A 72,089-nucleotide genomic window follows, 5' to 3' on the forward strand; every position below is an offset into this window, starting at 1 on the left:
AGGGCCTAAATGAAGCAGGAAAAAAGGCTGTAGAGACAGGGGAATGAGATTCTGCCTTGGTGGTGTTCAGCACACAAAATCTCCTACTTACGGAGTTGGCAGGCTCTTTCAGTCTAGGTCAAGGACTCTGAGAAATTGGCCCCCACACTGCATGCATTTTCTCTGATATCATCATCCATATACTAAGTGGGTCCATTCACCTGGAAGCGACAGCAATTAACTTCTGTCACCTCCTTCTTAAATCTGGGCAATAAGAAGGTATTCTTCGATTGTTTCCGCTTGGGCTTAATCATTCAAGTTCAATTTGGAAGCTGGAACGAGGTGTGACAGTAGCACATAGAGTGCAGGGGCCTCGGTACAGAATGGAAAAAGGTTACAGTCCTTTGTTTGATCACATGCCCAGTACACAACTTTGATATGCTCAGAATAAACCCTGACGTAGACAAGCACAGAATGGCAGAACAGCGGCCATCTTGGCCAGCTGCTTTGATGAAATGTAAAGGTCAAGATAGCTATGTGGTTTTCAGAGTGACTTGGTTATTGTGTCACAAGTTTAGAGCTAATGGGTTTCCATAGTTTTCTAATGGTTGTTCACCATTGATGCCACTGAATGACCTTCACTGTAAAATCAATGTCATTTTGCACATAGCAAAAGTGATATGCAAATTATTTTCTGAGGGAAACAGACATGCAAACTCTTATTCAAGCACAGACAGACAGACAGTCAGAACACTCTCACGCTCTCCCTCATATTGCTGGAGTGTTAGGGGAAAAAATATTTCTGTGTAAGTGAGAGTGCTTTGTAAACGACAACGCCAGGCTATTTCATTTTCCATTACATATAGCAATACCTCTGTGTTTTCTCAACACCAGCTTACTTCAGGGAGTCACCAGCAAAATCTAATCAGAGAGGGAAAGCACAATTTTGAGGCTGTATACTTTCCTCGATCAATTCCATCTTTTTCTTGTAAAGGAGAGGAGAGGTTTGAGCCTACTAAACTCAAAAACCTATTCCAACTCATTTCGAATTATATACACCTTCATGTGGCAGACTGAGTGCAGCAGCACACATACATTTGTCATATTAAAGCTGGGATTGGCGATTTTCAACGAATACGTTGCCACACAAACTTTGAGAACTTTTCACAGCTGGCTTTATTTAATCACAAGTTTGTGAGTCAAGTAGCTGCTGTTTTGGCTTCATATGAACTATTGAACACCTCGGACATGTTTGTTTATAATCTTGACCATGTGCTAGCGTGGTAGGCTAGTCGACACATTGTTTGTTTATAATCTTGACCATGTGCTAGCGTGGTAGGCTAGTCGACACATTGTTTGTTTATAATCTTGACCATGTGCTAGCGTGGTAGGCTAGTCGACAAATTGTTTGTTTATAATCTTGACCATGTGCTAGCGTGGTAGGCTAGTCGACAAATTGTTTGTTTATAATCTTGACCATGTGCTAGCGTGGTAGGCTAGTCGACACATTGTTTGTTTATAATCTTGACCATGTGCTAGCGTGGTAGGCTAGTCGACACATTGTTTGTTTATAATCTTGACCATGTGCTAGCGTGGTAGGCTAGTCGACAAATTGTTTGTTTATAATCTTGACCATGTGCTAGCGTGGTAGGCTAGTCGACACATTGTTTGTTTAGAATCTTGACCATGTGCTAGCGTGGTAGGCTAGTCGACACATTGTTTGTTTATAATCTTGACCATGTGCTAGCGTGGTAGGCTAGTCGACAAATTGTTTGTTTATAATCTTGACCATGTGCTAGCGTGGTAGGCTAGTCGACACATTGTTTGTTTATAATCTTGACCATGTGCTAGCGTGGTAGGCTAGTCGACACATTGTTTGTTTATAATCTTGACCATGTGCTAGCAGCTAGTCGACACATTGTTTGTTTATAATCTTGACCATGTGCTAGCGTGGTAGGCTAGTCGACACATTGTTTGTTTATAATCTTGACCATGTGCTAGCGTGGTAGGCTAGTCGACACATTGTTTGTTTATAATCTTGACCATGTGCTAGCGTGGTAAGCTAGTCGACACATTGTTTGTTTATAATCTTGACCATGTGCTAGCGTGGTAGGCTAGTCGACACATTGTTTGTTTATAATCTTGACCATGTGCTAGCGTGGTAGGCTAGTCGACACATTGTTTGTTTATAATCTTGACCATGTGCTAGCGTGGTAGGCTAGTCGACAAATTGTTTGTTTATAATCTTGACCATGTGCTAGCGTGGTAGGCTAGTCGACACATTGTTTGTTTAGAATCTTGACCATGTGCTAGCGTGGTAGGCTAGTCGACACATTGTTTGTTTTTGAGTGACTGATGATTTTTGACTTTGTAATAGAGAAAGATGGTTATGGGATCCCACAACATCCCACTGGTCAGTGTCCATTTTAGGAAGATATGATGTAAATACAGACTTAAGTTATGAAATACACGAAAAGGTGGTCCCGACAGTAAAGCAGTGATGTAGTTTGACATTTTAAACTGTGAGAACTCATTTCTGGTTATTATTAGGCGGAGGCTGCGGTTCCCGAAGATAACCCCACTTTTGCCCTTGTCCCACCCCGATGAAAGCCTCTTCCCCAAAGCAAAACATCTGTATCACATTATGTGCATGTGTTTATTTACGCCTTGATCACACCGACAGCGTCATTGCATTTTAGCACACCAGAAGTACATTAATTTCGAATGGAACACTGCGTTTGCCTTGCAGAGGCACTTGCAGTGGGTTCTGTGTGGTGCACACTTTGTATTTGTCGGAGGTATGCGTCAAATTGTATGCGTAGACTGCTTGACAGAAACGGTAGCAGAAGGTGATGTTTGTTGCACACATATCCAGATGATGCTGTATACCATTTTGTGCAATGACGCTGTTGGTGTGATCGAGGCGTTACCTCTACTTTACTTACATATTTTTGTGGCCACCTTCCCTTCATATTTCTCAGTCTGTAAAGTAGGGAATCCCATACATTTTTAGCTGTAGAGAAGAGGCTTCCAGAGAATTCAGAACCGCAGCCCCTCCATTATTATCATTCAACCATTATTTGACCAGTTTAGACTCTCAAATGTTACACAAGATAAGCATAATGTCAAGAAGATAAACATTTAGTTATCTTAAAAGTATGAGCTTGTGACAGCATTGGGAAGGTAACTATGTTACACAGTATACCTGCCAAAAGTAAAATTGCAACAAAATTATTTAAGTTAAACTCTATTTTCGGGACCCCACAGCCGCTTATGTCTGCTGGAGTGTTTGAGTCTGGTAACGGTTGAAACAGATGGACATTGCCTACTCTGTGTAAACACACTGGACTGTGGTGTGGGCTACATTACATTTCGGATTCCTTAGCAACCTTCACATGCAGCACTATGGTATAAAAAGTATAATGACCAGTCCAGTTGTGAATAGGCCCAAGCATGGGCAAGACATATCAGTATTGTCTCTGGAAACAGATAAAGCCTAGTCCTGGAAACAGATAAAGCCTAGTCCTGGATTAGAAATCACTTTCAATGGAGATTCTCTATTGAACATTCTTCTTAGTCCAAGAGTAATCTGGTCCAGGAAATCAGCCTACAGTGTGTGGGAGTGTGTCGGCTATACCTGTGGGATTCTCAGACAGATTTTGGGCATGGAAGTGGGCATGCAAGATGGGCAGATGATGAGGGGGAGAGGGCAGGCTTGGCTAGGGAGTCGACGTTTGTGCGCGTGTGTGCGAGTGCGAGTGCGCGTGTGACTTGGCAGTCTAGGCAGTGAAGATAAGAAGTGTGATTAAGAGAGGGGGAGATGGTGGGAGGGGCTTTCCATTAGCTAATGGGGGTTGTTACTTCGGTGCCAATACAAGTTGGTGGCATACACATGCAGAACACTAATGGTGATGCTCTCAGTAATACTTCATTATAGCCTACATAGCTAGGCATTAACCCAGGGGAGATACATTATTATTTATGTAATTATGTAAATACATTTGAACATGTAATATGTGGCTCAGTTGGCAAAGAATCTGTCTGGGCCACCTGTATGAAAATGTATGCACACACTACTGTAAATCGCATAAGATTAATGCATCTGCCCACTTTGTCTCCAGGTGTGTCTTGTTATGAGGGTTGGGATGCACTTTGAAACAATAATTAAGACATGATGCACTATGTCACTGTACTGTTAGTGTATTCAGAAAGTATTCAGACCCATTTACTTTTTCCACATTTTGTTACGTTACAGCCTTATTCGAAAATGTATTAAATATTTTTTTCCCCTCATCAATTTACACACAATACCCCATAATGACAAAGTGAAAACAGGTTTTTAGAAATGTTCGCAAATTTATTAAAAACAAAAAATAGAAATACCTGTAAGTATTCAGACCTTTTGCTATGAGACTCCTATTTCCGTTGATCATCCTTGACATGTTTCTACAACTTGATTGGAGTCCACCTGTGGTAAATTCAATTGATTGGACATGATTTGGAAAGGTACACACCTGTCTAGACAAGGCCTCATAGCTGACAGTGCATGTCAGAGCAAAAACCAAGCCATGAGGTTGAAGGAATTGTCCGTAGAGGTCCGAGACAGGATTGTGTCTAGGCACAGATCTCGGGGAAGGGTACCAAAAAATGTCTGCAGCATTGAAGGTCCCCAAGGGAAGAAGTTTGGAACTACCAAGACACTTCCTAGAGCTGGCCGCCTGGCCAAACTGAGCATACGGGGGAGAAGGGCCTTGGTCAGGGAGGTGACCAAGACCCCGATAATCACTGTGACAGAGCTCTAGTGTTCCTCTGTGGAGACGACTCCACCAATCAGGCCTAATTGGTAGAGTGGCCAGGCGGAAGCCACACAGAAAAAGGCACATGACAGCCTGCTTGGAGTTCGCCAAAGGCACCTAAAGGACTCTCAAACAAGATTCTCTGGTCTGATAAAACCAATATTGAACTCTTTGGCCGGAATGCCAAGCGTCACGTCTGGAGGAAACCTGGAACCATCCCTATCGTGAAGCATGGTGGTGGCAGCATCATGATGTGGGGATGTTTTTCACCGGCAGGGACTGGGAAACTAATCAGGATCGAGGCTAAGATGAACAGAGCAAAGTACAGAGAGAATGAAAACCTGTTCCAGAGGTTCACCTTCCAACAGGACAACGACCCTAAGAACACAGCCAAGACAATGCAGGAGTGGCTTCGAAACATGTCTCTGGATGTGCTTGTCTCTGAAGAGACCTGAAAATAGCTGTGCAGAGACACTCCCCATCCAACCTGACAGAGCTTGAGAAGATCTGCAGAGAAGAATGGGAGAAACACCCCAAATACAGGTCTGCCAAGCTTGTAGCGTCAAGAAGACTAGAGGCTGTAATCACTGCCAAATGTGCTTCAACAAGTACTGAGTAATAGGTCTGAAAACTTATGTAAATGTCATACTTCATTTATTTATTTTTGCAAACATTTCTAAAAACCTGTTTTTGCTTTTCATTATGTGAACTGTGTGAAGATTGATGAGGAGAGAAAAAACAATTGAATCCATTTCAGAATAAGGCTGTAACGTAACAATGTGGAAAAAGTCAAGGGTTCTGAATACTTTCCGAATGCATATAGCCTACTTCGTATCCTTGGTAATTCTGTTTTCCAAGAGAAGACCTAAGGTGTAATAGACATGGATAAAAAGAAGGGATGTTGACTGGGGCTTGTAAAAAGAAAGAGTAAGCATCGTGTGCCCAATTTGGAGGACTCACTTCTCTCTGGTCCTGCCTCGTCTTCTCTCATTCTGTCTAAACCCCATAAAATGTACTCTGGGGTTTGCTGGCGTTTCCACAGCAACCAGGGTCACCGATGTAATTCAAAGCTGACATAGCAAAGAGTTACGGGGAAATAAGTAAAACAGTCCAAATGGTGTGCCATTGCCACAGCTTACATGTTGGTGATTAATTAATATAATATAATATATATAATATATGGGAGAGCCATTAATTGATATATATGGGTTATTGTGTGTTATATATTACCATATTACCATATTATTTACAATAGGAATGTTATTTTGTAAACCGTAATAAATTCCAATTTAAATAGACCTTAAAAGGAGTCTTGAAAGAGATTAAAGAGTCTTAATTTGATTACTGTCTGTATACTATCTTGAGTCCCCATACAGTTCTCCTTGAATCACAAGTAGCCTACACCGTTGGATAAGTGTCATTGCTGAATGTGAACATTTTTTAACCAAAATCTTATGAGGCAATTTACTGGCAAGGCTCTCCCCTGTAGGCTTCTAGATGTAGTGATATTTGTTGGTTACAACAGATTCCCTGTTGATACAAGTGGGAAGGGTGATATAATAGCAAAATAAATATTATTTTTGTGAGATATAAATATAGGCCTATAGGCTACTTCAAATTGTGTTCAACTCTTGCAATGTAATTGTATGTTGTTGCTCTATAAGATCAAGTCTGTCAACGTGACCACACAATATATATTTAGGCCTTCCAGCAAATAGCAATTCAATTAAAGTAGCCTATGTATTATTCCAGGTACACTATTATAAGCACAATAAATGAGAATTAGAATTTTGGCAGTAATGGGAATTCTTATGCAACACGCATCTGTCATGTCTAGCCTACTATACGCAGTTTTGGGATGGATAAATGGTGTAAAATGAATAGTATATAGGACTACCATCAATTGTAAAACGCATTTACAAATATGTGCTGGAAGAACAAAACGTTAATCGTATCTCCAACCCAATTTTCCCCTTGACATCAACATGGAATTTCGTCGTGTAGGCCGAGAATATACGATTAAATGCTGTAAAAACAAAAAACGTAACACCGCCCGTCATGATAAATACCTTTACTAAAATAATTAAAAGCCTGAATTTAAAGCCTGTATTTCGGGGTGTCACACCAAAAATACCAATGACAAGTCACAGTTAGTCATTCGTGCGTAACGGTATTGCGCACATTTCATCATCCAAATCTTTAACCGTCCACTGCACGCGCGGAGTAGTCTACAAGGCATTTCATACTGATATATTTTTTAAGAGCCCAACCTACTTGCGCATCGATTGGCCAGGTCGACTCTTCTGTCGGTTTTCATTGGTTTATGATAATGGTATTTCACTCATCTTTTGCCCATGTAATTTACCATTGATATTGTATGTGGTTGCTGGCATAGGTGCGGATCATTTATAACATACGAAAGGGAGAAAGACAGGTGTCCACAAGAGAGGATGCGCATAAAATAATACCTTTTTTTCTCCTCGCTCCCTTGCGAATGCCATGATGTGGGAATGGAGTTTCCAACTGAGACAGGAGATGCTTGTCCAAAATGTAGAAATTTGCATGTAACCAAGAGATGAGGATAAGCACTAAGAATGTTTTGCGCAAAATTGAAAGACCTGAAAATCTCTGGAGAATGCCCGTTCTCCGGTATCGGTCGTATGGACGAACCCGGAGACTTTGAGGAATGTATAAGTGACCATACCGGGGATGTACAGGCAATTTCCAAGGATGTGTATGGAAATGTATCGGAGGTGCTACCTCAAAGGAAGACAAGCAAGACTAGAGTCAATCTTCATTCATTAGGGGAGAGCATCCGCAAATTGGCATGTCCGGAGGTAAATTGAGATTGTACTACAATAAAGCAATTTCTCAAAACATTCATCAGAATTGATTTGTGTACTGTTGTTGAGTGTAGTCTCAGAAGATAGCAGTTTACACCGTGGAACATGTACAGTTCGAAGGAAAAAAACGTCTGTTTTGCTGGTTTTATCTCGAACCAAATGATTTGTTTGCTGTTGTGTTGATGTGAGTGCAATGGGCCAAACTATAAGATTTCTTATACAAATATATTGTCAATAAACTTCTCGACTTGTTGTTTACAGTTTCAAAGACTGCATACTGCCTTTCTGCAAATGATGAAACAACATACGTTAGACACGAAATGGTAAGAAATAAGTCCAATAAATGTTGGCGAAATGAATGATTTAAACTATGCCGCCCTGATATTTCATTATCGTCAAAGGTCATGATTATAATAAATGACAATGTTCAGTTCAATTGAATGCGTTCAGATATTATTTTATTTTATTGAAGACCTATTGACTACATGCCATGCATGGATGCACCATGTATCACGACCTGTATATTGTCAATCAGCAAGATTGAAGATTGGCTTTGAAGGCAATACAAGGAATAGGAAAAATAGCCAAACTGTAGGTTAGAAACTTTTTTTTCATAACATGCATGGGATTTCAAGGAATACGATATCTAGACCCATTTCTTAATGTGGGGAGTGCAGTGCTTACTAATATAATACTAATATAACTTCTGTCCACAGCCCTTCTGTGTGTTACGCAGACATCTGTCAAGATAGGAGCTTTGATCGACCAGAGAATTTAATGGAGATCATGAAGAATTATTCTCTAAAAACAGGTATTGTAAAGCTGATCAAATTCAAACACTGAACATGAGTTGCTTTTATTCCATTTTGGATGTTTTTAAGGTCTGTTATATTCATGCCTCTGTGAAACAAAAAGCACATATTTTTTACCTTGTGTGGAAAATAAAAATGTTTTATTCTATTCGTTTGTATTATTTTCTATTCTAATATACAGTATTGCATTTCATTTTTTATTTACATAGCGTTATTCTATTCTATTACATTTAATAACTGTTTTTGCCCTGCTTTTTACAACTAGGTATTCACATGGACGCTTTGAAAGTCTCCCTTGGTGAAGAGCTGTTCCAAACGTGCTTCGACGAGGACGGCCATATTCTGCGGGTAGTGGGGGGAGCCCTCAGCGACTTCCTGAACAGCTTCAATGTCCTGTTGAAACAGAGCTGCAGCCCAAACCCGCTAGCACCAGCCGCTCTGCAAGCCGAACCAGACAGGAGAACAGATTATGTCAACAATGAAGAAGCGTCGGTGTTGTGCCTGGACAAGGATCTGGGTCTGCTCACCGTCTACTACTTCAACCCCAGGCAGACCACGGAGCTCTTCTTCCCTGGGGTCATCAAGGCGGCCGCCCGCCTTCTCTACGACACCACCGTGGAGGTGTTGATGGACATGGACATGGAGATGGACCTTCAAGGAGGCACCAAGGAGAGTGTAGGCCCCTTGCAGTTTCAGGCTGGGCCCCGGCAGCCCAGCCTGCTCTACTCGGTGGTGGTGAAGAACGCCAAGAGCCTGAGCCCCAGTCCCATGAGGGCCACGTCAGTTGGGACCATGCCCACCTCGCTCTTCTCCTCCACCTTCCCCTTCCACCTCTTTCTGGATCAGGACCTGGGCCTGTTGCAAATCGGGGATGGCCTCCGGAAGAGACTTAGCCGGAAGGACGGCCCGAGGCGGCCCACTGCCTTCCTGGAGCACTTTGCCATCGTCACGCCCCAGATCAGGTGCACTTTCCAAGGCATCTTGACTATGCTGAACACACAGTTCATCATTCGGATAAAGCACCAAGGTGGCTCCATGGCCGATGACACAGGGAGGGTATGACCCTATTTCGACTGAATATCAGATCTGTGTTCAAATGGTATTTGAAGTCCTGAGTCATGCTTCATTGAGCTCGCCTGTTTCAATGGAACAGTCCCAAAGGTGCAAACCCGCCCATTTGGCAGTACAGTCATGTTTAAGCTAACCTAACCTAACATAGCAGCCGTAGAAAGACGACTGAGCGGAGTTCCCACTATCGTTTTTCAGTGGAAAGTTAGGTGGAAAATACTATATCCTTGAAACATCTACTTTCTGTCTGGCTCAAGCAAAGACTCAGTCTTTGATTTCCAAAACCATTTGAACTCAGGTCTGCTGGATATGACCCTTTGGAGTTGAGACGAATGACTCACATGGAATCGAAGGTTGTCGAAATGCAGATTTAGAAATATTCAGAAAGGCAAAATGCCGCATTGTTAATTCTTATGTGCTAATTAGCGGAATGCTCCCCCTGAGGTAGAGAACAACATAAGCCCAGGATGGAATTGGACAGCCTGGTCTCATAGACTAGATTTAATATAGTAAATTGAAATCCGGGACACTCAAATTAGTATGATTTGGTTACATAAGACATATGGTTACTTAAGGCAAAAAACAAAAGTAGGGTGATTGGTCAGGCATATAAAGCAAACGTCTAGCAACCCAGGGGTCGCGAGTTCGTATCTCATTACAGACAACGTTAGCTAATTAGCAACTTTTCAACTAGTCACTACTTTGCAACTACTTAGAATGTTAGATAACACTTCCCTTAACCCCTTTAGCTAACCATTTCGCTAACTCTAATCCTTTTAGCTAACCCTAATCATAACCATTTAACCTAACACCTAAACTTAACTCTAACCTTAACCTCCAACCCTAACCCCTAGCCTAGTTAATGTTAGCAAATGTTAGCCAGCTCGTTGGAATTCGTAACCCATCATACGTTTTGAAAATTTGTAACATGTACATTTCGAAAATTTGTAACATATTGTACATTTACAAATTCGTAACATAACATCAATTGGAGAATTTTGTTCACTTTGTGCTATCTAGCTCCATAAACTACAACGCTTTCGGCAAACTCACCCTTGATTAGTAATTTGGGCAGATGATTTAATCAGATCTGTTTTCTTTGTGTACCTTGTAGTAGTGTACAGAGCCTGAACAACTAAAGACAATACTTACAGTCATGTCCAAAATGATTGGCACCCTGGACAAAGATGAGTAAATACACTGACAAAAATATAATAGCAACATGCAAAAATTTCAAAGATTTTAATGAGTTTATACATTTTTTACCATTATTTTACCAGGTAAGTTGACTGAGAACACATTCTCATTTACAACAATGACCTGGGGAATAGTTATGATGATGATCATGCTGTTTAATCAGCTTCTTCCCACACCTGTCAAGTGGATGGATTACGTTGGCAAAGAGAAATGCTCACTAACAGTGTAACGCACTCTATGTGTAGTGGGTGCAGAGTCAGGCCCAGGAAGCAGAGGGTAAAGAACAATGTTTTATTCCGGCGCAGATAAAATGGTCACGCCAAAACACCAGGCGCAATAACAAGACCGATCCAAAACCAGAGGACCCAACCAGTTCGGAGAAAAACAAAGGAGATCGCACAACCACTAACATGAACAGAGGGGGAAAAAAATAAGCCCGCACAAAGAGCAGGCGGGCATTACCGGCTTAAATAGCCCAACTAAAACCTAAACAAGAAACGGGTGTAACCAATAAGACAAAACCAAGAGAAAAGGGAAAAGGGACCTCCGAGCACCGCCCGAACAGGAAGACGAGCCAACTTCGGTGGGAGTCGTGACAAACAGGGATGGAAATAAATTTGTACACAAAATCTGAGAGAAATAATACTTAGCTGTATTGTATGCACATTTTTTTGTTGTGAAAATCATATTATTTTATACTAATACAATTGCTCAGAGAAATAATTGTTCTTTAAGTAATAAGTAATACAAGTAATACAAACAAATCATAAAAAGATAGGGGTCCAAGTTATTAGCACCACTGTTTCCCATACTCCGCCACCCTCCCCTTGCGAGGATAATGGCTACTGAGACTTCTTCTTACATGTTTTATGAGATTGAACACATTGGGAGGGACCTCAGACCATTCCTCCATATAGAATATTTCTAGACCCTTCAAATCCTTTGTCTGCGCTTATGTACAGGTTTTCAATGGGGTTAATGTCCTGAGATGGCCATTGCAAAAGACTGAGATGGCTATTGCAACATTTTAATTTTGTGGTCAATCAACCTTTTTTTTGTGTGGATTTTGATGTGTGCTAGGGGTTATTGTCTTGCTGGAAGATCCACTTGAGGCCAGGTTTCAGCCTCCTGGCAGAGGCAACCAGGTTTTTGGCTAAAATGTCCTGGCACTTGGTAGTTCATGATGCCATTGACCTTGACAATGGCCCCAGGACCAGTGGAAGTAAAATATCCCCAGTATCCATACTACAGTGCAGGTACCATTGGAAACCTGTGGAAGGAATTGAAGGCAGTCCATAAGAGCAGATGAAGGTGTCACGATCGTCGTATGGAGGGGACCAAAGCGCAGTGTGAATACATTTTTCTTTATTGAAATGAAGAACAAGAACACTTAAACAAAAAACGATTACAACGACCATGACCACTTTATAAACAATGTGCAAACGTATAACATAGACAATAACCCACGAAATACCCAAAGAAGATGGCTGCCTAAATATGGTTCCCAATCAGAGACAACGATAAACACCTGCCTCTAATTGAGAACCAATCTAGGCAACCATAGACCAACATAAACACCTAGATGAAAACAACCCCATAAATCTACAAAAACCCCTAGACAGTCCAAACACACTAGAAAGAGACAAAAACACACATATCACCTATGTCACACCCTGACCTAACCAAAATAATAAAGAAAACAAAGAATACTAAGGTCATGGCGTGACAGAAGGATATCAAGGATCTGGAAAGATTCTGTAAGGAGTAATGGTCTAAGATCCCTCCCAAAGTGTTCTCCAATCTCATTAAACATTTTAGAAAAAGGCTTTAAATTACTTGTTAAACCAAATCTTTTTCTCTGAGCAATTGAATTTGAGAATACAAAATAGCTCAGTATTTGTATTATTTATTTTATAGTCTTTTTTGCTCAACTTGATCAAGTGTGCCAATAATTTTGGACCTGACTGTGTCTGTACCATTTAGCATGGAGAACCTAGACAAAGACATTTATCTCATGCCTTGTTTCCCTCTCTTCTAGCTCATGGACCTAAAAGGCCAGATGATCTACATCTCAGAGTCCAATGTCATCCTCTTCCTGGGCTCCCCGTGCGTAGACAATCTGGAGGAGCTGACTGGCCGGGGCCTCTACCTGTCTGACATCCCCATTCACAACGCCCTGCGCGACGTGGTCCTGGTGGGTGAGCAGGCCAAGGCTCAGGACGGCTTGAAGAAGCGCCTAGGCAAGGCCAAGGCGGCCCTGGAGCACGCTCACCTCGCCCTGGAGGAAGAGAAAAAGAGGACAGTGGATCTGCTTTTCACCATTTTCCCGGGGACGGTTGCCCAGGAACTTTGGCAAGGCCACACGGTGGATGCCAGGGAGTTTGAGAATGTCACCATGCTGTTCTCTGACATCGTGGGCTTCACGGCCGTGTGTTCACGCTGCACACCTATGCAGGTGGTCACTATGCTCAATGAGCTGTACACACGCTTTGACCACCACTGCGGGGAGCTGGATGTATACAAGGTGTGTGTTACAGCAAGGCCCAAGGAAACTCAGGGAACTTCTCAATCAAAACTGGATTTACCAGATAAAACTAAACATTGTTTAGTGGTTACGCTTTATTTTGCAAAGTGCCTGGTAATTACTTGGACTGATAAAGGTGAAACTAAATTCAGAATAATAACCACTGAATGTATTTTTTTATGGGGATCGATTGAATTAATTGAAACACTACGCAACATTTGGTACAATGCAGTTATCAATTGTGTGGAATTAAGTACCAGAAAGTAACAGGATATAATATAATTTCTCAGTAAAACACCAGTTAAACAGCAGTTGAAATGAAACAGCAAAACGTGCCTTAGAGTGTAACAGCTAAAATTAACATTATTGGGAAAATGGACTCCAAATGTGCCCAAAATGTTTCTTTAGTCTTATTCCACATCCCCAATTACGGGGTTGGATTGAATAGGGAAGGCACTCTATATAATATTATGTTTATATCAACAGATTCTTTTTAGAACAACAATTTATGTTGTTGACTGCAGACCCTTGCTGGCATTCCCATATTATGTTCATCCCATCATGAATACGGCTTCATTTGAATTAATTTAGCCATGGAGGTAATAAGGTTAGATATGTCTTATGTTACTCTTCGATAGCGTTTTATAAGAATGTGTTAACTGATATGAATCATTTGAGAGTGGAGGCTTGTTTACTTCTTTCTTTTGCATAATTTAGCAATAATTCATCAATGTATTAATATAGACAATACTTAGCAGTTATGTCTTGACCAAAGCAATTTAGAGAGAATAATAGTTGTGCATTCTTAACAGTCCATCAATGATTAAAAGGTCTACTCCAAAATAAGAGTCTGCAATATAAAAGAGATGCACATTCTCCAAAAAGGGGAAAGACCATGGTTGTTTTTGACCTTGTCAGGATAAGACTGTTATGTGATTTAGGCACAAAAGTACTTTAAATTCATGGTAGAAAGTTATTTCCGCTGCGTTCTCTCATAGATTACACAAGTCTTGGGCAAAAATGACACAATTCCACCATTTTATCTAGGTTTAATATTTCTTCAAGAACAGACTGTACTTGTCTCATGGCCAAACTTGCTTGCTCTCAGCCAACTGTCCTGTAATCTGCGGGGAGTTTGGCTAATGTAATCAGTGTGTCACTGAAGTATAACAGAGGAGAGCAGCATGTCTGACGGATCATTCGTAAAGTACTGGGAAGTCAGAGGTTCCTTTAGGACCTCTGTTTCCATTCCCGGTCCAAAAATAGATTTGGCTGCTTTCCAAATGGCACTCTATTCCCTTAATTGTGCACTACAATTCACTATATGGAGTGCCATTTGGAACATCAAATTTGACCTCACATTGTTCACTGTCGAGTGCTCTCCTGCACCCCGAGTAAAACATAAACAAACACCTCCCAGAAGAACTATTTTGATGCTAATTCACACGGATTAAATTGGCCCTGATGATTGTTTTAATGTGTTTGTGTTCGAATGTGTCAACATCTACCTGTAGGGGAAGACTGTGTGACAAATTAAAATTGGTACAGTAGTTTTTGCTCACTTGAGGTGTTTTCCATTACTTGTGCTTTTCATTAGGAGTATATGAATTGGAATGGTCTAACGCACAAATAAAGGAATTAAGAGGGCTAGAAAAACAATCCTTCAACTTAAAGTCCTATGCATACATCATATAACTATTCTCTCTCTGTACAGTCAATGTAGAAATTAAGATCAGAGGGTCTGTAGACAATGGGGGCACATCTTAAAAAAAAAAAGTTGAATGGTTCCCCCTTTCTGATCTATGCTATCTGATATTATACAAATCGTGTGATGAAGTTAACTGTATGCCATGTAGTTTGTCGAAGGGATATTAAACTTTTTCTTTTCGACTGTATCTAGGTGGAGACTATCGGTGATGCGTACTGTGTGGCCGGTGGCTTGCACAAGGAGAGCGAGACTCATGCAGTGCAGATTGCCCTCATGGCGCTGAAGATGATGGAGCTGTCCGATGAGGTCAGGACGCCCACTGGAGAGCCAATCAAAGTGAGTGTTACAGCTTACCTTCTCCACAGTGTGAAACCATCAATGTATAAGCCCTTTTCAGAATGGCACTGAGTAGCACAGGAAGTTGCCTGGACAAGAGAGTTTTGTACACAAAACTGATTTTCAGGCTTTTCTACTGTTACGCCATTTGCTCAAGATGTAGACAAAGTTGTTCCCCTGGTAGCTGGTTTTTGTTTATATCTAGAATGACAATATTGTTCATCTGAAAGAGAGTGACTCTCCGTTTGTGCTGATCTATGACACGCTAGCACCTCCCCCGTTAAGAGGGGGATGAGGCAACCTCAAGAGTTACACACAAGGAATTTTATTCACACACACAGACGGAGATGTACATGGGGATAAAGAATGGTAATGGTTCTGAAACAGGAGAAACAGAGGTAATGAATACACGGTACACAATGCAATAAGGGTTTCCAACATTTCCCCCAGGGCCCCCCTTTTCACATTTGATTAATTCATGTTTATTGAGATAGCCTATATTAAATACAGCTTTTATAATTGATTTTGTTTAACTTGACGGACCTAGGACAATGTTGTAGTTTTGAAGCTCAATTCCTGTAATTCTACGTAGTTTAACAAAACTCATTACATCTTTTGGGTAGGCTAAATAATAATACTACTAATAATAATGGATATGGAACTCTAGACCCGATTTACCCAAATGTTTTTCCGCTACCAAATATGTTAATATATTTATAAAACCCTCAATTTAATTATACATGTTCTCTTTTTCAGAAAGTGAATAGATCAATTGGTAGCGACAGTCACACATCGTATAAGATTACTTCCCAAGCAAAGTCCAATTTCTTTGACTCCTCGACTTTAGAAGGTTGTAAGCTCAACTTCTGAATATCATAGAGACAAACAAAATATATTCCCATTGGCATCAGAGTCGTCTCTTCCTCTGGCATTTCACAGCTTGTTTCTTGCCAAAAGCATCGAAGATTTATGCATAATCTTAGATTGGTATAAATAATCGGGAATTGTAAATGATTTTATATGATTATTATTATTATTACTATTGTTATTTGTAGTCATTTTTTTACCCCCCGCAAAACGTTGGTGCCCCCCCCCCAGGTTGGGAACCCCTGCAAAAAGTGATAGCACAAGTAGAGTAACAAGGTTATTAACATGGGAAGGACTGTATGAATGTATATGCTACCTGCACATATTACAATACAGCTATACACAAAGGCAGCATATAACAACTATAAGAACATCAAGCAGGAATTATATACATGTCACAGTATATGCATGTCACACTCACTTTGGTCATGCACACCAACCCACAAGTCCAGAGATATATAGTATGAATGAGTCCAGTTGTTGATGAGCAGAGACAGAGATGTTGTGGGAGACTGTGTATTGTGTGACCTGCAGAGTCAAGAGGATGGGCAGATAGATGTCAGGCCGGCTAGTAACCACCCTAGCAACCTGACAGTGTCTCATCAACATCTCAAATTTGGAGATTATAATGAGAAAGCTTCAGCTGTTCCTGTCTTTCTGTATTTTTATATATTAATTGACATTTGACATTATAATGAAAGCTTAGAGGTAGTTGACCCCATTCTATGAATACCTAGAACACAGATTATGGACCCAAACCATGATTTGGATTTGTTCACTTTGCTACAGTTTAGCATTAGCATCATTGAACACAAAACAAGGGGTATACTACAAAAGCAGGATCAAGGAGTTCGCCAGCTCTTTAGGAAGATGAGCTTTAAATGTGCACTGTCTTATGTACTAAACAACCAAAAACACATCTAAGTTGAGCTTTCCTCGAATGAACTAGAACATCTATAGTTATTTCAGGTTGATTTTTCCAAAGTAGCTGGCTAACTCATAGATCCTGCTTTGTATACCCCTCTGGTTAAAATGCTCCAGAAAGCAGGCCTAAATCACATTCAAGTAACTTCTAAAATACAACTTTGAGTTCTGGGTGGTCAAGCGGTCTAAGCCACTGCCTCTAGAATACACAGAGAACACATATACTATGTAATGTTGTGAGCAGGGGTTCAAATCCAACGCTCTCTGCTGTCAGTTATGCGACTGCCCTACTCCTTCGGATAGGACGTTAAACGGATATCTTGACTCTGTGGTCATTACAATTTCATGGCACTTATCGTAAGAGTAGGGGTGTTCTGGCCCCATTTCCACCATGGCCACCTAATCATCCCTATCATTCCTAATTGGCATATATCACTCTTCAACTCTACACCATGCTACCTGATGGTTGCCTTGCATGACCAAAGTGGGTGCCACACATTGATGGTGGTGGATGAGGTGAGTGTCCTCCCTACTATGAAAGCAGCATCTGGAAAATTGATATATAAATTCAATCAATAAATCAAAGTAATCATTTGGCTAAGTAATCCATTCAGAAGTAGAACATGTGGATAAGGTTCTATCACATAAAGCATCACAGTCGATAGCATGGGAAATGTTCTTGAGTTATTATCATCAAATTACATTTAAATGATATTTACTACAGTCAAAATGTGATTTCCCCAAAAAGATAGGAGTTGCAATGACTTGATTGTGATTTCCAAGACAGTCTTTGAAGAACAATCACAATTTGTTGTTCCTTTAAGTCACCTTGGTGAACTTTACTTTTCGAATACACAAACATTTATATTTATATTGGATTAAAGTTGATTTCACCTTATAGCTGTCACTTCAAAGGAAAACGTAATATAATCAATGAAGCTTTGATTCAATGTTGCAATTTTTTCCTTCAATGCAAGCTATCTTTTTTTATATTTACAGATGAGAATTGGCCTGCACACTGGCTCAGTTCTGGCCGGTGTTGTTGGCGTGATGATGCCACGCTATTGTCTGTTTGGCAACAACGTCACATTGGCAAATAAGTTTGAGTCCTGTAGCGTACCTAGAAGAATCAACGTTAGCCCCACAACCCACAGGTGACTTAACACTTCTGCACTACCAAAATATTTTAAAGTTAATTTCACTGCCAGATCTCCCTAAGCTCAGCCACTAGCTAATGTTTTATATTTAAAAAAAAATGTTTTGAACAGTCTTGTGTTTACACTTTGCATTGATGATCACATGTATCATTATGATCTGGTTATAATGCATCGTTGGACATGTCATTAGCATGTATGTATTTATAATGTCTTTATTTGAATGTCTCATTAATTTGGATCATACTGTTTATCACAAAAGTCACACAGTAAATGATGTGTGGTGTTCTTCAAATGACAAGCTACCTATAACTCGTAGTAATGAAAGATGCACTGGCATTCATCAGAAGATAGACCATAAAACCCTATAGTGTCAACAGGTCTTGCCTGGATCTGTACTATATTTACTCTTCGTTCTTACACTACGTCCACTGTTGGGCATAGAATTAGAACCCTGATTTGGATACCCAACATTTGTCATATAAAGCCAAGGTCTTTACGAAACACATTCTAGGATGTTCAGTGTGGTCTCTTTAGGGGCACAGTTGAAAACAGTTTCACAAAACACACAAAGTTCACCCACCTGGTTTCCCAAGTCTAAATCTGTCCCTGATTGGAAGGAAAGAATGAAAACCAGAAGGGCTATGGTTGTTCTCTCAGACTGGAATAAGATAGCCCTGGTGTAAGGGCCTCTGAAATGTGTGTCCAAAACTTTTATGGGTATTTGGTAGCACTTTCAATAAAGTCCTTCTTGCACCTGTGTAATAACACTGCAATTACTACATTAACATTGTTACAAATTTCTGCGTTGCTCTTTATTATTAAAATGCAGTTACTAAAGTAAGATGTAAAAACAAGTTAATACATTGTTATTACTAGTGTAATTGCAGTGTACTGGTTGATTATGTTACTGTATATTTTTTGTAAGGAAGGCAAAACATTGTTTGTGTGTTTCAAGAGAACGTGCTTAAATTCCTATCCAGTTGTTGCTTTTTGGTTTCAGACCGTAACTGTGTTATACAATGAATTCATACACACATTCTCACAGTACAAGATAAATTGTTTATGTGGTCTTGCACAGGAAACGGGATCCAATGTTGATTGAATAGAGAGCCCCGTAGCCTCCATTTCTATCTGCAGCACATACTAAAACGTTGTATTTACATTCAAGATGGTTCATTTGTCCTTTTGGGTTTCCAGATTGCTGAAAGATTGTCCAGAGTTTGTCTTCATTCCCCGGACCAGACAGGATCTTCCGCCAAACTTCCCACCGGATATTCCTGGTGTTTGTTACTTCTTGGAGGCTTTTGATCAATGGTCGGGCAAAACCACAAGTGACTGTGAGACCGAAGAACCTTGCTACAGCAATACAAACTTCATGGCTGAGCAAACATAGATGGTATGATGAGACACAGCTAAACCTGGGTTCAATTAATATTTTAAATCTTTGAGCGTTTGATTGAGCCTGCCTGGAGCACCAAATGGGCAGAGTTTGCACTTTTAGCAATATTCCATTGGATTCATTGCACAATGCAAACTCAATCGAGCAGAGCTAAATTATTTGAAAGAAAACTAATATTTGTACCCAGGTCTAAATACAGCTAGCACCCGTTGCTGTAGATTTCTTTAGGTGATGTAGAAATGTTGATTATTCTCTTACAAAATCGCTAGATGTACATTTTGTATGCTTTCACTGATTTATTCACCTCACCAGATTCACATAATTTCTTACACTGTAATTACTCTACAACTGCCTATGTAACTACCATGTAAATACATAGGAATTAATCACACATTGGGACTTAAAGGGATAGTCACCCAAATTACATATCGGTTTCCTTACCCTGTATGCAGTCTGTGGACAAGGTAAGAAAGCAATCCATACTTTAATTTGAATTAACTGCTCTCCAAATGCAAGTCAATATCTCCGCATTTTTCGTCTCTCACCTTGTCCTTAGACTGCATACAGGCTAAGTGCCAAGCATATGTAATTTTGTAATTTGGTTAAACTATCCCTTTAAAGAGAATTACACAATAACTAATGTCACGGCATGGCTAGAACACAATGAATTCCATTACAATTAGCATTTATTACTGTGATTATTTTTGTATTGTCCAAGCGACAATAAATATTGTCATTAACAGGTTTGTGTGTCTACACTTCTACTACTCTGATGTTTGGAATATATTTTCAGTTTTCCTGTGAGCATAGTCATAGTACATGTAACTGCCAAAATAAAGGAAACACCAACATAAAATGCCTTAATAGGGCATTAGGCCACCACGAGCCAGATGCACCCTGGCATAGATTCTACAAGTGTCTGGAAACTATCCAATACAACACCTTTCTTTCACGATACATTTGATCATTTTATGTTTTGTTGATGGTGGTGGAAAATGTTGTCTCAGGTGCCGCTCCAGAATCTCCCGTAAGTGTCCAATTGGGTTGATATGTGGTGACTGAGCATATGGTTGACATAGTTTTCATGCTCATCAAACCATTCAGTGACCAGTCCTACCTTGTGGATGGAGGCATTGTTATCCTACGGAGCATAGCCATGGTAGCCAAAATAATGGCCTGCCCAGCATTTTTATACATGACCTTAAGCGTGATGGGATGTTCATTGCTTTATTAACTCAGGAACCACACTTGCATGGAAGCACCTGCTTTGTATCCCTTATTTACTCAAGTGTTTCCATTATTTTAGAAGTTACCTGTAGATTGTGTCGTGGAAAATGTAATCAATAATGAGGAGAGACAAGGTCAATCACCAATCAGGATATTTCTTTATTCAAAACATATTAATAACATTGATGAATTATTGCAATAATGAAGCTGGTCGACGAACTACCCTTAGATGATTAATTGAGAGCCCAACGAGCTGATTTGAGCCACAACATTTTATAGTAAAGTACATCCTCCTGAATGTTCATGACAACCAACAGCTGTGTGGAATGGGTCACAAGGTTAGGATTTATATGAAAGAAATGATTAATTCACAGCAAATATCTGCTGTAAAGACTGTTCTCATTTTGTGGAAACCAGGGTCTACCCCCCAAAACAAAGTTCCTCTCATCATTATCCATACCCTAGCCATCTCCACCCCGGTACCTCCCAGCACACAAACACTAACTATGGAATGCGGTCTTTAGGTTTTATCACCAAAGGCATCGTAAATCCACTGTCAGCATTAAGCTCCCAGAGGCCCAACTCAGAAGACTATGCACAGATGAGGGTGTTCTAAGAACCCTATTCTATTCCATAAAACAACCATTTGATGCAATAACAGTATTATAACATAATCTTGCAATTTCACTCTCACAATTGATATTACACTGCAACAATGTGAGGATCAAACATTTGCTCAAGTTTGTTTTGCATTTTCACAGGAAGGAAATTGTGTCCAAAATGGCACTCTATTCCATCTCTGGACCTCAAAGCCAGGGACTGATTTAGGTGGGTGTAATGAATTATCTGCCTTATTTGACGATGACCAGTTGTTGTTGGGGGTCAACTGCCTTCATCAAAGGCAGAACAGCAGATTTTCCCACCTTGCCAGATCAGGGATTCAAACTAGAGATCTTCCTGTCCAAACGCTCTTCCTGTCCAAACGCTCATTTATTGTGTTATTTTCTTTTATTACAATCATGAAGCCCTTGGTCATTATTAGCTCCACAACTCGAAACATGGGTCAGTAAACCTGAGGTAAAACCTGTCCACCCCTCAACATGAATAAAAAGCTACAGAAACACTGAGTGCGTCCCAAACAGCACCCTATTACCTACGTATATAGTGCATGAGTTTTGTGCACTGTCCTGAAACTACAAGGCCCATCCAAGTTGACCTGTGAGTCAAAACCAGTGCAACAGCACAGCAGCTTTGGCTAAACGAAGGGGATTATGTGTTCTTTCTTCTTTTTGGAACATCATAGAGATTCACAAGCTATATCAAAACAGTAATAAAAGCTTTTATTAGTGGACATTTGATCAAATGTTTGATTCTAAAAGGACATGTGACATGATAAGAATGGGCTTATATCTAATCATTATACAAATATATATATATATGTATGTATATATATATATATATACATACATACATACAGTTGAAGTCAGAAGTTTACAAACACCTCAGCCAAATATATTTAAACTTAGTTTTTCACAATTCCTGACATTTGATCCTAGTAAAAACTCCCTGTCCTAGGTCAGTTAGGATCACCACTTTATTTTAAGAATGTGAAATGTCAGAATAATGGTAGACAGAATTATTTAGTTCAGCTTTAATTTCTTACATCACATCCCCAGTGGGTCAGAAGTTTACATACACTCAATTAGTATTTGGTAGCAGTGCCTTTTAAATTGTTTAAGGTGGGGCAAATGTTTCGGGTAGCCTTCCACAAGCTTCCCACAATACGTTGGGTGAATTTTGGCCCATTCCTCCTGACAGAACTGGTGTAACTGAGTCAGGTTTGTAGGCCTCCTTGATTGCACACGCTTTTTCAGTTCTGCCCACAAATTTTCTATGGGATTGAGGTCAGGGCTATGTGATGGCCACTCCAATACCTTTACTTTCTTGTCCTTAAGCCATAACTTTGGAAGTATGCTTGGTTTCATTGTCCATTTGGAAGATGAATTTGTGACCAAGCCTTAACTTCCTGACTGATGCTTGAGATGTTGCTTCAATATATCCACATAATTTTCCTTCCTCATGATGCCATCTATTTTGTGAAGTGCACCACTTCCTCCTGCAGCAAAGCACCCCCACAACATGATGCTGCCACCCCCGTGCTTCACAGTTGGGATGGTTTTCTTCGGCCTGCAAGCCTCCCCTTTTCTCCTCCAAACATAACGATGATCATTATGGCCAAACAGTTCCATTTTTGTTTCATCAGATCAGAGGACATTTCTCAACAACAACAAAAATCCCCCACGTTGCAAACCTAATTGTGGCTTTTTTTATGGCAGATTTGGAAAAGTGGCTTCTTCTTTTCTGAATGGCTTTTCAGGTTATGTCGATGTAGGACTCGTTTCACTGTGGATATACAGTTGAAGTCAGAAGTTTACACAGACTTAGGTTTGAGTCATTAAAACTCGTTTTTCAACCACTCCACAAATTTCTTGTTAACAAACTGTTAACAAACTAGTTTTGGCAAGTCGGTTAAAGACATGTACTTTGTGCATGACACAAGTAATTTTTCCAACAATTGTTCACAGACAGATTATTTCACTTATAAATCACTGTATCACAATTTCAGTGGGTCAGAAATGTACATACACTAAGTTGATGTCATGGCTTTAGAATCTTCTGATATTGAAGATACTGATATTAATTGACATCATTGGAGTCAATTGGAGGTGTACCTGTGGATGTATTTCAAGGCCTTACGTCCAAATTCAGCGCCTCATTGCTTGACATCATGGGAAAATCAAAAGAAATCAGCCAAGTCCTCAGAAACAAATTACAGACCTCCACAAGTCTGGTTCATCCTTGGGAGCAATTTCCAAACGCCTGAAGGTACATCGTTCATCTGTACAAACAATGGTACGCAAGCATAAACACCATGGAACCACGCAGCAATCATATCGCTCAGGAAGGAGACGCGTTCTGTCTCCTAGAAATGAATGTACTTTGGTGCGAAAAGTGCAAATCAATCCCAGAACAACAGCAAATGACCTTGTGAAGATGCTGGAGGAAACAGGTACAAAAGTATCTATATCCACAGTGGGTGGAAGCATCATGTTGTGGGGGTGCTTTGTTGCAGGAGGGACTGGTGCACTTCACAAAATAGATGGCATTTTGAGGAAGTAAAATTATGTGGATATATTGAAGCAACATCTCAAGCTTCAGTCAGGAAGTTAAAGCTTGGTTGCAAATTTGTCTTCCAAATGGACAATGACCCCAAGCATACTTCCAAAGTTGTGGCCAAATGGCTTAAGGACAACAAAGTCAAGGTATTGGAGTGGCCATCACAAAGCCATGACCTCAATCGCATAGGAAATATGTGGGCAGAACTGAAAAAGCGTGTGCGAGCAAGGAGGCCTACAAACCTGACTCAGTTACACCAGTTCTGTCAGGAGGAATGGGCCAAAATTCACCCAACTTATTGTGGGAAGCTTGTGGAAGGCTACCTGAAACGTTTGACCCAAGTTAAACAATTTAAAAGGCAATGCTACCAAATACTAATTGAGTGTATGTAAACTTCTGACCCACTGGGAATGTGATGAAAGAAATATAATCTGAAATAAATAATTCTGTCTACTATTATTCTGACATTTCACATTCTTAAAATAATGTGGTGATCCTAACTGACCTAAGACAGGGAATGCTTACTAGGATTAAATGTCAGGAATTGTGAAAAACTGAGTTTAAATGTATTTGGCTAAGGTGTATGTAACCTTCCGACTTCAACTGTATATACACATACTAATCAGGGGGAATGGGAACCAGGTGTGCGTAATGAGACAAGACAGTCCGGGGTTGGTAGTAATGATCCAGTTCAGTGAAGCCTAGAAGGCCGGTGATGTAGACCTCCGGAGCTGGTGAACAGAATGAGCAGCAGTACCGGGGAAATCCGTGACAGCAACACTCAATCACACTCCTTCTTGGTCAAAAAGCCCTTACACAGCCTGGAGGTGTGTTTTGGGTCATTGTCCTGTTTAAAAACAAATGGTACTCCCACTAAGCGCAAACCAGATGGGATGGCGTATGGCTGCAGAATGCTGTGGTAGCCATGCTGGTTAAGTGTGCCTTGAAATCTAAATAAATCACAGACAGTATAACCAGCAAAGCACCCCCACACATCAAACCTCCTCCTCCATGCTTCACGGTGGTAACCACATGTGCGGAGATCATCCATTCACCTACTCCGCGTCTCACAAAGACACAACGGCTGGAACCAACTATCTCACATTTGGAATCATCAGACCAAATTACAGATTTCCACCGGTCTAATGTCCATTGCTCGTGTTTCTTTATCCAATCAAGTCTCTTCTTCTTATTGGTGTCCTTTAATAGTGGTTTCTTTGCAGCAATTAGAACATGAAAGCCTGATTCACGCAGTCTCCTCTGAACAGTTGATGCTGAGAAGTGTAATTTACGCTGCAATTTCTGAAGCTGGTAACTCTAATGAATGTATCCTCTGCAGCAGAGCTAACTCTGGGTCGTCCTTTCTTGTGATGGTCCTCATGAGAGCCAGTTTCATCACAGCGCTTGATGGTTTTTGCGACTCCACTTGAAAAAACTTTCAAAGTTCTTTAAAATGTCCAGATTGACTGACCTTCATGTCTCAAAGTAATGATGGACTGTCATTTCTCTTTGCTTATTTGAGCTGTTCTTGGCATAACATGGACTTGATCTTTTACCATATAGGGATATCTTCTGTATACCACCCCTACCTTGTCACAACACAGCCAATTGGCTCAAAAGCATAAAGAACTTTTAACAATGCACACCTGTTATTTGAAATGTATTCCAGGTGATGACCTCATGAATCTGGTTAAGAGAATGCCAAGTGTGCAAAGCTGTCGAGAAAAAGGGTGGCTACTTTGAAGAATCTGAAATATAAAATATATTTTGATTTGTTTAACACTTTTTTGGATACTACATGATTCCATGTGTTAGTTCATAGTTGTAATGTCTTCACTAAAAATAGTAAAAATAAAGAAAAAAAACATTGAATGAGCAGGTGTGTCCAAACTTTTTACTTAAGTCGTTTTTTTTCGGGGGGGGGTACTTTACTTTACTATTTATATTTTTGACTACTTTTACTTCACTACATTCCCAAATAAAAATAATTGACTTTTTACTCCAAACATTTCCCTGACAACCAAAAGTACTAGTTACATTTTGAATGCTTAGCGGAGCAGGAAAATGCTCCAGTTCACGCACTTATCACGAGAACATCCCTGGCCATCTCTCTATAGCCTCTGATCTGATGGACTCTCTAAACACAAAATGCTTCGTTTGTAAATTATGTCTGAGTGTTGGAGTATACCCCTGGATATCTGTAAATACATTTTAAAAATGGTGTCGGTTTGCTTAATATAAGGAGTTCAAAATTATTTATACTTTTACTTTTGATACATTTACTTGCAATACTTAAGTATATTTTAAAAAACAAATATTTTTAGACTTTTACTCAAGCAGTATTTTACTGAGTGACTCAATTTTACGTGAGTAATTTTCTATTAAGGTATATTAACCTTTTCTCAAGTATGACAATAGGATACCTTTTCCACCACTGCCCATTTCATGATGGAGCTAGAAGCCACGTGAGTAAGTGTTAGCTATCTACTGATCAGAACATTGAGCTAGCCAAAACCAAAAACACAAACAAATGGACTATACAGCTTCAAGTAGTGAGTGGAGTTACAAACGGATTATACTAAACAAGTTAAATGTCTTACCTGTGATTAAATGTTTTCCACACACATATACACTCTCCCATGCCGAATAGCCTGAAGCCACAGGGCTCTTCTTGCAATCTCTATTCCCCTACTTGGGAGCATTGTGAACCATTGATCGGGATTTCTGACCTGGTTACATGTACATTGAACAACACAGTAGCTTTTTGGCATGTTTGTTATTTCTGTATAACTAAAAACCATTGTAAAATAGTAGGCTAAAACACGACGCAATGCGGAGTGCCTGGATACAGCACAAACCCACAAACCCTTTAAGGTGCCTTATAGCTATTATAAACTGGTTACCAACGTAATTTGAGCAGTACAAATATTTTTTTTGTCATATATATATAGTTCACGGTCAGATGTACCATGGCTTTCAGCCAATCAGCATTCAGGCCTCGAACCACCCAGTTTATAATCTATTCTACCAAATATTTGTTTCTATCATTTGATTGTGGAATTTAAATAGGTTGGTTTCGTTCTGTAGTCTTTCTTTTGCAGTGGATAAATAAAACGTTTGATGGGACTGTTTTCATAAACAACGCTGTCTTCAACGGTCAACCCTCACTTCTTCCTAGGTGGTCAGTTGCCGAGTGAGTATTTTTTTCCTTGAGCTCTCATTGGACATATTCAACGTCAATTTGGGGAATGTTTTCAGGAATGAAGACGCAACGTAACATCTGCAAACTGTGAAGGTGCAGTGATAATTGAGACATAACAGCTTACTTACATTGATAGGGAATCGGGAAGAACTGGTCGTAAAAATGGTATGTAAACATCGACATATTAGATTCCACGGCGACATTTGATTGCCTTGGCTATTTTGATGTGTAGTGGTGTGTTTTCCGTATGAGAACGAGCTATCAGCCTATGGCTACAATATTCGTTCACCATGCTAACGTTACTTAATGTAAATTACCACTGAAATTCGTTATTCTACTGCGATTGTATCGTTCTAATAATCATGCTGCATCAATTAACGCATGATTTGCTGTTGTACAATTTAAGCATACAGCCTTGCAATTACAATGGAATCATAACACTATCATCACTCTAAGGCATTTATTTACATACTTGTTATTCCCAGTATTTTCAGATTTATGTTTCTCTATTCTTTCGGTATTCTGTTTTATTTCTGTTTTAGTATGGTTTTGTCAACCACGCCTTGGAACTACTTGTGTTAAGAAATTATGGCGAAGAAGTGTGGGAAGACATCAAGTAAGTTTAAAGATGTATTTTGTATTTGTGAATGACACAGGGAATTTGCATATCATAATTCAAAGCAGGAAATGAGAATATACACCCATGTTGCAAAAGCAAAACAAAGAATTAGCAGATATGGTCATTACATAGATATGTTATTAACGCTTCACATTAAGTTGCTCCTATAACTGTGTATTAACACTGTAGTAACACACATGACACAGAATACATTGATTGTGTATTGTGGATATGTGGTAGTAGTGGCCTGAGGGGCAGACACTTAATGTGTTGTGAAAAGTGTTATGAAATGTAATATCATGTAATATTTTAAATTGTATACAACTGCCTTAATTTTTCTTAATGAATACAAAAGTACAAAAAGCAAATTACACTACTGCCTATGTAATTACCATGTGATAACAATTGCTGTTACTTTACATTGCTATTACACTTTCATTTTGTTTACTACATTGTCTGGACCACAACCGTATATAACCTACTAATATGACAGAAAAATATGTCCTAAAATTATGTCCATTAATCATATTATAGTTTTGAAATCAATAATCTCCCCCTATTGCTAAACAGAGTGGATAACGAATGGCCATGTCAAGATATTCCACTGATGATACATGACCAGCAGATATAGTGGTAGTTGGCCAATCTGTAACTTAAAACATGTGACCATAAATCACCAGCAAACATAAAAGAAAACAAAATATAATTAAACAATTCATTCTTAAATTACATCACCCTTATGCGAAGGCGAGCCATATTTTTACTCCATCATTCATTTTCATTAGCCTTATAATAAGTGGTGATAATGAGAGGTTGTGAATGTTGTTGCATTATGATAACAATCCCCTCTTTTCAAAGTGCTCAAATATTTGGCAAGATCCACATGTATTTTTCTTCCTCGGTCTTCGCTTTCCAGGACCCAGACTTTCATCCCATCCTATAAGAACAGATGCACAGCTGCCTCTCCGAAAAACGTGTTTTGAGGAATCTCCCAAGAAATATTGCAGCACAATGTTATCTTAATGTTATCTCAACCTTATCTTGGCCGACGTTATTCAACATTATTACATGCCTAATTATTCAAGCTATGTTATACTTTCAGATCTTGCAGCTCAGGGCAATTGAAAAATGAAATCTTATTTTCACTACATTTTTACATTACTTGGTGTGTTTGTTCAGCTGATTACATGCTCAGAAAAAGTGGTTGCTAGCCAGCACAGCAAATCAGTATTGTTTTCTCAGATCAACTCAGTAATCAGGTCAAATAGACCTCATTAGGATATATAACAGTCTTGTTTATTAGCATGCCAAATACATTTTCTCATTGTAACTTCTAAATATAGATAATCCTACAATGCAGTTTATGCTCAAAGGTAATTTAATGGTACTGCAACATTCATGAAGGTGTCATGACTGGTTTCATAACGGTGTTATGAATGGCTTATGTATACCCCCCTACAGTAAAGTGTTACTGGTTGTTTTTGTTTGGACCCAATAAGTGTAGGTATCACTTTACTGAATGCCCTTTATGTATGCATTCATTAAGCCTTTATAACAACTATATAAGACGCTATACTGTCAGTCACAGGCAGAAACAACAGCATACAATGTTATGAAGCTAGTTTTAATGGATACTATAGAGGACAACACATACGTTGTCATGTGCTCTTGGCAACAGCCTCTTTATTACATAGGTAATAATCACATTAATATGATATCTAATAATTCTATTTTCTTCTTACTTGTTATCAGGAGGGAGGCGCAACTCGATGTAGAGGGTCAGTTCCTTGTCAGAATCATATATGAAGATGCCAAAACATACGACCTTGTTGCTGCTGCAAGCAAAGTTCTCAGTACGTTTTTAAAAAATAATGTTTTGAGATACAAGATATATTATTTGAACCAGTTTATTCATAACATAATTGTACGGCAACACATTTAAAATATGGTACCCTTTATAAAGGATAACTTATTGTAAAGTGTTACTAATGGGAGATGGTGTATGCAACAAGTGGATAATTTTTTTTTTATCTTGCAGAGATTGATGCAGGGTGTATCCTACAGATGTTTGGGAAGATGTTTTTTGAGTTTTGCCAAGAATCAGGGTATGACACCATCCTGCGTGTTTTAGGCTCCAATGTCCGTGAATTCTTGCAGGTAAGCACTCCAGTTCCCTTCTTAATCTTTCTTCAGTTAACAGAAACTAATGTAAAACAATGTACTCTTCAATGTCATGAATGCTTCAACGTAAGTTAAATATGACCTGTATTTTAATTGTACAGTGCCAAAATATTCTGTGACCGCCCTCTCATCCTTGGATTTGGGGGAGGTGACCTTGTAATTCAAATGTATTTATTTATTTGATTTAACTTTGTTTTAACTAGGCAAGTCAGTTAAGAACACATTGTTATTTACAATGACGGGCTACAAAAGGCAAAAGACCTGCTGCGGGGACTGGGACTTGGGATAAATATAAAAAAATATATATATAAAAACAGGACAAAATGCACATCACAACAAGAGAGACAACACAACACGACATAGAGAGAGACTTAAGACAACAACATAGCGAGGAAGCAACACATAGCAACAGAACATAACAACAATATGGTACCAACACAACATGGTAGCAGCACAAAACATGGTACAAACATTATTGAGCACAGACACAGCACAAAGGGCAAGAAGGGGAAAAATACATCACACAAAGCAGTCACAACTGTCAGTAAGAGTGTCCATGATTGAGTCCTTGAATGAAGAGATTGAGATAAAACTGTCCAGTTTGACTGTTCGTTTCAGCTTGTTCCAGTCGCTAGCTGCAGAGAACTGAAAAGAGGAGCGACCCAGGGATGTGTGTGCTTTGGGGAACTTTAAAATAATTTGACTGGCAGAATGTGTGTTGTATGTGGAGGATGAGGGCTGCAGTATATATCTCAGATAGGGGGGAGTGAGGCCTAAGAGGGTTTTGTAAATAATCATCAACCAGTGGGTCTTGTGACGGGTATACAGAAATGACCAGTTTATAGAGGAATATACAGTGCAGTGATGTGTCCTATAAGGAGTATTGGTGGCAAATCTGATGGCTGAATGGTAAAGAACATCTAGCCGCTCGAGAGCACCCTTACCTGCCGATCTACGAATTATGTCTCTGTAATCTGGCATGGGTAGGATGGTCATCTGAGTCAGGGTTAGTTCTGGTCCTTCTGTAGCTCAGTTGGTAGAGCATGGCGCTTGTAACGCCAGGGTAGTGGGTTCAATTCCCGGGACCACCCATACGTAGAATGTATGCACACATGACTGTTAGTCGCTTTGGATAAAAGCGTCCGCTAAATGGCATATATTATATATTATTATTATTAGTTTGGCAGTTGGGGTGAAAGAGGAGCGATTACGATAGAGGAAACCAAGTCTAGATTTAACTTTATCCTGCAGCTTTGATATGTGCTGAGAGAAGGACAGTGCACCGTATAGCCATACTCCCAAGTACTTGACTACCTCAAGCTCTAAACCCTCAGAGGTAGTAATAACAGTTGTGGGAAGAAGGGCCTTCTTCTTACCAAACCACATGACCTTTGTTTTGGAGGCGTTCAGAACAAGGTTACATTCTTGAGGTGGAGTAACTCTGCAAGATCACGGTCGAACCAGGGGCTGAATCTGTTTTTAATTCTTATTTTCTTTATGGGGGCGTGTTTGTGAACAATACCTTTGAAAATATCAAAAAAGAATGTCCAAGTGTCTTCGACAGAGATCAAGCTGATTCTATACCATTTTACAGAGGCCAGTTCATGAAGGAAGGCTTGCTCATTAAAGTTTTTTAGCAAGCGTCTATGACAAATCAGGACAGGACATTTCACTGAGCAGCCATTACGAACACAGGCTGTAAAACAGTGATCACTATGGTGATTACAGAAAACACCAGACTGGCTTCTAAACAGCTTTTACCCCCAAGCCATAAGACTCCTGACCATCTAGTCAAATGGCTACCCAGACTGTTTGCATTGCCCCCTCCTCTCCCCTCTCCACACCACTGCCACTCTCTGTTGTCATCTATGCATAGTCACTTTAATAACTCTACCTACATGTACATACTACCTCAACTAACCAGTGCCCCCCGCACATTGACTCTGTCCCGGCACCCCCCTGTAAATATTGTTATTTTTTTTACTGCTGCTCTTTAATTACGTGTTACTTTTATATTTTATTCTTATCCATATTTTTGAAACTGCACTGTTGGTTAGGGACTGGTAAGTAAGCATTTCACTGTAAGGTGTTGTATTCGGCGCATGTGATTAATACAATTTGATTTGATATCTATCACGATTATTTGTGAAGATAATATCGAGGAGAGTAGCCTTTTCTAGGTGTTTGGAGTCATACCTTGTTGGATTGGTCATAATCTGAGAAATATTTAGGGAATCTCATTGCTTTAGGACCTGGTCAGGTGGTTTAAGCATGTCCCAGTTTAGGTCACCTAGCAGGACAAATTCAGATTTAGGGGCTAGGAGAGAGCTTAGGGCAGGTAGGGTACAGGCCGGTGCTGATGGAGGACGATGGCACCCAGCAACAGCCAAAAAATAGCTATTTGAAAGTTTAATGCTTAGATTTGCCAAGACCGAATGCTCTGTTTACAAACACAAAAAGTAGGGCTTCGCTTTGGGTTGAAACTGAGATAAAGGAGTGAGGACTGGAGCTATGCAACCTTATTCTAAAGGAACTTTTCCTGCTCCCAGATCGGTTTATGCTGTGTAGCCAACTCCTATGGTGTTTGGCATGACAATGACCACATGAGTTGGCTATACAGCACAAACTGATATGGGACCAGTCTAAGTGGAATCTTAATGGAGAGAAACTCCCCTTTCAATCATTTATGCGACCCCCCATACAGAATCTGGATGCCCTCCACGACCACCTAGGTACCATCTACCCTGGGATGAGGGCTCCATCCTTCCGCTGCACGGATGCGGAGAAGGGCAACAATCTGATCCTGCACTACTACTCGGAGAGGGAGGGGCTCCAAGACATAGTGATCGGCATCATCAAGACGGTGGCCCAACAGATCCACGGCACCGAAATAGAAATGAAGGTATGCTGTTTCAAAGAAAATAAGTATGTTATTACTTAAAGGGATAGTTCAGGATTTTGGCAATGATACCCTTTATCTACTTCCCCAGAATCAGATGAACTCGTGGATACCATTTCTATGTCTCTGTGTTCAGTATGAATGAAGTTAAGAGGTAGTTTTGCGAGCCAATGCTAACTACACCTAGACCTAATTCTGGCACTGTTTTTTTGGGTGCCTTGGTAGCTATTCGGATTCTTGGGGATCTTGCCTTCAGTCCATAAATGGGACAGTGGTCGACTATTAAAATTCAGGAGTTGTTTGGGTCTTAGCAACTGCTAGGTGTTTGTCACCCACAGTGGCATTTATTGAGATGCTGGTGGGTCTCTGTCGACTTGGGTCAGATGTCTATGGAAGGGGCAGAATGTTAGTACACCCATAAGGTGACATAATGCAATTAACAAATAGCTAGTAGTTATAGTGTACGATAGTGTATTTTAAAGTGTCTAACCATTATTGGACTGATATGTGTGATGACAGTTTTAAGGCTAGGAGTATGTGAACAAGTTATTGATATCTGTCATTCTAATTTTCAAGCTAGGGATGTGTGAATAAGTTATGCACATTCTTAATAGCAAAGTTGTCCATGCAGCAAACACTAGGTGGAATTAGTATACACCATTGGTATCAACTTGGATAGTCCTTTCAAAAATCTTGTCTCTGAGCACTTACGATACCTCCTCATTTTCAGAGAAAGCCAACTCTACTATCAAACCTAATCATAACGCAGAGATAGAGATGTCAGTATGTATTTTTTCTCTTCCAGGCTCAGCGTAAAATTAAATGGGGGAGCTGAATTGACAGACCCTCCAAATGTGATACCAGCTTTTCTGGAAATGTTATCCGCCGTTGCCACGGCAACCGTGTGCGTCAGAGTCAAGCCATTGACGTCAGTGTATAGACTTAAAAGGACTTGTTGTGGCCAGGCAGTAAACCTCACCAGAACATCACTGTGTTTAAAACCATCACACCAAACCTTAGATATTCATATAAAGACATACAGTATTTCGATGCCTATGCGTTTACCAACCACCGGTATCTCTTATAATATCTCTTGCCATAATGGGTGGACTGGTGGCCATTTTGAGTGTCCCCATAAAGTAAAGCAGGATATAAACACAGACTGCATGCTCCTGTGTTTATATCCTGCTTTACTTTATGGGGACACTCAAAATGGCCACCAGTCCACCCATTATGGCAAGAGATAATGTAAGAGATACCGGTGGGTGGTTGGTAAACGCATAGGCATCGAAATACTGTAGCATGCACTCATTCTAATTTTATGGTTGTACCTTCCTCCCTTTATGAAATCCATTCTTCCTTCACCAGGTGATCCAGCACAAGAGTGAGGAGTGTGACCACATTAAGTTCCTGATCGAGGAGAAGGACTCGGAGGAGGAGGCCTTCTATGAGGATCTGGACGGCTTCGAGGAGAATGGCACGCAGGAGACCCGGATCAGCCCCTACACCTTCTGCAAGGCCTTCCCCTTCCACCTCATGTTCGACAGGGACCTGATGCTCACTCAGTGCGGCAATGCCATCTTCCGTGTGCTGCCGCAGGTTTATGTCTATTTAGTTATAGGACGTTATGAGATTTTATGTGTGTAAGTAACTACTCTTATACTGCATTATGACTACATTATAACTCAGTATGAGTGTGTTTATAATGCATTGCAGATATGGGCTTCACAGGTAGCCTGCAATTATATTGCATTATGATGTGGTTGTAATATATTGTAAGACTTGTCATTAGCATGTATGACCCACTTATGAAGTGTTTTGCTGGTGTATTCCTTAGCTCCAGCCGGGCATCTGTAACCTGCCCTCCGTGTTCTCTCTGGTGCGTCCACACATAGACTTCAGCTTCCAAGGCATGCTCTCCCACATCAACACTGTCTTCGTTCTGCGAAGCAAGGTACGCCAAGAATACTCACTAATTAAACATTTCGCTTTTTAATTTAACGTTAAAATTACATCAGAAAAATAATAATAAAAAATAAAATAGAAAAACTGGATAGAAAGCTGCATTTATATTTTCTGTGTCCTGGCTGCTTGTGTGTTTGTCTGTGCTTGCATGTGCATGCATACATACATGTGCGTGTGATTCTGTCTGTTTGTGTGTGCATGTGTATTACGTCCTTCCAGGAGGGCCTCTTGAACGTGGAGACTTCAGAGAACGAGGACGAGCTGACTGGTGCTGAGATCAGCTGCCTGAGGCTGAAGGGACAGATGATCTACCTGCCCGAGGCGGAGAACATCCTCTTCCTCTGTTCTCCCAGGTTCTGCCGCTGTGGAATTAGAAAACTATGTGCTGTCCGAAGGTTGTGTCCCAATCACAAATGGCACCCTTTTCCTTACATAGTGCACGGAAAGCTTAAAGATCATGTCGGTTTTTCTGAGAGTGCGAGACGTCATTGGTTCCAGATCGTTTGTCTGTTTCAGTCTGCCTCTCCCTTCCTGCTGCTGTGGCGTTAGACAAAGACAATGTGCTGTTCTAGGCTGCGTCCCAAATGGGCACATGGAGCTCTGGTCAAAAGTAGTGCACTATGTAGGGAATAGGGTGCCATTTGGGATTTAGTTTTAGCTTTCGGGTGGATGGCTGTGCTGGATGAATGCCGTGGGGTGGATGTCTCTTGGTTGGTGTGTGAAACCTAATTGGATTCAAAACCACAGCTACTGTAGTGCAGCAGGTGGTCTGGCCTTAGAGGGCCAATCTACAGTTGAAACATTAACAAAGTGACACCCCGCCTTTGTTTTGGTAAAAAGCTGAGGGATGGGTCTGGAAAAATGTAACTACTCTCAGATTCATAGACAGAGCTATGGATGCAATGACTGACCAACCATTAAAGTAAAACAAGGTTCTATTTGGGTTCTGACAGGGTGTCACAGCTGAACTAAGCTCATTAGGAATGTATAAGTGATATTCTTCAAGAATCAATGAGTGTATATCATTAATTGGATGTAGATTGTCCCTTTTATACAGATTGTCCCTTTCATAAAATCTTTGGTAACACTTTACTTAAAGCATCCATTTATATATTGTTTTATAACAAGGTTTATAATATGTCTCAAACAAGCTGTTACTGTATTTAGTCCACATCATTATGAGCATCTTATAAGACAGGCTAATGAAGTCTAACAATGCAGTACATTTAGTTTAAAAAAACTCATTTTCTGGTAATTGGTAATAGTCATATACACCATTTCTAGTCCCAGAAGTGACTAAAAAGTGTAAATAGGATAACTTAAGTATTAAAGTCAGTATTTTCCCTCCAAAAATGTCAGAGGGTTGGGTTTGATTTTAAGTTATGCCCACAAACTAACCATGTTGGATATCTCTATGGGGCTAGTTACGGACCGTCAACAAATTACATCATTTATATGGGACAATATGTTGACATTTCAATAGTTCCACATTTTAGTGATGTAAAAACCTCAAACCAACTATAAATTGTACAAATTCATGTAAAATATTGAAAGCATTTAATAAGAAACCTTAAAAGGTGTAATATGAAAATATTGTCCCATGCCAACCAGAGGCATTGGTTGGCATGGGTTAGATGTCCTTTCAAATCAATGAAGGGAAGTGAACAAGTTCACACAGATAATTGGAACACACACCATGTACCTGGTAAAACCTTATTTCTATCAAGTGATCATCTCGAGAAAGTAGTGTCCCGGCATGGTGCCAGCAGGTGGTGAAACAACATTGGTGTTGTTGTTTACAGAAGGAAAGACACTTGACTTTTTCATTGAGCTCCTGATACTGGACAAAGGGATAGAAAAATATAGTAACTTGCTCTCCTGCATTCATAAGAGGACAAGCCTTTATGATGTGTCTTTATGTATAACATTCTCAATTGACCCAAATGACTTATTTAGTCAATCATTATAAGATGATAGTTATTATAAGTGGGGTAACATGCTAATCATAATGCATTATATGTTGTGCCCTGCTGATCACGGCCCCTGTTGAGTTGTGTTCAGCCACTGTTTAGTGTTCGGCCTCTGATGATGCGTCACCAACATTGTGTGTTCAGTGTGATGAACCTGGATGACCTGACGCGGAGAGGCCTGTACCTGAGCGACATCCCGTTGCACGATGCCACACGTGACCTGGTTCTGCTGGGAGAACAGTTCCGTGAGGAGTACAAGCTGACCCAGGAACTGGAGATCCTGACTGACCGTCTGCAGCACACCCTCCGGGCCCTGGAGGATGAGAAGAAGAAGACGGACAGGTTGGTAGACTCCCGACCCATCGCCCTCACCCTCATAGTTTGATAGAATCCTTCACCCATTTCCATTTTTTTTACGTAAAGGGATGCTTCATTGCAAATAGAATTTCAGCTGTGTTGAAGTCTTTGGTGTAGCGGTCTAAACTCCCGACTCCGACCACATACTCATTTTACATTAGAGATTCTTCAAATGACCCACCCTTTGCCTTGATGACAGCTTTGCACAGTCTTGGCATTCTCTCAACTAGTGTTATTTTATAGTTTTGATGTCTTTACTATTATGTTACAATGTAGAACATAGTACAAATAAAGAAAAAGCCTGGAATGAGTAGGTGTGTCCAAACTTTTGACTGGTACTGTATGTCAAATCCAAAGTCCAATTTTATTAACCATTTAGGTAAAAAAAAAAATTGGTCGAGTACCCTCATTAAAACTGGATCCATGAAATTCTAATCTGACACCAAACAGAACCCGGCCATAATTTTTTATTTTTTATTCCCGATCCAATACGGATCAGAGGTGGACCAGATCCGACCCAAAATATGTCCGAAATGAGGGAGAATCTGATCCAAATTGGTTAATGTCGGTATCAAACCCAAATGGATCCAAAAGAGAAAAAATGCAGCTTTATTGATGTGCAAGCTAGTAGAATTGTTTTGACTTGTGTGGCGGGCAGTGAACGTTAATGTATATCATGCATTTTCTGTTGTAGGCCTATCTAAAATAACGTAGTTATTTAGTATTTTCATAAATGACATCCCTAATTTAAAATGTCAACACAAGAAGAAGGGAAGGGGTGTGTGACGAAGACGAGCTATAGGAGCGTCTCTCTCCAGAATGCGCTTTCTGTCTCCTGCTAGTTTGTGCACATTCATTGTTTCATTGTGTGAATTGTTTGCCCTTTGTTTGTTCATGTTTATTTTGCTTGAGCACTCATATAAGTACCTGGCCTGATGTGCACAAGTGTAGGCCTTATAAAAGTTTGCCTTTGAGAATATCTGATATTATTTTTTTTCATCACCTCACACAGTCAACAGAGTGTTTTACATCCATTGCGAATGACAATAGTTCATCACTGTATTTGTAACATCTTTCCAAAATCTTCCTGATAGGCCTAAGTAACCACTGCACCTCGGTGGGCTATAGCAACATTTTGCTGTGTCTGTTCCGAGCTCCTTGGCATGGGAAACAGTGAGTGCCCAGTTGAAACAATGTTGCAAGTTTACAATAGGGAGAGCTCAAACCAGACCGAGAGAAGCAGACAGGCGGAGCATTAAGAGATTAATGCTATTGACTGAACCAACTGCCATGTGTAGCAAATGTTACTTATAGAGGATATTTATTTTCCTCAGGATACTTTTTTCTTCAAATATAATTTAGGAATTTTCAGGCAGATCCGAGGTCAGTAGCCACCTAGCTTGATCCAATCCGGCTTCCAAGGGTCAACTACTGAATTTTGGATCCGACATGTTTGCATACCAGATCGGATCTCAGGTTATCGGGTTCGTGTATATCGGTGAAGACCTCTATGTCAAACCACAAACAAATCTCATATTTGTACCTACTAGGCTACTTCTCCGCAGTGGACGTTCTGTCTGGTAGTTCCCCCTTTGTATGATTTGCCTCTGTCTACTCGGTGGCTCAACAACCTTTCACTGTAACCCAAACACAGCTTCCTCGGTGGCAGCTGTTTACAAAGGGCCCATATATTATTGTTCACCCATCCCCCACACCACTATTTCTCCCAGAGAGAGAGAGAGAATGCCTCTAGCAGCTTTGACTGCGATTTAAAGTGCTTTGTGAGGGGTGAAAGGTCAAAAGAACAGAGGTCAGGAACGTCGACCACAGTCAGACAGACAACCGCGCGTCCGTACAGTAAACACTGGCAGCTGTTTGTGCTAGCGAACCGAACCGTACTTAAAGTTCCCTCGGTTGGAGTGAGGTTTCGCACAGACGCACGTGCACATTGACAAACACACCTACGGTCACGGCCTCTAACACACATGTGCTTACACACACACACACACACACACACACACACACACACACACACACACACACACACACACACACACACACACACACACACACACACACACACACACACACACACACACACACACACACAGCTTTATTTTAGTGACATTTCTGTAGTTTTTGTAGAGTAAGAATTTTGACCATTCAAAATCCTATTTTCCCTAACCATAACCTTAAAACTAACCCTAACCCTTAGCCTAAACCTAACCTTAACTCCCCCCAAAAAACGACCATTATACATTAACCATGTCCTTAACCCCTAAACCATACACCTGACCCTTAAGCTTAACTATACTGTACAAACACACACATAAACACACTGTTAAGCCTGCTCTAGATGTAGGGCCAGACTATGGCATTTGGGGTCTGGGGTCCCCCTCCCAAGAGAAAATGTTGCAGTCTTAAAGCGAATTTCCTGCAATTCTATACTTTTCACCATGGTGCATTGAAAATAATTGCTGTTTTATAGTTAATCTCATGCTTTTGTTCACATTTTGCCATGAGGCTCAGAGAACATTTAGCAATTTTCAAGCTAATGTCCTGTTATTCTACACATTTTGCTATCATATTTTTTCTGGAGGTCGGGGATACGTGCCCTGCGTGCGAGTTCGGTAATCCGGCCCTGTGTAGCACCCTATCTTCTTATTGGGAAATGCTTTCTCTCTTGGCCGTGGTGGGGTTTCATTAATATTCTTCATGTAGTTCTGAGGTCTGAGTATGCCTCAGGAGAGGACTCAGGTCCACTACGTTTGATTGGAATTCAAAGCTCTCTCATATTGGTAGACTGTATTGTAATGTACACTGATCGCTTTCTCAAAGCACATTTTAGAGGTATGCAATTGGGTGGTGATGAAAGTATAAGACGTGCAATTTGGCCTTTGAAATATGTTGCAAACAATGTCTTATTAGACTACTGTATATAATAGAAAGACGATTTAAGACGATTTGTCTAGGTAAAATAAAAAAATAAAAACGACTTAACTAAAAGCTAGAAAAAATCTAAAATGATGGAAGGAGATTTTGCAGATTTTGACAGCATTAGAAAGATATCAGATATAGCAAAACATGATAGATTAATACATTTCCCCCTCTACTTTTCATGGCACGGCACAGCAGTTGGTCAGCAACTTGGTGAAGACCGAATGTGGCTCCAGGGCTAAATTAGTTTGACACCCCTGCTTCAGACATATCCCTGGGTTGCGTTACTTTCTTTGTGGTATTTCAGAGAATACTTTTAGAGTGCCAGTGTAGAGAGGTATTTGTATGCACCATGTGCCCTGCCATGCTGATACATCATTTATGACATTTCCCATTGGTAGACACAGATGGTAATGCTTTAGTCAGTTACCATGGCTACCACACCCTGCCTGTTCGAGACCAGCTTGTGTAAAGACTTGAGTGAAAAGGGTGAGGTTACCAAAGGGTGTATGAGGTGATGTGTAATGGGAGACCATTAAAACATTGATGGGGTACTCATAACCTGTATATTATATACAATTATGCAGTATATTTATGTTTTTCATATACATACTGTTTATTTAATGTGTTAATTAATTAGTTACTTCATTATAAACAGTTACAGACCTAAACCAAGAGAATATAGGCCTACTAAACTGATACAATTGTTTATATTTTCTTGCTCAACTACCAATGACCTAAAACACAATACATGAAGCCAAAGACAGTTCTCTTGTCATTTAAAAGCATATTAATATACACTGAGTGTATTTGGACCACCCCCTTTTGCACACTGAACATCCTTCAATCAAATCAAATTGTATTGTATTGGTGCAGTAATATCTAACAATACACAACAAAACACACATATCTAAAAGTAAAAGAATGCAATTAATAAATATAGAAATATTAGAACAAGCAATGTCAGAGTACAGAGTATGTGTGTGTGTGTGTGTGTGTGTGTGTGTGTGTGTGTGTGTGTGTGTGTGTGTGTGTGTGTGTGTGTGTGTGTGTGTGTGTGTGTGTGTGTGTGTGTGTGTGTGTGTGTGTGTGTGTGTGTATGTGTGTGTGTGTGTGTGAGATGGGATGTATAGACATTATGGACAGTATATGGATAGGATATGTAGTAGGATGGATAGGATTTGTAGTATATCTGAAAAATCAAATCTGGACCCTCTCTTTCTAAAATTATCCGCCGAAATTGTTGCAACCCTTATTTACTAGCCTGTTCAACCTCTCTTTCATATCGTCTGAGATCCCCAAAGATTGGACAGCTGCCGTGGTCATCCCCCTCTTCAAAGGGGGAGACACTAGACCCAAACTGTTATAGACCTATATTCATCCTGCCCTGCCTTCCTAAAATCTTTGAAAACCAAGTTAACAAACAGATCACCAACCATTTTGAATCTCACCGTACCTTCTCCACTATGCAATCTGGTTTCCGAGCTGGTTATGGGTGCAACTTAGCCACGCTCAAGGTCCTAAACGATATCATAACCGCCATCGATAAAAGACAATGCTGTGCAGCCGTCTTCATCGACCTGGCCAAGGCTTTCGACTCTGTTAATCACCGCATTCTTATCGGCAGACTCAATAGCCTTGGCATCTCAAATGACTGCCTCGCCTGTTGTCTGGACCTCTAGCAGTCTCTATGGGGGTGCCACAGGGTTCAATTCTCGGGGCGACTCTTTTCTCTGTATATATCAATGATGTCGCTCTTGCTGCTGGTGATTCTCTGATCCACCTCTATGCAGACGACACCATTCTGTATACATCTGGCCCTTTTTTGGACACTGTGCTAACAAACCTCCAAACGAGCTTCAATGCCATACAACACTCCTTCCGTGACCTCCAACTGCTTTTAAATTCTAGTAAAACTAATGCATGTTCTTCAACCGATTGCTGCCCGCAACCTCCCGCCCGACTAGCATCACTACTCTGGACGGTTCTGACTTAGAATATGTGGACAACTACAAATACCTAGGTGTCTGGTTAGACTGTAAACTCTCCTTCTTCCAGACTCACATTAAGCATCTCCAATCCAAAATTAATTCTAGAATGGGCCTCCTATTTCACACAAAGCCTCCTTCACTCATGCTTCCAAACATACCCTCGTAACACTGACTATCCTGCCAATCCTTGACTTCGGCGATGTCATTTACAAAATCGCCTCCAACACTCTACTCAGCAAACTGGATTTAGTCAGTCACACTGCCATCCGGTTTGTCACCAGAGCCCCATATACTACCCACCACTGCGACCTGTATGCTCTCGTTGGCTGGCCGTCACTACATATCTGTCGCCAAAAACCCACCGGCTCCAGGTTATCTATAAGTCTTTGCAAGGTAAAGCCCTATCTCAGCTCACTGGTCACCATAGCAACACCCACCCGTAGCACGGGCTCCAGTAGGTATATTTCACTGGTCATCCCCAAAGGCAACACTTCATTTTGCCGCCTTTCCTTCCAGTTCTCTGCTGCCAATGACTAGAACGAATTTTAAAAATCACTGAAGCTGGAGTCTTATACAGTGGGGCAAAAAAGTATTTAGTCAGCCACCAATTTGTGCAAGTTCCCCCAGAGGCCTCTTTTGTGAGGTGTACCTATTTTCATCATAGGTACACTTCAACTATGACAGACAAAATGAGAGAGAAAAAAATCCAGAAAATGACATTGTAGGATTTTTAAGGAATTTATTTGCAAATTATGTTGGAAAATTTGTATTTGGTAGCATTGCCTTTAAATTGTTTCACTTGGGTCAAACGTTTCAGGTAGCGTTCCACAAGCTTCCCACAATAAGTTGTTGTCACGCCCTGACCATAGAGAGCCCTTGGGGTTCTCTTGTTTTGGAAGTTTCACGATCATTAAAATGTGGAACTCTACTCACGCTGCGCCTTGGTCTAACTATTCATACGGCGGTCGTGACAGTTGTGTGAATTTTGGCCCATTCTTCCTGACAGAGCTTTTGTAACTGAGTCAGGTTTGTAGGCCTCCTTGCTCGCACAAACTTTTTCAGTTCTGCCCACACATTTTCTATGGGATTGAGGTCAGTGCTTTGTAATGGCCACTCCAATACCTTGACTTTGTTGTCCTTAAGCGATTTTGCCACAACTTTGAAAGTATGCTTGGAGTCATTGTCCATTTGGAGATCCATTTGCAACCAAGCTTGAACTTCGTGACTGATGTCTTGAGATGTTTCTTCAATATATCCCCATAATTTTCCTTCCTCATGATGCCATCTATTTTGTGAAGTGCACCAGTCCCTCCTGCAGCAAAGCACCCCCACAACATGATGCTGCCACCCCCATGCTTCACGGTTGGGATGGTGTTCTTCGGCTTGCAAGCCTCCCCCTTTTTCCTCCAAACATAACGATGGTCATATGGCCATACGGTTCTATTTTTTTTTCATCAGAACAGAGGACATTTCTCCAAAAAGTACAATCTTTGTCATGTGCAGTTGCAAACTGGCTTTTATATAGCAGTTTTGGAGCAGTGGCTTCTTCTTTTCTGAGCGACCTTTCAGGTTAACTGGCCATGGCTCGGGTGGCTGAGCTCGTTGATGATCTTCTTGGCCTTCTTGTGACACCGTTTGCTGTAGATGTCCTGGAGGGTAGGCATCGTACCTCGGGTAATCCGTTGGGTAGACCTCACTATCCTCTGGAGATCCCTGCGGTTGCGGACAGTGCAATTGCCGAACCAGGGAGTGATACAGCCCGACTGGATGCAATTTCTTCAGCTTCCTGAGGTTGAAGAGGCTCTGTTGCGCCTTCTTCACCGCACTCTATGTGGGTGGACCATTTCAGATTGTCAGTGATGTGTATGCCGAGGGACTTTAAGCTTTTCACCTTCTCCGCTGCGGCTCTGTCTACGTGGATGGGGACGTGCACCTTCTGCTGTCTCCTGAAGTTCACAATCAGCTCCTTTATTTTGTTGACATTGAAGGAGAGGTTATTTTCCTGGCACCGCTCTGCCACGGCCCTCACCTCCTCCCTGTAGTGTGTCTCGTCGTTGTTGGTAATCAGGCCTACCACTATTGTGTCGCCTACAAACTTGATGATTGAGTTGGAGGTGTGCGTGGCCACTCAATCTTGGGTGAACAGGGAGTACAGGAGGGGGCTGAGCACACACCATTGTGGGGCCCCGATGTTGAGGATCAGCGTAGTGGAGGTGTTGTTGCCTACCTTCACCACCTGGGAGCAGTACATCAGGAAGTCCAGGACCCAGTAGCACAGGGCAAGGTTCAGACACAGGACCCCTAGCTTAATGATGAGCTTGGGGTGTACTATGGCATTGAAGGCTGAGCTATAGTCAATGAACAGCATTCTTACATAGCTATTCCTCTTGTCCACATGTGATAGGGCAGTGTGCAGCGTGATGGCGATTGCATCATCCTAGGATTTATTGGGGCGGTATGCAAATTGCAGTGGGTCTAGGGTGTCGGGTAGGGTGGAGGTGACATGATCCTTAACTAGGCTCTCATTGAAGCAAGTGGGGACAGCAGACTGGGATAGGGAGAGATTGAATATGTCAGCAAACACTACAGCCAGCTGGTATGGCCATGTTGACTCCAATGCTTCCCATAGCGGTGTCAAGTTGGCTGGATGTTCTTGGGTGGTGGACCATTCTTGATACACACAGGAAACTGTTGAGCGTGAACAACCCAGTAGCGTTACTGTTCTTGACACAAACCAGTGCGCCTACCATACCCCGTTCAAAGGCACTCTTTTGTCTTTCCCATTCTGAATGTCACAAACACAAGAATCATTCTGGAATCTGTATCCTCCCCTTCATCTACACTGATTGAAGTGGATTTAACAGGTGACATCAATAAAGGATCATAGCTTTCACCTGGTCAGTCTATGTCATGGAAATGCAGGTGCTCATAATGTTTTTTACACTCAGTGTATATGCAATTTAGCAGACACTTTTATCCAAGCGACGTACAGTCGTGTATACATGTACCTATGGGAGCCCCCTTGAATTGAACCCACAATCCTGGCATTGCAAGCACCATACTCTACCAACTGAGCCATACAGGACCACAATCAGTATTACAGGGGATTTTGGGGGGGGGATAAAAACAATAATCTATACGAGATGTTTTCTTTTCACTTTTCTTTAGATTGCTCTACTCAGTCCTGCCACCATCGGTGGCCAATGAGTTGCGCCACAAGCGTCCAGTCCCTGCCAAACGCTACGACAATGTGACCATCCTCTTCAGCGGCATTGTGGGATTCAACGCCTTCTGCAGCAAACACGCATCGGCTGAGGGTGCCATCAAGATAGTCAACCTGCTCAACGACGTCTACACCCGATTTGACATCCTGACCGACTCGAGAAAGAACCCCTACGTGTACAAGGTTTGAAGGGATATTTTCTTATTTTTATTTACAGATCAAATTGAAACATTGACACATTGAATGTGCAACAGTCAGATGCATTGCACCATTATCACACCTTATACCATGACATTGTTAGTTGAATACTCCTTTCTGATTGGCTTGAAGGGCATTCTAGAGCATTATTTCCCTATAACGCACAATATATTTGCACGGTAGAATTCAATGGCTATAGTTGAATTCGATTTTCATAATAGCAATCAAGGACTGATGGTTTGGTTAGCTAAACTAGCAACTATGTTTGGTTACCCTGGCAACTAGTGTAGCTATCTGGTTAGCTTGCTAGCTACTTCAGCCATTTCACATGGCTTGAAGGGCATTTTAGAGCATTATTTCCCTATAACGCACAATATATTTGCACGGTAGAATTCAATAGCTATAGTTGAATTCGATTTTCATAATAGCAAGCTAGGACTGATGGTTTGGTTATCTAAACTATTAACTATGTTTGGTTACCCTGGCAACTAGTGTAGCTATATGGTAAACTTGCTAGCTACTTCAGTGGATGTTGAACACATTTCTACCACCAACTGAACACATTTCTAGACATAATCAACTCGTGGCTCTATGCATTCTCTGGATAATATTGTGGAAGGTCCGTGGAAGGTCAGTGGAAGGTCAGTTCCACTCCGCTAGGGCGTCGTGGAACACACCTTCCATGTCGTTCATTATTTTCCATAGAACGCATAGCCCCTCGTTGTTTATCCTTTACTTAGCTTAGGCTAATTTTGTCACTAGGTGCTTGACCTTTCGCTACCCTCACATAAATGAATTGGACAACACACTACTGAAAGCCAACAGGTATAAGACATTATGAGGACTTATAACATGCTTATGTAAAACATTTATAAAGAATTATACCAATTGGCTTTATGTAAAACACATCTTCTGATATGTACCGCACATAAAAATCTTGTAACCCTCTACTCTAAGCCCTGACGGGGGGTGAAATATTGCATTTTGCAGTACTTCGATGAGCCAATAGAAACACTTTGAATAACAGATTCACTACATGGAACAACAGATAGTCCCACAAGAAGCAAAAGGAAGTTTGTTCTGAAGTGTCTGTCCTATATTTGAAAGATCAGGAAATTATATAAAATAAAATGACATGTATTTATCCCCTTATTTTAGGCACTAAACTGTCTCCATATACAGTGAGCACCATAATTCATTGGACAGTGACCATTTTTTTTTGTTATTTTGGTTCGGTTCTCTAGCAGTTTGAGTTTGAAAGGATACAATGAGGGTGAAGTGCTGACTGTCCACTTTTAATTTGAGGGTATTTTCATACATATCGGATGAACCGTTTAGAAATGATATAAACTTTTGTCCATAGCCCCCCCCCCCCATTTTCGGGCATCAAAAAACATTGGACAGTAACATAATGTAGAATAAAGTAATCATTGTTAATATTTGTTGCATATCCTTTGCATGCAATGACTGCTTGAAATCTGCGAAAAAATGGTAACTGTCCGATTAATTATGGTGCTCACTGTATACATCCATCATTTAAATGGTAACTAATGCTACATATGTTTTCGTGAGAATACTGATTTTTGGGATGTCTCATGGTCTTACAAACACTGTCTAGCTCTTCCACCTTTCACCGCAGATGCAGAAGAGTTCTATTAGCGGATGCAGTGGATTGAGGCGCAGCCCATGCAAAAAACTGGATTTTGACGGAGATTGTTTTAATTGTTAATGTTAATTGATGTTAATTCAATTTCCATGGCGGCGTGGAAATTGTAGGCTAAGGGTTAAATTACTTTTAGACACTAATCAGTGTAATCAATGTACAGTATAAGGCTGTATGAAAAATAGAATGTTCTATAAACATTTAGATTAAAGATATGCTTTCATTATGTAAATCAAGTCCATTTTAAGCTTCAGTTTATGTTGCAGAATGGTTGGTTGAGATTAATCGGAATCTGTGGTATACAGTTTTTTCTCAACTAAACAGGGCAATCTGCAGTTGTTGCATCCATTTTTAGACTTTTTATTTGAATGGTATATACCCATTGATTCTTGAAGAATTTTACTTACAGATTCCTCGGGAGCTTAGTTCAACTGTCGTACCCCATCAGAATCCAAAATATAAGTTTGTTTTATATCTCCTTTGTTTGTAATCAATGTTAATGTGAAAAAAATACTGTATAGCCTTAAAACATGGTTAAAACTATAACGTTGCTATAATGGATAGTCAGTCCTTGTATCCATAGCTCTGTCCATGAGTGTGAGAGTGGTTACATTTCTCCAGCCCCATCCCTCAGCTGTTTACCAAATCAGTGGCTGTGTGTTTTTGTTCGAACTGCAGATTTCTCCTTTAATAGTAGCACCAATTCAACCTTTTTCCAATGTCGTATTGTCACACAAGTGTGATGTACTGTAGAATTGATTCATTTGAATGTTTCTCTATTCAAAAGCCTCACTGGGTAAACTTCACTTTAAAACCCCATTTTGTTTTTGAGCAAAATGTTATAGTCGTCGTCGTCACTGGGCACTTTAGGCTTTCAGACAAGAATGCACTTTAAGAAGTCAAACAAACCTTACTACATCCAAGGGAAGGACTTCAGCACTGGGTCACCAAAATAAGTAATATTTACGCTACCAACCTCAATGACTAGGTGGTCCAAGTTGTTATCTGGCTCCGAAGAGCCTTGAATGTCTATAAGCTGACGTAAGTGTTTAAGTGTTTGTGTCGAGATGTTTCAACTGCAGGGCATTTGCCTGAAGTTAAAAGAACTGCCATTATCACGGTCTGCTCCTGAAGGGGTCTGAGTTGGGCTAGATGAGCCCAAAAGGGTAGTGTCTTAAAGAAATACTACTGTAAATTGCACTATCATGACAGTTTTTTGCTCTGTACTGTGCTTTATCTTGAACACTTGACTATTGACATGCACACTTGAGGATTGTATTAACAGTGGACTTACTAAAAGATTACAATGAGTGTAGTATTATTTTAAACACCTCACATCCTTTTAACACAAATAACCACTAACATACAGGTAACTGCCAAAATAAGGAAACACCAACATAAAGTGTCTTAATAGGGCGTTGGGCCGCCACTAGTCGCCAGAACAGCTTCAATGCGCTTTGGCATAGATTCTACAAGTGTCTGGAACTCTATTGGAGGGATGTGACACCATTCTTCCATGAGAAATTCCATCTTTTGATGGTGGTGGAAAACGCTGTCTCAGGCGCCACTCCAGAATCTCCCATAAGTGTTCAATTGGTTTGAGATATATACAGTGCCTTTAGAAATTATTCACACCCCTTGACTTTTTCCACATTTTGTTGTGTCACAGCCTGAATTTAAAATGGATTAAAGTGAGGGTTTCTTGTCACTGGCCTATACCCTATAATTTAAAAGTGTAATTTTATTTTCAAACTTTTGACAATAAAAAGCTGAAATATCTTGAGTCAATAACTCTTTTGCTATGGCAAGTCTAAATAAGTTCAGGAGTAAAAATGTTCTTATGTTGCATGGACTCACTCTTTGTGAATAATAGTGTTTAACATGATTTGTGAATATCTCTGTACCCTACACATACAATTATCTGTAAGGTCCCTCAGTCGAGCAGTGAATTTCAGACACAGATTCAACCACAAAGACCAGGGAGGTTTTCCAATGCCTCGCAAATAAGAGCACCTATTGGTGGGTAAAAAAAAGCAGACATTGAATATTCCTTTGAGCATGGTGAAGTTATTAATTATACATTGGATGGTGTATTAATACACCCAGTCACTACAAAAATACAGGCATCCCTCTTAACCTCTCCAGGATTTCACCATGAGGCCAATGGTGATTTTAAAACAGTTACAGAATGGAAGCAGAAGTGTGGAGGTGTGTGTTTCCTGATTAACGACTCATGGTGTAATTGTAGTAACATACAGGAACTCAAGTCCTTTTGTTCACCCGACCTAGAATACCTCACAATCAAATGCCGACCGTATTATCTCCCAAGAGAATCCTCCTTGGTCATAGCCACGGCCGTTTATATCCCCCCTCAAGTCGATATCACGAAAGCTCTTAAAATAACTTCACTGGACTTTATGCGAACTGGAAAGCATATATCCTGAGGCTGCATTTATTGTAGCTGGGGATTTTAACAAAGCAAATTTGAGGACTAGGCTCCTGAAGTTCTGTCAACATATTGACTGGAGGGCAGGTAAAACACTCAACCACTGCTATTAAAACTTCTGGGATGCTTACAAGGCCCTCCCCCGCCCTCCCTTTGGCAAATCTGACCACGACTCCATTTTGCTCCTCCCTTCCTATAGGCAGAAACACAAACAGGAAGTACCCGCGCTAAGGACTATTCAACACACACACACACACACACACACACACACACACACACACACACACACACACACACACACACACACACACACACACACACACACACACACACACACACACACACACACACACCCTTTAACCCTTAAGATCCTTTTGGAGCCCTCTTTCAGAGTCACTGAGATCTCTTCTTCTAGCCATGGTAGCCAATGTAATAGGCAACTAGGCATTTGTATACATGGCCCTAAGCATGATGGGACATTTTAATTGCTTAATTAAGTCAGGAACCACACCTACAGTGGGGAGAACAAGTACAGTGCCTTGCGAAAGTATTCGGCCCCCTTGAACCTTTTGCCACATTTCAGGCTTCAAACATAAAGATATAAAACTGTATTTTTTTGTGAAGAATCAACAACAAGTAGGACACAATCATGAAGTGGAACGACATTTATTGGATATTTCAAACTTTTTCAAGATTGAATCCTCCGAGCTGATAGGGTGAAAATCTCTCATTCTGCCCCTGAACGAGGCAGTTAACCCACCGTTCCTAGGCCGTTATTGAAAATAAGAATGTGTTCTTAACTGACTTGCCTAGTTAAATAAAGATTAAATAAAGGTGTAAAAAAAAAAAAAAAAAAAAAAATTGTTGCAAAATCGGTGACCAAAAATACAGATTTCCGATTGTTATGGAAACTTGAAATCGGCCCTAAATAATCGGCCATTCCGATTAATCGGCCGACCTCTATTTGTGACCTCAAGTGGCACTTTCAAGTTTGATGAACCACTGAAATCCAAATATCCTTTTCATCATAAGGATTTACATTAAGGGGAAAAAATATTGTGTGTTATAAGATTCTGCATAGTAACAGAAATAGCTCCCTCTACCTTTCGGTGGAAACAGTGAGTGATATAAAAGTGTCAAAAAGAATAGTGTTAAAAATGACAGTGTTTTCTAGACTTCACGTCCTTTTCACATTTAACCACTTACATCTCACAGCATTTTCTGATATAACGTTATGCCTAGTAACCAAAATGTCTCTCTTTCTATAGGTGGAGACAGTGGGTGATAAGTACATGACGGTCAGTGGGCTGCCAGAACCATGTACCCACCACGCTCAATCTATCTGCCACCTAGCCCTGGACATGATGGAGATTGCTGGACAGGTCAAAGTGGATGAAGATCCAGTACAGGTGAGGATGGGATATGTTTATTTTTTCCAAAATTTTGACCAAAATCAATTGAGAAATGGAGCAAATGTGAATGCTAGTGCTGGCTGAACCCTATCAGCAGCCTTGTCCAGAAACAACAAAGTGCTAGACGAGGGGTGGGCAATAATTTTGGCTCGAGGGCAACATGGGGGACACATTTTTGGGGGGACCAATCTATTGAGGTGTCTGAAAAATTGCAGTTATTTCAGTATACAGTGTTTCGGAAAGTATTCAGAATTGTTTTCTAATTTATAAACAAATATAAAAAAAATATCACATTTACATAAGTATTCAGACCTTTGTTGAAGCACCTTTGGCAGCGATTACAGCCTCGAGTCTTCTTGGGTATGACGGTACAAGCTTGGCACACCTGTAGTCTTCTCTGCAGATCCTCTCCAGCTCTTTCAGGGTGGATGGGGAACGTTGCTGCACAGATATTTTCAGGTCTCTCCAGGTATGTTAGATCGGGTTCAAGTCCGGGCTCTTGGCTGGGCCACTCAAGGACATTCAGACACTTCTCACAAAGCCACTCATACATTGTCTTGGCTGTGTGCTTAGGGTTGATGTCCTGTTGGAAGGTGAACCTTCATCCCAATCTGAGGGCCTGAGCGCTCTGGAGCAGGTTTTCATCAAGGATCTCTCTGTACTTTGCTCTGTTCATCTTTGCCTTGATCCTGACTCCCAGTCCCTGCTGCTGAAAAACATCCCCACAGCATGATGCTGCCACCACCATGCTTCACCGTAGGGATGGTGCCAGGTTTCCTCCAGACGTGACTCTTGAAATTTAGGCCAAAGAGTCTCATCAGACCAGAGAATCTTGTTTCTCATGGTCTGAGAGTCTTTAGGTACCTTTTGTCAAACTCCAAGCGGGCTGTCATGTGCCTTTTACTGAGGAGTGGCTTCCGTCTGGCCACTCTACCATAAAGGGTGCAGAGATGATTGTCCTTCTGAAAGTTTCTCCCATCTCCACAGAGGAACTATAGAGCTCTGTCAGAGTGACCATTGGGTTCTTGGTCACCTCCCTGACCAAGGCCCTTCTCCCCCAATTTCCAGGCGGCCAGCTCTAGGAAAAGTCTTAGTGGTTCCAAACTTCTTCCATTTAAGAATGATAGAGGCCACTGTGTTCTTGAGGACCTTCAATGCTGCAGACATTTTTTGGTACCCTTCCCCAGATCTATGCCTTGACACAATCCTGTCTCGGAGCTCTACAGACAATTCCTTCGACCTCATGGCTTGGTTTTTGCTCTGTCATGCACTGTCAACTGTGGGACCCAATGTAGACAGGTGTGTGCCTTTCCAAATAATGTCCAATCAATTGAAATTACCACAGGTGGACTCAAATTAAATTGTTTGTATAAATGCGTAAAAAACTGTTTTTGCTTTGTCCTGTATTGTGTGTAGATTGCTGAGGATTTTTTATTTAATCAATTTTATATTAAGGGAGTAATGTAACAAAATGTGGAAAAAGTCAAGGGGTCTGAATACTTTCCGAAGGCACTGCATGTTAGAATTTTAATAATTCTACTTGGGAAGGCAGATCAAGTACTTTTTCTTTTTTTTACCAAGACAAACAACAATTTGCATGTGAACACTCTGAATCCTAAATTATTACTTCACATTCAAATTATTACTCCACCAGGTTGCGCCTGGGAGGCAACCTGGTTTTCAAAACAATCACTTTTCTCCTGGTGCAATCTCCGCCCATCCGGGCCAGTTTAATCAAATTCCCTCATTGTAACATTGCTGTAGCCCTCAGTTACAGGAATAGGCGTATAGGTGGTTGAGAGAGCACATGAGGGCCACATCCCAATTCTCTTATGGTGTGCACTTGCCAACTCCTCATCTTGGGAGTATGCAAGTGCACACTTCGGGCGAAGGGAAGAGTATCGGGACACAACTCAGCAACATGACAGCAACAAGTCCCAACACATTTGAGTACTGCCTATGAGAAGAAAGGGTGCTCCACACACAGTTTGTTCGCAGTGTGTGATACAATGTGTCTTTGGGTGGGACAATCACTGCCAAGTAATGACTTGTAATGACTTGCAAACATACAGTATGCAGTATTTTACCTTTGTTTGCAAACTCTGCCTCCTATCTATCCAAGTAGTAGTACCTAATATGGGATACTTACTTGTACATATCCTACATTACCCTTTGTTCCACGTCGTTCATCTGTTCCATTACATTACACATAAGAGTAATTGGACGAGGGCGTCTTCTGTACGGGGGTGTTTTGTTAAGATGCTCGGTCTGAACATTAACATGGATCACTTGCGGTACGGTTTTGGAAGCATAAGGACCTCATCTTTCATATCAGCGAGAGATAAAAATATTTTAAACTAAAGGTTCAATTGATACACACCTTGCTAGAGCTAGTGTTCCCACACAGCCACATCTCCATGTTACACCTGTGTGTAATGGAAGAGGGCCACCAGAAAAGTGTTGTCACTGAAAAATACTGTTGACTGTACCTGTGATAAAGCCGGTTAAATCAGTGTACAGTAACTGTACATTTTGCATTTGTGAAATTATTTTGATGTGATATGAAAGTAAAAGGCCTTGTGTTTCTAACTGTATCGCAATTGATAATCAATTTGATAATCAATTTTGTGCTCCATAGAAATTAATAGTAAATAATATAGTCATTTTGGAGTCACTTTTATTGTAAGTAAGAATAGAATAGGTTTCTAAACACTTTGCATTAATATGGATGATACCATGACTACGGATAGTCCTGTATGAATCGTGAATAATGATGAGTGAGAAAGCACAATATCATACCCCCAAAACATGTTAACCTCTTACTATTATAATAACATGGGAGGTTAGCATTTTGGGGGTGGTATGATATTTGTGCTGTACAACAAAAATATATTTATAATGGTATCAAATATCATATCTTAATAAATACATTTTCATCATGTAATTCTCGACATATTCCTAACAACAAAATACAACGTTTCCCTCTGTTTACACACTGTTTTGAACATTTATCGTCGCCATGACTATGACAGGCTATCTTGACTGGCACTAACTTTAGCTGACATTAGCTTCTATGCTAATGGTCTTTTATACATTAATTAAACTAACATTATAAAAAAATAACAATTATATCATCACACTCCGCTTAACTTGGTGTTTCATATCCTATGCTTTATGCTTTATAACTCACTCACCGTGATTATAACGTTAATCATTTGTTTATCTGGTGCTTTTCTCTTCAGTTTTCAGTTCAACTCATTCAACTGACTCACTGACTTGGCAGGCTAGCGCGAGATTGTGTGAAGCAACCACTAGAGCAGGCCGAAACAAGCTACAGTTGTCAGGGCTACAGTTGTAATGTGGAGATGTGCAAGTTTGTAGATGTATATCTATGTTTGGTTTTGTTAGTCCTATTAATAAGAACGTGAGATAAGTAAATAGTAAGGATATGATGCAATATACTTGATATTTGAGCTTTATCTTGGCCAGATCGCAGTTGTAAATGAGAACTTGTTCTCAACTTGCCTACCTGGTTAAATAAAGGTGAAATAAAAATAAATAAATATCACAAATCATAAACCCAGGAAATTATAATCATAAGCATAGTTCATTCATGAAATATGTATCATATTACATTAAACAAATTATAAGAGTATTGCGATATACAGTACTGACTCTTATTTAGTCATCTCTTTTTTATCGTCCCGTCTCAGAAATTAGTGAATGGTTTGTTTTCGTCGCTTTACCCCTTAGTATTTTTTTTAGCATAAAGTATTTAGAAACTCATCTTCAAAAAAGCCACTGTCCACATAAGACATTGTAAGAGCTGTAACTTGGATGTTAAACAGCAGACTTTTTGTTTAACTGACGGATTGAGTTTGTTATTGTATCAGTGACTCTTGGAGACTTGGCATCGGAAAATCACATCTGGCTAACAAAACATTGTTTATCAGACACATGGCATGGGGTGGAGAGGATCCCAGTTTGGCAGTAGAAACAACCTCCAATCATCTCACTGCCCAAGGTATAAAATAAATAGGTCCCCATTCCACGTTATCCTAAACATTTAGTGTTCAGCTTGTGTTCTGTTCTCACTGTTCGAGCACCGAAGGTCCTGAACCCGTAAGAGACCCAAATAGAGGATCTGCTACATTCAATGGAATGTTTATGGATTTGTTATTTCATTTAGAGTCTAAATATTTCATCTCATTTTACGTGCGCTTTCTTTCACCTTACACATATGTAACAGTATAACTTTAGACCGTCCCCTCGCCCGTACCCGGGCGCGAACCAGGGACCCTCTGCACACATCAACAACAGTCACCCACGAAGCATCGTTACCCATCGCTCCACAAAAGCCGCGGCCCTTGCAGAGCAAGGGGAACCACTACTTCAAGGTCTCAGAGCACGTGACGTCACCGATTGAAACGCTATTTAGCGCGCACCACCGCTAACTAGCTAGCAGTTTCACATCCGTTACACATAGTTTTAAATGACAAATACCATCATTACATTATGTAGGCATATGTAAACAAATCACCTGTATTTACGCCAGTGTAACAGTTCCAATCATGGCACCAGATATTGAAGGTATGTCTACTATAAACAGGAAATTGAGAGTCCAAAAATGACTGCATACTGCAAAACACTGCTCGCCCGTAGCAATTTCCCCAAAAACAAACCGTTATAACAGTCTTCATCTATCATGTTCTCTCTTTTCATGACCTCATTTAACAAGGCACACAGGGCCAGTGCCACATTTAAACAGTGTAAAGACTTCTTATTTGTCAAATGAAATGGATCCTCATGCAATAAGGGGTGGAAGGGGCTGGCACAGTCATATAAATATACTAACATACTCAGACCATGGCAATTTGACTGGTACACTCAATTCCTAATTCGATTGGCACAGTCCCTCAGGGCCGGATTACCTAATGGGCACACAGTGTTGGGGGCCCCCTAGATAGTATTTGAAAACGTAGGTTGTGAGCCCCCAGGAGGATGGGGTCACTGCAAACAGAATATTATGAACACGTAGGTTGTGAACCGCCTGGAGGTTGGGCCCCCCAGATAGCATATGACCTCATCAGTTGAGGGCAAACGCAGTCCTGAGTCCCATAGAGCTGTAAAAGAACTGTAGAGATCCTGAGAAACCTTGACCTTGTAACACCTCCAAACTCATGTTCCAAAAACATGTTCGCAGTTGTTTCAACCGTGCTCACATTTAGACACATTGCAGAGATGTTATGAACAACAACACTGCAGCAGATACATTGTTAAACATTCTAGTTATCTTGTCTCTGGTGTTTATCCATGTCTTTGTGGAACACAAATCATCAACCCTGTCTATTGTTTAACGTTGGCTTAACATTTGGTTACAAAGATGTAAACGTCATGCTGGGTGTTTATGTAAACAGTACATTTACTATAGACAGTCGGTTCCAAAATGGTTAGCTATATGGAAGTTATGATGATAGGAATGTTGTGTGAATTATCTGATACAGTGGGGCAAAAAAGTATTAAGTCAGCCACCAATTGTGCAAGTTCTCCCACTTAAAAAGACGAGAGAGGCCTGTAATTTTCATCATACGTACACTTCAACTATGACAGACAAAATGAGAGAATTTTTTTTTCTCCAGAAAATCACATTGTAGGATTTTTTATGAATTTATTTGCAAATTATGGTGGAAAATAAGTATTTGGTCAATAACAAAAGTTTATCTCAATACTTTGTTATATACCCTTTGTTGGCAATGACAGAGGTCAAACGTTTTCTGTAAGTCTTCACAAGGTTTTCACACACTGTTGCTGGTATTTTGGCCCATTACTTCATGCAGATCTCCTCTAGAGCAGTGATGTTTTGGGGCTGTTGCTGGGCAACACGGACTTTCAACTCCCTCCAAAGATTTTCTATGGGGTTGAGATCTGGAGACTGGCTAGGCCACTCCAGGACCTTGAAATTCTTCTTACGAAGCCATTCCTTAATTGCCCGGGCAGTGTGTTTGAGATCATTGTCATGCTGAAAGACCCAGCCACGTTTCATCTTCAATGCCCTTGCTGATGGTAGGCTTTGTTACTTTGGTCCCAGCTCTCTGCAGGTCATTCACTAGGTCCCCCCGTGTGGTTCTGGGATTTTTGCTCACCGTTCTTGTGATAATTTTGACCCCATGGGGTGAGATCTTGCGTGGAGCCCCAGATCGAGGGAGATTATCAGTGGTCTTGTATGTCTTCCATTTCCTAATAATTGCTCCCACAGTTGATTTCTTCAAACCTAGCTGCTTACCTGTTGCAGATTCAGTCTTCCCAGCCTGGTGCAGGTCTTACAATTTTGTTTCTGGTGTCCTTTGACAGCTCTTTGGTCTTGGCCATAGTGGAGTTTGGAGTGTGACTGTTTGAGGTTGTGGACAGGTGTCTTTTATACTGATAACAAGTTCATACAGGTGCCATTAATACAGGTAACGAGTGGAGGACAGAGGAGCCTCTTAAAGAAGAAGTTACAGATCTGTGAGAGACAGAAATCTTGCTTGTTTGTAGGTGACCAAATACTTATTTTCCACCATATTTGCAAATAAATTAATTAAAAATCCTACAATGTGATTTTCTGGATTTTTTTTCTCATTTTGTCTGTCATAGTTGAAGTGTACCTATGATGAAAGGCCTCTTTCAGGCCTCTTTCATATTACAGGCCTCTTTCATATTTTTAAGTGGGAGAACTTGCACAATTGGTGGCTGACTAAATACTTTTTTGCCCCACTGTATATACTGGGTTATTACATGGCAGGTGATCAGACACTGAAATGTCCAAACAGCTTGATGAAGTCAATAGGTTCATGCACATTGTTCAGCATGTGCCAATATTGTGGGAATCGAGGGATTAAATACAAGTTTTTTTAAACCGAGTGTAATCCCGCTCCACCTTTAGTATGTTTCATGCTTTATTAGACAGACATAAAACAGGTGCTGGGACACAGGCAGGTAGGTTTGAAATGGGGATCAAACCCCGGTCTCCATTGGGGAGGCATGTACATATGTGTTACTTACTCGACCATGACACAGTCTTCTTGACAATCCTCTACTCTCCATAGATAACCATTGGGATCCACACAGGAGAGGTGGTAACTGGGGTCATAGGTCAAAGGATGCCCCGCTACTGCCTGTTTGGAAATACTGTCAACCTCACCAGCCGTACAGAAACCACAGGAGAGAAGGGAAAAATCAACATTTCAGAATATACTTACAGGTAAGGACAAATATGCCGTTATTTAGATGAATGAGACATTGCTGTGAAGTGCTCATCCATTGTTTGTAAGATCATGCATGGTATATTACTGTTGCTGACCCTGTCCTTCAACCCTTCTGTATGTGTGTGTCTTGTGGGTTGGGCTAAAGGGAGAAAAAAAATCACTTATTTTGAAGCAGCCTTTGGAAACAACATATTGTTGAAATCTGTGAAAATGTGGGAAATACCTTTGATTTCAGGTGTTTGCAGTCGGCAGAGAATGCTGACCCTCAGTTTCATTTGGAGTACCGAGGACCCATCACCATGAAAGGCAAGAAGGAGCCCATGAATGTGTACTTTCTGTCTCGCAAAAGTACTGAAAGCAATGTTTGATCACAAAAGTATCTCCCTTTCCCCAGCCGGAAAAATGCATAAAAGTGTCATTTTTGTGTTCTAATTTGGTTTTTACGGGTTGAAGAGACGTCAGATAACCAAATTAGAACCAAGAGAAGATGTCCTTTTCTGGCCGCTAAAAAGATAAGTTAAAAAAACATTTTTACAATCAACATAAAACTGGACCATAACTCATGCCTGACCAGTTTTGCTCACTGGGTCACTTGTCAGTTTCAAGAACCTGCTGTATCTGAAGACAATTTTAACGTCTAGAAATATACCTTGTTCTCTCCTTCACCAACAGTTATTCTTATTGGTAGTATATATGTTTGTTACAAGTGACATAAGTAGATTATAAGTTTAAGTTAGTATGATGAAGATGAAGAACCTATTTTTATGGATATACTGTAGGTACTGGCACGTACTGTAATACAACGTCATGTATTTTCTTTCTCTATCCATTCCAGTATTGAAAGTAGTATTTTACCCTCAAGGTATTCTGTGTTCTATGTATTTATTCACTCATGTTGTATCTGTGCACTGATTTTCTTTGTTATTTTAATTTGTGGTATAATATACATGTACAGGCCAAATCATAATTTCAACTGTGAATTCCATATTCTGTAGGAGATACTGAACTTTTGGTATAATGTATTAATAAACACATGAAATATTTCACTTAACTGTCCAAATACATTTTAACACCAATAAGCAGTGTTATGATGCAGTATCTTGGTGGTAGTTGAACTACATTCAAATCTAGGTAGTGTTGTCATTAGTTAATGACTTTCTTTGCCGTGTAGTGGTGTAGCTAACTACTGGAACTAGATAAACACTACTCTTTTTGCAATCTTTTCCTTTTTTTCCCCCGACCTCAGACCTACCTAATTCTCACTTGAAACAACGTTTTTGTGTTTAATAGGCTAAATGACATATTCTGTTAACATATGACCCCCAACTTGATCTATTCTTGCAATTTGTAGACTATGACATTTCAGATTTACATTTCATAATTTTCACGATTTGGATGTAGAGAACTACTTTTTCAAAGTGACTTTAGTTAAGTAAACTATATTTTAGGGTAGATTTAGTATAGCTTAACTTCTTCCAGTGTGAAGTAATTGGTAGCTTGATAAATGATATTGTCAGAGTAGCTTCCCTAACACTGCCAATATGTTGTTCTGTAAGTGTGACATTTATTTTAAACTGCACTCACCCAAAAAAACGTGTTCATGCGCAAGTGCCTCACAATGTGGCATGCTATTGTGAAGGAAAAGACTATTGTTTTTACATAAATTAATTCACTGTTTGTTTCATTGATGATTTTTGTTGAATAAAAAGAGGCTACCAGAGCTGTGGTATTATTTATTTGTTAGTTTTTATTACTTATTTCCATGCTGGTATGTAATGGGGATCGTTCGTAGGCTGGTGGAACCAGCCGAGATCGGGCTGCTTCCACCAGGCTAGATAGTTGGGACAATAATAGGAGAAATGTATCAAATATTTGAAAAGGAGTGGACTGTCAAGGAGTAAGTGAGGCAAGAGGTAATTCTACTATACAATACTGTACCAAGTGAGCAGAGGAATTAGAAAACAGTTCATGCATTTTGAACAAAGTCACTGTTTGCAACTGAAATAGTCACCTTTGCAGAAGCAGAGGAAATCATCCTTGGTTAATGCGCCCTCAAGTGGCCAGTTGTAGAACTGTTGATACTGACTGACATATCAGCCGAGTACACAGATCAGAGTACACAGATCAGAGTACACAAATCAGATTACACAAAAAAGGAGGGAAATGTTTAGTACCATGTGTCTTACCCTACCACCCACCCTCCCTAATGATCCTGAATGATTTGATTGGCTTTCTATCCTAGTATTGAGGTACACATCATATAGATATCTACACACATCAATAAAAATTAAAACTCAGGTACATAATCAAACAGACAACAAAAAAAACTAAAACCTGCCATGTCCTATAAACTAAATCAAATAAAATGTTATTGTTCGCATATTCTGCAGATGTTATTGCGGGTATGGGTTTTTAGAAATGTTTGCAAATTAAAAACAGAAATAGTACATTTACATAAGTATTCAGACCCTTTATTCAGTACTTTGTTGAAGCACCTTTGGCAGCGATTACAGCCTCAAGTCTTCTTGGGTATGACGCTACAAGCTTGACACATCTGTATTTGGGGGGTTTTTCCCATTCTTCTCTGCAGATCCTCTCAAGCTCTGTCAGGTTGGATTGGGAGTGTCGCTTCACAGCTATTTTCAGGTCTCTCCGGGTATGTTTGATCAGGTTCAAGTCCGGGCTCTAGCTGGGCCACTCAAGGACATTTAGAGACTTGTCCCAGAGCCACTCCTGCATTGTCTTGGCTGTGTGCTTAGGATCGATGTCCTGTTGGAAGGTAAACCTTCACCACAGTCTAAGGTCCTGAGTGCTCTGGAGCAGGTTTTCATCAAGGATCTCTCTTCACTTTGCACGATCCTGACTAGTCTCCCAGTCCCTGCCACTGAAACACATCCCCACAGCATGATGCTGCCACCAATATGCTTCACCGTATGGATGGTGCCAGGTTTCCTCCAGACATGACGATTGGCATTCAGGCCAAATACTTCAGTCTTGGTTTCATCAGACCAGAGAGTCTTGTTTCTCATGGTCTGAGAGTCCTTTGGGTGCCTTTTGTCAAACTCCAAGCGTGCTGTCATGTGCCTTTTACTGAGGAGTAGCTTCCGCCTGGCCACTCTACCATAAAGGCCTAATTGATTGAGTGCTGCAGAGATGTTTGTCCTTCTGGAAGGATCTTCCATCTCCACAGAGGAACTCTGAATCTATGTCAGTGTCACCTCCCTGACAAAGGCCCTTCTCCCCCGATTGCTCAGTTTGGCCAGGCGGAGTCTTGGTGGTTTCAAACTTCTTCCATTTAAGAATGATGGCGGACACTGTGTTCTTGGGGACCTTCAATGCTGCAGACATTTTTGGGTACCCTTCTACAGATCTGTGCCTTGACACAATCCTGTCTCGGAGCTCTACAGACAATTATTTCGACCTCATGGCTTGGTTTTTGCTCTGACATGCACTGTCAACTGTGGGATATTATATAGGCAGGTATGTCCCTTTCCAAATCCTGGCCAATCACTTGAAATTACCACAGTTGGACTCCAATCAAGTTGTAGAAACATCTCAAGGATGATCAGTGGAAACAGGATGCGCCAGAGCTCAATTTCGAGTCCCATAGCAAAGGGGTCTGAATATTTATGTAAATAAGATGTTTCTTTTTTTCTTTTTTTTTGCAAAAAAAAACAAACTTATTTCACTTTGTTATTATAGGATATTGTGTGTACATTGATGAGGAAAACATTTAATGTTTAATACATTTTAGAATAAGGCTGTAATGTAACAAAATGTGGAAAAAGTCAAGTGGTCAGAATACTTTCCGAAGGCACCGTACATATAGACAATAGAGGGGCCTTTCTGAAAGGGTCACATATTTTTGCCCTGCTGCTGTGTGACAGGTTATGACCCTGAAGTTGAGTATCTGATGTTATCCATCAGCAAGAAAGGAGAGCCTGAGTGCTCTCTCAGTCATATTGCTTTGTCTTTAGCCTAGCATGTTTACGTTCTCTTCTTTAGAGAATGCACATCAAGATGGCAGGCCCGAATTCCAAATAGGACGTCAGACATTATACTTTTATAATGTAACTCAGGCCATGATTCAATCCGTTCGTGCCTTGTTGACAATTAACCCTTTAAAGGCAATGCTCCCGTGTTTGCAGAGACTACACTCACGGTCAATTCTGCAGATGTTGGCTAAATCGGAAATTACCTTTAAATTGCGTGTTGTCGAAAAAACACCATTCACCATCTCCTGTAGCTGTAATATCTCAATAAGCAACTAAATTAAATGTTAAAAAAAAATAGTAAAATGTTTTACACCAGATGTGCAGTTTTATCATCTTTACAAACATTCATTATAATTGAAATATAATTATTTTAGGAATGTTGTTAAAAAAGCCTCGTTGCAGGTTTTTCATGGGAATAATGTGATAACTTCAAAGAAAATAAAAACCAGCACACTGTTCTTGCTAGTAGGGCTTATTTCATTAAAGGTTAGCCTACGTGGTGAACTCTTGGCCAATCATCTGAGCTTTTTGATGTGCCGGGCTCAAATGCAATTGGATACTTGATATCGATATCATTATCATTTATTTTTTACAGATATCGATATAGCCTTTCCAAATGGATGCCTATCACTACTACTGAGTATAATGCTGTTAATGATTAACCTCCCACATCTACATTGTTGAGTAATGTTCCTTTGATTGATTACATTACCACAGCTAAAATAGAAAGGCATCTTCCAAAGACAGCTTCTTTGAGGTCTGTGTATAGATCATGTGAAGTTTGCTAATGGAAAATGGTGTCCAAGAAGGACCTCTTAGGATGGCAGTTGTGTCATGTCTGCACACTGCACAGTACTCATTCATTCATTCATTTCGAGACTTCTGGAATAAATCCGTGTGTACCATGGTGAATATGGTTCAACTCTTCAGTGAAAAAGAACCTGACATACTGTAGGTAGCATAAAACATTGAAATGGTGCTAGATAGGGAATCATTTTTCTATCTATTAACCTATATTTTCATTGTAAAGTAAGCTACACAGATTTGTAGAAATAAACAGTAGAAACAAAGAAACCCAGTGCCACACAAACACCAATCCATTCATTACAGCTAATGTTCTCCTACACATCAGATTATTTCCCCATTGGCTTTTTCTGTGGCAGACCACCTAAATTGAGGGAATCTTAACAGAAAATCTAATCTGCTATTCTCCTATAAGACATTAAAGATTTTTTTTAAATTTCTTTTTACCTTTATTTACCTAGGCAAGTCAGTTAAGAACAAATTCTTATTTTCAATGACGGCCTAGGAACAGTGGGTTAACTGCCTGTTCAGGAGCAGAACGACAGATTTGTACCTTGTCAGCTCGGGGATTTGAACTTGCAACCTTTCGGTTACTAGTCCAACGCTCACTAGTCCAATGTCACAATACGTTATCTGTTAGGGCTTACACTATCCCTGTGCAATATTAACTGACATCTACAAAGGTCGTCATTTTTAGGGCAAGTAGTGGGAAGATTAAGATTAAAGTCTTTTATAGAACCAAACTTTATCAGAGATGCAGATGATGACATCTGGCCGTGATTGGGTGTCCCATAGTGCGGTGCACAATTGGCCCAGGGTCACCCGGGTTTGGCCGGGGTAGGCCGTCATTGTAAATAAGAATTTGTTCTTAACTGACTTACCTAGTTAAATACAGGTTCAATAAGAAATACTAAATAAAATAAAGCTAGGCAAGAGAGAGGCAATGGTTAAGATCCAAGGCAACCGATGTGAACCAGTCCCTAACACATAACTGTCCTTATCCTGACATCTTTACTGTCCTATAGGAGAATAGCAGATGCGCTTCTTATGGTGCACTCAGTCTGCCACAAAGAACTGGTGTGGAAAATAATTTGACGTCCATACACAAAATAAAAAATAGGCAGCGCTATCTATGCACGATCAAAAGGCAAGAATTTCATGGTGAATGTTTTTTAAAATCTTTATTGTCCCATATAAGACATGTGCCAGAGGGCCACATTTCACATTGGTCCACTCTGGGGGGGACAAAGTCTAAAAATGATTTTCATTGAGGTCAATGTCTGTGGGTTATATTTCAGTATGATAACCACTTATCGGAGGTAGCTAAATTGTGGTTATCGGTGCATGAATGTTATGACCCCAATGAGGTTATCTGTTTCAACAGGATTGAGTGTATGACATGTGTCAGAGTCCTTTAAGAACAGTGGGTTTGGAGTCAGGCACAGAGAGCAGAGGGTTCGAATAAATGTATATTTATTTAGTGTGACCGAAAAAACGGTCACGCTAAAACCACAAGGCGCATCAAAAGACCGGTCCATATGCAGGACCCAAAATGTCTGGAAAAATAAAATACCATCGAACACCCACAAACTAACAGACAAAAATCAAGAAACACAATAAGGAACAGGTGCAACTAATAAGACCAAACGAACAGAAAAGGAAAAAGGGATCGGAGGCGGCTAGTAGACTGGCGATACCCCCCGACGCGCATCCTGGGCAGTGGAGGAGGCGGTGGAAGCCCCTCAGTAGTGAGGGGTACAAAATGTCCCCCACCGGTACCCAGCACCTCTCCTCCGGACCGTACCCCTCCCAGTCCACGAGGTACTGTAGGCCCCTCACCCGGCGTCTCGAGTCCAGAATAGCACGGACTGTGTACGCCGGGGACCCCTCGATGTCCAGAGGGGGCAGAGGGACCTCCGGCACCTCACCTTCCTGCAGAGGACCAGCCACCACCGGCCTGAGGAGAGACACATGAAACGAGGGGTTAATACGATAGTAAGTAGGAAGCTGTAACCTATGGACACTGAGGGGGTGCAGGTTCCAACCGTAACGCCCGCTCGATCTCCTCGTCCACATCCCATACCAACAGTGCCATCAGACATGAAGCTGGGAGGATGGGAGTCGGCTCGATGGGCCGCTCCTCGGTGTAATAGAGGCGGGACATCGTGTCAGCCTTCGTATTTTGGGAGCCTGGCCGATATGAAATCGTAAAACGAAAACGGGTAAAGCACATGGCCCACCTGGCCTGAGGCAGATTCAATCTCCTCGCTGCCCGGATATATTCGAGATTAAGATGGTAAATCCAGATGAGGAAAGGGTACTTGGCCCCCTCAAGCCAATGTCTCCACACCTTCAGTGACTTGACTACAGCTAACACCTCCCGGTCCCCCATGGCATAGTTCCGCTCCGCCTGACCGAGCGTCTTCAAAAGAAAATTGCAGGGGTGGAGCTTTGGTGGCGTGCCCGAGCGCTGTGATAGCATGGCTCCCACCCCAGCCTCGGTTGCGTCCACCTCCACTATGAACGCCAAAGTGGGGTCCGGATGAGCCAGCACGGGAGCGTTGGTGAACAGCTCCTTCAGGTGACTGAAAGCTCTGCCCGCCTCTGCTGACCAGTGCAAGCGCACCGGCCCTCCCTTCAGCAGTGAGGTGATGGGAGCAGCCACCTGACCAAAACCCCGATAAACCTCCGGTAGTAATTGGCAAACCCTAAAAACCGCTGCACCTCCTTTACCGTGGTCGGAGTCAGCCAATTACGCACGGCTGTAACTCGGTCACACTCTTTCACCACTCCAGAGGTGGAAATGTGATAACCCAGGAAGGAAACGTCTTGTTTGGAGAACACAAATTTCACAGCCTTGACGTACAGGTCATGCTCCACCAGTCGCCCAAGTACCTTACGCACCAGAGACACTCTGCGTGTGGCAGAATACATCAGTATGTCATCGATATACACCACCACACCCTGCCCGTGCAGGTCTCTGAGAATCTTGTCTACGAAAGATTGGAAAACGGCTGGAGCATTCTTCAACCCATACGGCATGACGAGGTACTCACAATGGCCAGATGTGGTACTAAACGCAGTCTTCCACTCATCTCCCTCCCGGATACGTACCAGATTATATGCACTCCTAAGGTCCTGTTTTGTGAAGAAACGCGCCCCATGAAATGATTCCACCTCAGGGGTGATGAGAGGTAGAGGGTAACTAAACCCCACTGTGATGGAATTTAGACCTCTATAATCAATGTACGGACGCAGACCTCCCATCCTCCCGGTGGCTACAGCGATAGTGCTCCATCAAGGCCCTGTCGTTCCACCCCGCCCCGGCAGCCAAGGTCCGGAACTCTAGCGCAAAGTCCTGCGCGCTCCTCGTCACCTGTCGCAGGTTCTCCTCGTCTCCTGTCACAGTTCACCCTCTGGTGGGTGGTCAAACATGGCCCGGAACCAGTGGGTGAACTCGGGGTAGTGACCCCTCGCCAAGTCTGGGCAATTCCACACTGCGTTGGCCCACTCCAGGGCTCGACCCATCAGACAGGAGACGAGGACACTCACACTGTCCTCCCCCGAGGGAGTCAGACGAACGGTAGCCAGGTACAGCTCCAGCTGTAGTAGGTACCCCTGGCACCCAGCCGCCGTTCCATCGTACTCCCTGGGGAGCGCCAGATCCAGGGCACCGGATCCGGAGCCGGGGTAGGTGGTGCTGGCGGAAGCGGAGCTGGGGGTGAGGTAGGGAGGCCACTCCTCTCCCATCGGTCTATCCTCTCCATCATCTGGTCCATTGCTGCCCCGATCTGGTGGAGAATGGCCGTATGATGGAGTACTCGCTCCTCAATCGATGGGAGAGGAGGTGCAGCGGCGTTAAGGGTTGAACCTGCGCCTTCACAGTGTCCGACCGGTCTGAGGTACGTGCCGCTTGGTGTCCGTGATAAATTGATTCGGTGGGCTCCCACACTACCTTCTTCAGGTCATCCGGGGATTGATAGGACAGTGCGGGGTCTTATGGGGAAATACTGGTGGCCCACCTTAGCTAAGGATGTGAAGCTCTATGTCTATTCCTGTTCGGTATGTGCTCAGAGTAACGCTCCTAGGCATCTGCCTAGAGGGAAGTTACAACCCCTTCCGGTTCCACAATGGCCATGGTCTCATCTCTCTGTAGATTTTCTTACAGGAGAATGGGCGAGGTACGTCCTGTGGGCAGAGTTGGCCCAGAACTCACTTCGTCACTCATCCACGAACATGTCACCATTCGAATGCGTACTGGGCTACAAGCCGGTCCTAGCTCCGTGGCATCAGAGTCAGACCGAAGCTCCTGCGGTGGAGGAGTGTGTACAGCGCCCTAGACAGACCTGGCGGGCAGTCCAGGAGTCTCTCAGGCAGGCCAGTGAATGGCAGAAAAAGAGCGCTGACTGCCACCGCAGTGAGGCCCCTGTGTTCGCACCAGGTGCCCGGGTCTGGCTCTCGACCCGAAACCTGCCCCTCCGCCTGCCCTGCCGGAAGCTGGGGCCGCAGTGTGTGGGGCCATTCAAAGTCCTGAGGAGGATAAACGAGGTGTGTTATAGATTGCATCTTCCCTCTTACTATCGCATTAACCCCTCGTTTCATGTGTCTCTCCTCAGGCCGGTGGTAGCTGGTCTCCTACAAGAAGGTGAGGTACCGGAGGTCCCTCCGCCCCCTCTGAACATCGAGGGGTCCCCGGCGTACACAGTACCAGCTATTCTGGACTCGAGACGCCGGGTGAGGGGCCTGCAGTACCTCATGGACTGGGTGGGGTACGGTCCGGAGGAGAGATGCTGGGTACCGGGGAGGGACATTTTAGATCCTTCCCTCTTGAGGGATTTCCACCGCCTCCACCAGGATCGCCCCGCGCCTCGTCCTCGAGGTTGACGGGCAGCGGTAGCCGCACGTCAGGGGGGTACTGTCACGAATCCCGCCGGAGATGGTGCCTCTTCCTGTTCGGGCGGCGCTCGGCGGTCGTCGTCGCCGGCCTACTAGCTGCCATCGATTCCCTTTCCTTTTGTTTCTGTTAGTTTGGTCTAATTGGTTACACCTGTTTTGAGTTTAGTTTTGTTTGTAGGCTATTTAAGGGCACTAGGCCCGCTGGCTATTGTGCAGGCTTGTTTTCTGTTTTATGGTGTTGGTTTAATTTGTGGTCTCTATTTTTCCGGACAGTTTTAGTCCTGTTTGTTTGGACGGGTTGTTTCATGCGCCCTTGTGTTTTGCATGTCCGTTTTTCGCTGTCATTGGAATAAAGATCCACGTACAGAACTAACGTGCTCTCTGCACTTGACTCCTCCACCCACCATTCATAGAAGCCGTAACAGTGTGTGCAAAAGGCACGAGGAGGTAGGCAATAAATAGGCCATAGGAGCAAATAATTACAATTTAGCAGATTAACACTGGAGTGATAAATGAGCAGATGATGATGTGCAAGTAGAGTATTTCCCTAGCTTGACATAGTCCATCTGTAATTAGCCCACCCAATACCTACCTCATCCCCATACTGTTTTTATTTCATTTAATTTTCTGCTCTTTTGCACACCAGTATCTCTACTTGCACATCATCATCTGCTCATTTATCACTCCAGTGTTAATCTGCTAAATTGTAATTATTCGCTCCTATGGCCTATTTATTGCCTACCTCCTCGTGCCTTTTGCACACACTGTTACGGCTTCTATGAATGGTGGGTGGAGGAGTCAAGTGCAGAGAGCACGTTAGTTCTGTACGTGGATCTTTATTCCAATGACAGCGAAAAACGGACATGCAAAACACAAGGGCGCATGAAACAACCCGTCCAAAGAGATACTGGTGTGCAAAAGAGCAGAAAATTAAATGAAATAAAAACAGTATGGGGATGAGGTAGGTATTGGGTGGGCTAATTAGTCTATTTTTGCAATTCGTTCCAGTCACTGGCAGTAGAGAACTGGAAGGAAAGGCGGCCAAATGAGGTGTTAGCTTTGAGGGTGATCAAGTGAGATACACCTGCTGGAACGCGTGCTACGGATAGGTGTTGTTATCGTGACCAGTGAACTGAGATAAGGCGGAGCTTTACCTAGCATAGACATTACATACAATACAAACTAAAGAGGCAATATAAACTATACATAATGTTAAATAAATACAAATTATATATACAGCACATAAGTGCTATTGAATAAATATACATGAATAGGTAACAGTTGGTAACAGATTAGGTGATTGGTAACAGTTTCTTTTTAAAGAATACTTGATTGAAAAAACACATTTATAAAGTGGTTTAAATGTAGTTTATGAACGGTTATTTATTAGATGATGGATTAAATGCTTGTAGAACCATTTTTTAAGTGTAACCAAAAGATGACCCTGTACCCACAAAATCTGGTCACAATGCGTACACAGTGACTGATAAAAGACACATTTTAATGCCAATTGTAGGCGTGGCAAATTTTGATCAGATTATGGTGATTGGATCCTCTTGATCGGATGACGACAACCACATGTGAGCACCAGGAAAAAACAGGGCTTCAGTTTGTACGTGGCCATGAATCTTATCCAACTCCAGATAGAGTTCATGTGACTAGTGGGGAGGAAATAACTCATCAATCTTTCACCCACATTCTTGTGCTGTCCATTTCCTGAAAAGTTCCCATTGTGGAGATTTTCTTCCAAATATACGAATTAACAACAGAAGGCATCTGAGTGCATTAGTCTCTCTTTCAGATTTCTGTATTTCAAATATCATCTGGTAGGTGATGACACGGCAGCCATTTTTGCGGCACAAATTTCACCACATAACAACTAAACACAAAAATGCAATACACATGTTTATTACCACTCCCAAAATAAGAACTGCTTTAGTATTCCATTTTTGTGAGTGTTAGATGAGTGGTGAACTTTCTGGTGCAAAAATGGCTGCCGGGGTATCACCCACCAGATGAGATTTGAAAGAGAGAAATTTGAAAGTGGTTGCAGCAAGGTGAGATGCTGGGGTTGGGTGTTTCTGTGGGGGGGATCCTAGGTTATAACTCCAACTCTGTGGTAATGTCAGGAGAAAACCAAATCTCTCGGTTGATTTGAGGTGATTTTAGTTGATCTTTCACTGCAATCTTACATTTGTGGTGTATCCTCCCTCCATTTGCTCCCATAAACCAATCCCAACCATGGATTAGTTTATCCTGGCTCATAGGCTGATTGCAGGGTAAGGAACCATCTTACTATTACACAAGAAATCACACCTTTAACTTAAAAGCTCTCAAAGGCAGTTGCCCTATCACTACCATGATGGCTGCTGGTAAATATTGAGAGACAACAAAACATACACTGAAAAATATAGTGTTGGTCCATGAGCTGAAATAACAAATCCCCAAAATGTACCATACGCAAAAAAATGCTTATTTCTCTCAAATTTTGTGCACATATTTGTTTACATCCCTTTTAGCATTTCTGACAGGTGTGGCATATCAAGAAGCTGAATAAACAGCATGATCATTACACAGGTGCACCTTGTGCTGGGGACAATAAAAGGCCACTCTAAAATGTACAGTTTATTTATGATTATTCTTTCACCTTTATTTAACCAGGTAGGCCAGTTGAGAACAAGTTCTCATTTACAACTGTGACCTGGCAAAGATAATTGCAATTCGTTCCAGTCACTGGCAGCAGAGAACTGGAAGGAAAGGCGGCCAAAGGAGGTGTTGGCTTTGGGAATGAACAGTGAAATATACCTGCTGGAGCGCGTGCTACGGGTGGGTGTTGCTACGGTGATCAGTGAGCTGAGTATAGGCGGAGCTTTACCTAGCAAAGACTTATATCACCTGGAGCCAGTGGGTTTGGCCACGAATTTGTAGCGAGGACCAGCCAATGAGAGCATACAGGTCGCAATGGTGGGATTCTCTGTTCCACCTCTACGCAGACGACACCATTCTGTATACTTCTGGCTCTTCTTTGAACACTGTGTTAACTAACTTCCAGACGAGCCATTCCATGCCAAACAACTTTCCTTCCGTGGCCTCCAACTGCTCTTAAATGCAAGTAAAACTAAATGCATGCTTTTCAACCGAACACTGCCCGCACCTGCCCGCCCATCCAGCATCACTACTCTGGATGGTTCTGACTTAGAATATGTGGACAACTACAAATACCTAGGTGTCTGGTTAGACTGTAAACTCTCCTTCCAGACTCACATTAAGCATCTCCAATCCAAAATTAAATATAGAATCGGCTTACTATTTCGCAACAAAACCTCCTTCACTCATGCTGCCAAACATACCCTCATAAAACGGACCATCCTACCGATCCTCGACTTTGGCAATGTAATTTACAAAATAGCCTCCAACACTCTACTCAACAAATTGGATGCAGTCTATCACAGTGCCATCCGTTTTGTCACCAAAGCCCCATATACTACCCACAAATGCGACTTGTACACTCTCGTTGGCTGGCCCTCTCTTCATACTCGTTGCCAAACCCACTGGCTCCAGGTCATCTACAAGTCTCTTCTAGGTAAAGCCCCGCCTTATCTCAGCTCACTGGTCACCATTGCAGCACCCATCCGTAGCACGTGCTCCAGCAGGTGTATCTCACTGGTCACCCCCAAAGCCAATTCTTCTTTTGGCCGCCTTTCCTTCCAGTTCTCTGCTGCCAATGACTGGAACGAACTGCAAAAATCACTGAAGCTGGTGATATCTCCCTCACTAGCTATACGCACCAGCTGTCAGAGCAGCTCACAGATCACTGCACCTGTACATAGCCCATCTGTAAATAGCCAATCCAACTACCACATCCCCATGCTGTATTTATTTATTTATCTTGCTCCTTTGCACCCAGGTATCTCTACTTGCACATTCATCTTCTGCACATATACCACTCCAGTGTTTAATTGCTATATTGTAATTATTTTGCCACCATGGCCTATTTATTGCCGTAACTCCCTCATCCTACCTCATTTGAACACACTGTATATATACTTTTTCTACTGTATTATTGACTATTA

General features: G+C 41.3%; 2 protein-coding genes across 2 annotated transcripts; both read left to right on the forward strand.

Annotated features, from left to right (window-relative positions):
- Positions 1-7,053: 7,053 nt before the first annotated feature.
- On the forward strand, positions 7,054-20,350 carry gucy1a1 (guanylate cyclase 1 soluble subunit alpha 1). Its single transcript, XM_035789046.2, has 8 exons — positions 7,054-7,612; positions 7,880-7,941; positions 8,335-8,429; positions 8,696-9,486; positions 12,734-13,219; positions 15,120-15,263; positions 18,054-18,208; positions 19,409-20,350. The coding sequence occupies exons 1-8, from the start codon at positions 7,370-7,372 to the stop codon at positions 19,602-19,604; spliced, it is 2,172 nt and encodes a 723-aa protein (XP_035644939.1). The 5' UTR covers positions 7,054-7,369; the 3' UTR covers positions 19,605-20,350.
- Positions 20,351-27,201: 6,851 nt separating this feature from the next.
- On the forward strand, positions 27,202-60,041 carry gucy1b1 (guanylate cyclase 1 soluble subunit beta 1). Its single transcript, XM_035789047.2, has 13 exons — positions 27,202-27,381; positions 27,759-27,832; positions 29,588-29,688; positions 29,874-29,992; positions 32,721-32,918; positions 34,284-34,514; positions 34,753-34,869; positions 35,100-35,233; positions 36,995-37,192; positions 45,304-45,541; positions 50,934-51,074; positions 58,163-58,317; positions 58,557-60,041. The coding sequence occupies exons 1-13, from the start codon at positions 27,379-27,381 to the stop codon at positions 58,687-58,689; spliced, it is 1,842 nt and encodes a 613-aa protein (XP_035644940.1). The 5' UTR covers positions 27,202-27,378; the 3' UTR covers positions 58,690-60,041.
- Positions 60,042-72,089: the final 12,048 nt, after the last annotated feature.

Source organism: Oncorhynchus keta, chromosome 16 (assembly GCF_023373465.1).
Source record: "Oncorhynchus keta strain PuntledgeMale-10-30-2019 chromosome 16, Oket_V2, whole genome shotgun sequence".
NCBI classification, from domain to species: domain Eukaryota; kingdom Metazoa; phylum Chordata; class Actinopteri; order Salmoniformes; family Salmonidae; genus Oncorhynchus; species Oncorhynchus keta.

What these genes read in the sequence shown, in the direction of transcription:
- gucy1a1 (XM_035789046.2), top strand. Translation starts at nt 7,370, where the DNA reads ATGTTTTGCGCAAAATTGAAAGACCTGAAAATCTCTGGAGAATGCCCG. An exon ending in TGGCCGATGACACAGGGAGG is followed by an intron (nt 9,487 to 12,733) that starts GTATGACCCTAT and finishes CCTCTCTTCTAG; the next exon opens with CTCATGGACCTAAAAGGCCA. An exon ending in GGGAGCTGGATGTATACAAG is followed by an intron (nt 13,220 to 15,119) that starts GTGTGTGTTACA and finishes GACTGTATCTAG; the next exon opens with GTGGAGACTATCGGTGATGC.
- gucy1b1 (XM_035789047.2), top strand. An exon ending in TCTTCCGTGTGCTGCCGCAG is followed by an intron (nt 34,515 to 34,752) that starts GTTTATGTCTAT and finishes TGTATTCCTTAG; the next exon opens with CTCCAGCCGGGCATCTGTAA. An exon ending in CTCTTCCTCTGTTCTCCCAG is followed by an intron (nt 35,234 to 36,994) that starts GTTCTGCCGCTG and finishes TTGTGTGTTCAG; the next exon opens with TGTGATGAACCTGGATGACC.